This window comes from Rhinolophus hipposideros (genome assembly GCF_964194185.1).
Source record: "Rhinolophus hipposideros genome assembly, chromosome: 18".
Classification (NCBI taxonomy): domain Eukaryota; kingdom Metazoa; phylum Chordata; class Mammalia; order Chiroptera; family Rhinolophidae; genus Rhinolophus; species Rhinolophus hipposideros.
Genome location: NC_138064.1, coordinates 38,833,132 through 38,905,220, shown reverse-complemented (window position 1 = coordinate 38,905,220; position 72,089 = coordinate 38,833,132). Strand labels below are relative to the sequence as shown.

General features: G+C 34.5%; 1 pseudogene across 1 annotated transcript; it reads right to left on the bottom strand.

Annotated features, from left to right (window-relative positions):
• Positions 1–45,670: 45,670 nt before the first annotated feature.
• LOC308510429 (large ribosomal subunit protein eL19-like) lies at positions 45,671–46,280 on the bottom strand (annotated as a pseudogene). Its single transcript has one exon. The product of its transcript is annotated as a large ribosomal subunit protein eL19-like (transcript).
• Positions 46,281–72,089: the final 25,809 nt, after the last annotated feature.

Sequence of the window (72,089 nt, the reverse complement as noted above, 5' to 3'; positions counted from 1 at the left end):
TGGCATATTGCAATGGAATGTAAATATGATTAGAAAGAAGCCCAGACACATGCTTACCTGTTCCTGAGGTATCATGAGCATCTCTTAAATGTTTCATACAGTAAGCTGAGAATGAATGAGAAAAAAGTATGTGTGTGTTTTGGGACGTTAGTGTTCTTTCCAGCTTTCTTCCTATCACTCTCTTATGAGTAACAAATTATATCCAGTAACTACCTTTTTGACATGTAGGCAATAAATTAATTATTATTGATAAGTCAACTCTATAAAAGGAAGTCCATTTACCTCTCTACACATTGATTGATATGAAGAGAACTAATATCTCTACAATATCGAGTGTTTGTACATATAGAATAGTCTATATCTGTTATTACTCAGTCTTCTCTAAACATCTTTTACTTATGTGCTTAACTTTTTGCATATTATAAATACCATGCATCTATATTTACTAACATCAAAGAAAACCTTAATAAAATTTTGGAAAAAAAATCCCAAAAAAATGCAATTTCCTCACTGATTGAAACCTACACAAATTCCTGTGTTTACTAACACGAAGTAAGATTTTGCTGGATAACTTCTTTTGGGAGGTGCAATTTTTTTAACTTTGTATAGTTTTATCAGTTTTATAGAGATACAATTGACACTGTATAAATTTAAGGTGTACAGCATAATGATTTGATTTCCAATTATCATGAAATTATTACATAAGTTTAATTAATACTCATCATCTCATATAGCTACAGAAAAAAGGAAAAGAAAATTTTTTTTCCTTGTCATAAGAATGCTTAGGATCTACTCTCCTTTTAAGTTATTTTTAATTATTTTTTTTATTTTTCAGTTATAGTTGACATTTGATATTATATTAGTTTCAGGTATAAAGTATAATAGTTAGACATTTATATGAATTACAAAATGATCCCCCCACTAAATCTGGCCCCCACCTGATACCATGTATAGTTAATACAATGTTATTGACTTTATTTCCTAAGTTGTACTTTACATCCCCATTACTATATTATAAATGCCAGTGCATACCTCTTAATGCCTTCACCTTTTTCACACAGCCTCACAAGGCCCCTCCTATCTGGCAACCATCAGTTTGTTTGCTATATATATGGGAATGTTTCTGTCTTGCTTCTTCATTTATTTTGTTTTATAAATTCCTCCTATAAGAGAAATCATGTGGTATTTGTCTTTTTTTGCCCTACCTATCTCTCTCAGCACAATACCCTCTAGGTTCATTTGTGTTGTCACAAATGATAAGACTTCTTTTTTATGGCCAAGTAATATTCCATTGCATACATGTACAGCATCTTTAGCCATTCATCTTTTGATTGGTGAATTTCATCCATTTACATTTAAAATAATTGTTGATAAGTATGCAGTTATTGCCATTTTATTAATTGATCCAGTTCTTTTCCGTTCCTTTCTTATACTCTTGCTTTCTTCTTTTATATGTTGTTGATTTTCCATAGAGTTGTATTTGGATTCCTTTCTCTTTATTTCTTGTATATCTGTTGTACATTTTCAGTTTGTGATTATCATGGGCTTCATATATACCAAGCTATGTTTATAGCAGTCTATTTTAAGTTGATCATCACTTAAGTTAAAACACTTTCTGTAATCGCTATCACTTTTATTCACTGCTTTCACATTTATGTTTTTATCATTATTTTTTCTTTGTGTGTGTCTGTGTGTTTGCATGTGTGTTTGTGTGTATTTGTATGTATCCCTTAATTTACTGAGTAATTATAAAAGATCTTCCTACTTTTGCCTTGTAACCTTTGTATTAGCTTTAGTTTGGGTTGTTTCACTGCTTTTGTTATGTGTTTGTCTTTGTCCATGTGAATTTTTTCTTTGTGATATTATCTTAATCATATTTTTATTGGTTTTCTTCTTAAATAAGTTTTTTTTTTTTTTCCCCACATCTCTTGTAGTATTGGTTTTGTAGGGATGAACTCCTTCACCTTTTTTTTTTTTTTTTTTTTTGTCTTGAATGTTTATCTATCTTTCCATTCTAAATGATAGCCTTACTGGATAGAGAAATCTTCATTGTATGTCCTTGCTTTTTATCACTTTGAGTATTTCATGCCAACCACTCCCAGGTCCCTCCAAGCCCAGCACAGGCAGCTACCAATTGCAGATCACTTGTAGCTCCTACCAGGTGACACCTGGCTAGACACAGGCAGTAACTGACCTTGTCCTGCACCAAAGCCCCTCCCAAAAGGCCCCAGAACCAACATACCCGGTAAGCAGCTTTAGGCAATACCAGAGCACTACCCAATTACTGCCACAAATGACACACCCAAACGATGGATTTGGCAGGCACCAGAGCCCTGCTAAATGAATACTGCCTTCATGAGGTCAGCTTGTCTTTTGTAGTCACAGACTCTCCTCACAGCCAGTCAGCCTGAGAGTGAATCCCACTGCCAACAGCAATCAAGCCTCAACTACAACAGGAGATCAACCCACATAAGGGATATACCTAGAGCTCCCAACTCAGGTAAACAGGAAGATTGTGCTACTGAGCCCCACAGACACATTTTACAAAAGGCCATACTGCATACTGGGAGACATAGCAGCCCTCCCTAATACATACAAACAAACACAGGGAGCCACAAAAAGGAGACAAAGAAATATTTTGCAAATGAAAGAACAGGACAAAAAAATCAGAAAAAGAACTAAGCAAAATGGAGGCAAGCAATCTACCAGATGCAGTGTTCTTCAAAACACTGATTGTAAGCTCAATGAACTTAAAAAAAAGAATAGGTGATCTCAATGAGAATTTCAACAAAGATATAGTAAATATAAAAAATGGAGATAAAAAAACATAAAAGGTTCATTTTCTTGCATGTGTCTGTCCAGGTTTCCCAACACCACTTATTGAACAGACTGTCTTTACCCCATCGTACATTCTTGCTTCCATTGTCGTAAATTAGATGGGCATATAGGCATGGATTTACTTCTGGACTCTCTATTCTGTTCCATTGATCTATGTGTCTATTTTTATGCCAGTACCATGCTGTTTTGATTACTGTAGCCTTGTAGTATAGTTTGAAGTCTGGTATCGTTATACCTCCCACTTTGTTCTTATTTCTCAAGATTGCTGAGGCTATCTGGGGTCTTTTATGGTCCCATATAAATTTTAGGATTATATGTTCTATTTCTGTGAAAAACATCGTTGGTAGTTTGATAGGAATTGCGTTGTTCACAGTGTGAGGGATATAAATGATGAACGTCTAAGTATTACCTTGTCTTGTACACCTGAAACTAATAAATTAAAATTTAAAAAAAATTAAAAAAATAAAGTATACTCATTTAAAAAAACATAAAAGGAACAAGTCAGAAATGAAGAATACAGTAACTAAAATGAAGAATACATTAAATGGATCAACAGCAAATAAGATGAAGCAGAGGATCAAATCAATGATTTGGAAGACAAGATAGCAGAAAACACACAGTCAGAACAGCAAAAAGAAAAAAAGAATAAAACAAAATGAGGATATTTTAAGGGTCCTCTGGGATATCAATCATACCAACATTCACATCATGGGGTGCCAGAAGGAAAACAGAGAGAACAAGGGATTTAAAACATTATTTGAAGAAATAATGACTAAAAACTTCCCTATCCTGGCAAAGGAAATAGACATACAAGCCCAGGATGTGCAGAGAGTCCAAACAAGATGAACTCAAAGGGGACCACACCAAGACACATCTTAATTAAAATGCCAAGGGTTAAAGACAAAGAGAGAATCTTAACAGCAGAAAGAGAAAGGTAGTCAATTACTTACAAGAGAGCTCCCATAAGACTATCATCTGATTTCTCAAATGTAACTTTGCAGTCCAGAAGGATATATACTCTCTTAACGTCTTTCTTATATAATACACAGTGATGTTAACTATAGTCATTGTGTTTTACATTGTACTGCTGGACAATTTTGATAGAAAAAAAATGTGATGCTATATTTTTCATTGGGTGGTGAGAAGGTCTGATCCAGTTAACCTTACTAAGATTTAAAGTATTTTTAGGAACTGTTGGGTCTTCCCATTGCCTGTTATCTCCACATTAGTAATTTAAAATATAGTATATCCTAGAGATGTTGGGAAGTCAAAAGGAAGGGAAAAGATGGAGAGATGGGTGATGATCCAATATTAAAGGCATGGAGGAAATAACTTGGAAAGGCTCTCAAAATTATATTTACTTATTTCAACAATTTTGGCTATTACATCTGCATTCCTGTACCTATTCGCCCTAAATAGAGGCATACATAAAGAATGTATTCCTTCTTCATTTTCTTATGTAAAATAGCACAATATTAATATTTTTATTTAACTACAAATATATTAATATTATGGATGATTTCATTTACCTTTATTTTCTAATATTTCCCTTTATAGTTTTTTTTACAGAACCCAAAACAGTTAATAAAAACATTACTTTTCCTTTAGTTTTATCTTTACTGTAAATTCCTCTTGATCATAAAACACTTTCTTATGTAACTATTTCAGTAATGTAGAAGACAAACTGCCATAATTACAGATTAATTCTTATGCTTCTCATTACCCAGTAGTTTACTCAGTGAGAATATCAGCACATTAGCCTCAAAATAAAAGACTAAAAATGGCAAATGGATAACAGAAATGACAGACTTTACCAATTACTTTCAAAATTCACTAAATTTAAGAAAAGACATAGTCAAAACAATCAATACAGCGTGACATAAAAGTAAGCTATTATATAATAATGAAATATTATAGGTCCTTATAAAAGAATAAGATTAAAAGTATTAATGGAAATTACTCTTTCTTTTATACTTCCAAAAAATTAAACTAGGTAATTAAATTGTAGCAAAACAAATACCATTGAAATACCTAATTTGAATAGGGTTTAATGATTTAAAGGTTGACTATATAGTTTTGTAAATGACACATAGAAAATGCAGTGAGGTTTTATAAGGATAGGAGAATGTGAAAAATTAATACTTCCGTGATGAATAACAATGACAATTTTCCCTTTTGTTAATTATACTTGTATTTATGTAAATGTTATATTTATCTGTAGGATTTATTTAAGTATTTTAGAGAATATAAAAGAGAATATAATATTGGAAACAAATATAAATTTGGCTTAAAATTATTTTTTCGGTTTAAAACAATATTCTTTTAGTTTTTTTACATTCTTTATCTTTACAATAATTTCTGGTACATTTAAGAAAATAAACTCTTTTGCATAATAATATTAAGTGATTCATACCAAATGTGATCCAATTTTTTTAATGAAACAGTGTGGTGATGTGTTTCCTTGTACTTCTTATTCTGTTTCCTTAAACCATTATTTAAATGATGTACGAATCGTGTTTTCATTGATTTTGTATAATATATGAAGTGTGATAATTAAGTTCGCAAACTTGTTGCTTATCTTTTTTTAAAATCTTTTTAGAGGCTTTTTAAAAAAATTATCTTATTTATTTATTTAGTTTTATTTATTTTTATTTTATTTTATTATTTTTTTTTTTTAAAGATTTGATTGAGGAAGGGGAACAGGACTTTATTGGGGAACAGTGTGTACTTCCAGGACTTTTTTCCAAGTCAAGTTGTTGTTCTTTCAATCTTAGTTGTGGAGGGTGCTGTTCAGCTTCAAGTTGTTGTCCTTTCAGTCTTAGTTGTGGCGGGCACAGCTTAGCTCCAAGTCCAGTTGCCATTGCTAGTTGCAAGGGGCGCAGCTCACCGTCCCTTGCGGGAGTTGAACCGGCAACCTTGTGGTTGAGAGCCCACTGGCCCATGTGGGAATCAAACCAGCAGCCTCGGAGTTAGGAGCATGGAGCTCTAACCGCCTGAGCCACCGGGCTGGCCCCGTTGCTTACCTTTTTTGATATCAGAGGGATTATTCATCATAAATTGGTGCCAACTGGAATAGCAGTTAACCAAGTTTACTATTTGGAAGTGCTGAAAAGGTTGCATGAAAAAGTTAGATGAAAACAACCTGGACTTTTTGACAACAATTCATGCCTCTTGCATCACGAAAATGCACCATCTCACTGTCTATGAGGGAATTTTTATCCAGCAAACAAATAGCTGTGTTGAAATACCCTCCCTGCTCACCTCATCTGGCCCCCAATGACTTCATTCTTCACCGAAAGATAAATTAAATATTGAAAGGAAGACATTTTGATGACATCCAGGGCATCAAGGGTAATAAGACGACAACTCTGATGGCTATTCTAGAGAAAGAATTCCAAAATTGCTTTGAAGGGTGGACTAGGTGCTGATCTCAGTACATAGCTTCCCAAGGGGAGTACTATGAAGGTGACCGTAGTGATGTTCAGCAATGAGGCTTGCAGCACTTTTTCTAGGATGAGTTTGTGAACTTAAGTGTCAGACTTCATATGTACATACATACACAACAGAGTGAGTTTCTGGTGGTTTTGCTACCAAACACACTGAAAAAAGCTATAATGGGTGTCCCGGTACTATGGCGGGCGATAGAGACAGAGGCAAAGAGAGCAAAAGCAAAAGTATCCTAAAAGAAACTGTTATAGGAGAAAGATGCCAGAAATAACATGACTCCAAGATACTTTTAAAAGAATGAAATCAGGGATAACATAATTGGCAGTGCACAACCATTTATTGGAATAGATGGATGGAGAAATTTAATGTAGAGGTGCTGAAGGTGTTCTGATAATGGAGAGGAGAAGTAGCAAGGATTAATGACCTAATCCTAGGGAGAATGAAATTCAGAGGCAAGAGATGAACTCAATGTAAAGATATCGTAAAGGAAATTCTCAATCACAATATTGGGAATGCAATAACAATAATAACGAGGCAAAACAAAAATAACCACTTGATACTTACCAAGGTTCTATGCCATGTATGCTCCCTGGGTTATAGTTAAATCTCCTATCAATCAAAATTAAGTAAAACTAGTAGAAAGAATAGAAGGGCAGCTGGTTAGCTCAGTTGGTTAGAGTATGGTGCTCTTAACAACAAGGTTGCCGTTTCGATCCCCACATGGGCCACTGTGAGCTGCACCTTCCACAACTAGATTGAAACAACTATGTACTTGCCTTGGAGCTCATGGGTTTTGGAAAAACACACTTAAATAAATAAATAAAAGGTTTTTTAAAGGAAAAATGTACAGAGTAAAACACCAGACAATATTAAAAAATCAGCAAGGTGGATGTCCCATATTTTTACATTTCCTCTGAAACTTTTATATTCTGCTTTCATGTGTGTGTGTGTGTGTATGTGTGTGTGTATGTGTGTGTGTATTTACTGGTGAAGAGAGGGGGGAAAAAAAAGAAAAAATGAAAGTAAAAAGCAACTTCAAATAACCACTTACTGTAAACTCAGGTGTTTTCGTTTGATTTGGTTCTTGACTCATTAAAATAGAAAAAACATCAATTTTATTCAAGTTTGAAATAAAATACTCCAGTAACCAATTACTTAACTATAAGTCAAAATAAATTATTAAGAAAATTTTGGAAAAGAGAAATGGACTTAGTAAACATTGAAGAACTGATTAAAAAACTTACAAACTGGTCGGTGTTAGTAGATTATTTTCTTATAAATACAGGTGTTTGTAATTAGATTAATCAGATTTTGTTTCGTGACACAGTATTTAAATTGACCTATGAATGCCTGAGTGTTCGTGTATTTACATTTGTGTATGTGTGTGTTTAAATTACCAATAACATTTCTTCTTGTGTGATTCTTTCTGTCACTTAACCCTGCTTCCTAGTCAGAGGTAGCCACGTGACTACTATCCATAATTGTGTGCCATATACATGACATATACATTATATATATTTTATAAATAATAAACATATATGTCATTGCATGTAGTTATCTTCACATACCTTTTGCCTTTCATATTTTTGTTACAGATTTATCCATGTTGTTGTATATAACTGCACTTCATTCATTTTTACTATATTATTATTACATAAATCTACCAAATTAATTGATCAATTTTGTTCTTGATGGATATTTGATATGTTTCTAGTTTTTGGTTATTATGAATGTGCTATTGTAAACATTCTAAAATATATTTTACTAGTATAAATGTGCAAGGGTTTCACATAGATGTATATTTTAGCTGTTTGCATATCTTGAATTAATATTTGCCTCTGTCTCCTTGTTGGAAATAGAGAAAGCCGTTAGCCTTCTGGAGTAGGGTGAGCTAAAGGAAGTGTTATCACACTGGGCCTGTGGTGCTCCAATTTCTCTATAAACACAGATTTAAAATAGACAAAATCCTTAATAATGCTGTCTTCCTCTCAGTTTGTTTTTCTAACAGTGTTCTCTCTTAAGTTACTCACGATATTGCAGTCATAGTCCCTTGATTTTTGTAAAGAAAGATGTAAAGCTCAACTCAATGTATAATTTAGGAACTAACAAAAACCCCAGTCTCCTAGGATCATATGGATCAGCACTTGAGTGAATTTCTGGAAGGAATATGAACTGTCCTTACAGAAAGAACAGGGGGAGCCACTGCACTTGCTAGCTATTACCTAAACATTCCCAGACACCTTTGATCTCTTTTATTTAGCAGTGGCAAAGGCTTTGGTACTAGCAGCAACTACAGAATTGAGTGCTTTATTCTTATAGAATTTGTGAATTAATCCTCTCAGCAGGCATAAAAGAAATTGCTAATGAATTTTAAATATGTCTGTAGGCCAATTTAGTCTTAACAGGGATACGGAAGCTGCAGGTGCTTAGAATAACTGTCATAGAAAATAAGTTTGAAAAATTGACTCAGGTAGAAAAGAACACACCTTCAAGGACGTCATGTGATTGAATAATGTTACTTATTAAACATGTAGATTGCTTCTTATAAAGTCAGATCTATATATGCATACATTTTTTTTGTCACTAGGGGTGCCAAAAATGTACACATTTTAAAAAATGTTATCTATGTATTATTATTTTTAAAAGTTGAATTGAATTACGGTAGCAATGTGTAGTATGACGTTCACTGAAAAGATTGCGTTAATCAAATGAATGCTAGCGTCATTCTTTGTATTACCATGTTTCCCCGAAAATAAGACCAAACCCAAAAATAATCCCTAGCATGATTTTTCAGGATGACATCCCCTGAACATAAGCCCTAATGCGTCTTTTGGAGCAAATCTTAATATAAGACCTGATCTGTATTTTCGGAGAAACACAGTACAATTTTAATACAGTGTTTTTTCCTTTCTTAAATGTGTATACATTTTTTTGGGCACCCTCTGTATATACATACAAGCGTGTTATATAGTGCATCCTACTTTATCTTCTAGTATAATATGTAATTGTTATATACTAAAACTTTAAGCAGGAAATATTCTGGTTGTTGCAGCATTGGAAATTAATGCTGGTCTAAATCCAGATGATAATCACTAATGCTGTATGTGTCTTACTCTGAACAGTGAGAAAACAAAGGCAGCTGTCATGTTCTCCTATGGTGTATTATATCTTATGTCTAATAAGGGAACAGGGGCAATTGATTTCCAAGGATTCTTCTATATGAAGCTATTAGCTTTTACCTGGTAGTGTTAAACTGTATGAAAACCTATGAAAACCTATAAAAACTTATGCTTCTTTGGTTATATGTTTTAAAACATCATAAGGAACATTGTGCTCCATTACAAATCATGGCAAAATTAAATAGTTGTGGAAGTATTTGATAAATGGATATATGCAATGTTATCGGAATAAAAAAAATCCTAGTCTTATCTAGATTATTTATCACTGTATTTAAAGTAGCTTTCCAAGATAATATTTCAAAACTCAGGCAGCCAGTACAGTATTTTTCATTTGCAAACTGTCTGTAACATCTAAACTATGCAACTAACCCATATGACTCAAACTGCCTGAACACAAATGCACTCATTAATGTGGCAACCTCAATTATCCAGAAGGCTTCTAGGAATGTGGATGTCAGTACTGAGGTCAGGGGGTCCAAGTGCTAAGAAAAATATCTCAGAAACTGTCTTAGATCCTAGTCTAATTTTGCACAAAGTTCTTGCAAGTTTGATAAGACAGTTCCCCAGCTCACAGAAGCTTATCAATATTAAAAGAGAAAAATGGATTAGGAAGAACTAGGTAACTGCTGGTGGCGGAGGGATCAAAGATAATGTCCTTGGGTGGGGAAGGGGAGATCTGTGCTGTTTAAGGAGACCGTCTTGCTCTTTAGAAGCTCACCCCCTACATAAGGATGGTTTAACTGTGAATGAAAAAGAATAATTACAAATATCATACCACACAGAAAGGTCATTTCATGGAAAGGCAAAAAATTAATATTTTCAACATATTTCAGAGTTTACTTGCCCTTGAAGCCCTTGCTCTTTTGCCATCCATTATAATGATTGTTTTAATGAAACCCTATGTGAGTAAGATAAGACTTACTCATGAACATATTCATCCCCTATGTGTAGGTAGATAAGGGTCACATATTATTCTTGGGAAATCTATAAATGTCATTTTTTTAAAATAAAGATAAGCTCTTAAAAATTAAGCTTAATCAGCTGGAAAATTATGTCACATAGAAGCCCATGCTCTGAACATATTGATTAGGATTCTTTGTGGAAATGTAAAATTATTTTGGCACCTCTGAAGCTATGGAAAAAAGATTATAGATATTCTTGTGAACCTAATGCTGTGCTTCTAGTGATTTGTGTAATAATACATGCAAGACAAATAAGAATGACTGTGTTATGCCTTGTAGTTATAAGAAACAGTCCTTAAGATTTAGCACGTAGATTTAGTTTGCTCACATATAGGGTAGCCATGGCTGCCTCAATCATCAAAAATAGCTAAAATGTACCTGTTTGGTTGTTGCAGCTTATAATCTACTCCCAGTCCTCTTAATTGTTACGGTAGCAAAGAAAGAGGATAATATGAAGTAAAACATGTTTTTATTATTCAATTTAGGCTTAAACTATTGAGACTAGAACTTAACTTTTAAGATATTTCTGAAATTGCGCAAGAGCGCATACACAGCTGTTCAACGGTTGTGTTTTGAGGTAAAATTTTATAAAAAGTTTAAAATATCAGCACAGAAATTAGCCTATTCAAGCAAGTATATCCTCCATTTTCTAAAATGGTGCTTTTTACATAGAAAATATTTTGAAACATTGAATTAGGTAAATTAGGGCCATGTCTATGTAACACTTTTGAGTTTGTGTCCATAGGTCACTGAAATAATTTGAAACTAGAAATTATGAAAAAAAAATCTAAATATGCATGTTACTGTATGTTTTCTAAAACACTTTTGTACATATGGTCTCATTTTGTCTTCACAACTTTAGAACGACAGTGTTATTATAAGCATTTTGTATTGGGAAGGGAAAGAGAATGAATGCTTCTCAGATGAGGAAACCCCATGGCCATCCTGTGGTCACCGACTGTTTTCTGATCCCCTCATCTTCCCCCTTATACCTATCCACATGCCCATCTAGCAAACCTCAGTTTTTCCTCTTTGTCTCCAAAACTGTTTCTGGTTAGTGCATTCACTTATTCTCTTCTTTAGATTCCTCATATAAGTGAAATCATATGGTACTTGTCTTTCTCTGTCTTACTTATTTCTCTTAACATAATGTTCTCTAGATCCATCCATGTTGTTGCACATTGTAAGATTTCTTTCTTCTTTATGGCTGCGTAATACTCCATTGTATAAATGTACCACAGCTTCTTAATCCAGTCATCTACCGATGGGCATTTCGGTTGTTTCCATGTCTTGGCTATTGTATATAGTGCTGCAATAAACATAGGAGTGCCTAAAGATTTTTGAATTGGAGTTTTGGGTTTCTCCGGATAGATACCTAGGAGTGGAATTACTGCATCACAGGGTAGTTCCATTTTCAGATTTTTGAGATACCTCCATACTGTTTTCCATAGTGACTGCACCAATCTGCAATCCCACCAACAGTGCACAAGCGTTCCCTTTTTTCCACATCCGCGCCAGCACTTGTTGTTTGTTGATTTATTGATGATAGCCATTTTGACTGGGGTGAGGTGGTATCTCACTGTGGTTTTTATTTGCATTTCTCTGATGGTTAGTGAGGTTGAGCATTTCTTTATATGTCTGTTTGCCATCTGTATATCCTTTTTAGAAAAATGTCTCTTCAAGTCCTCTGCCCATTTGTTAATTGGGTTGTTTGTTTTTTTGCAGTAGAGTTGAGTGAGTTTTTTATAGATTTGTGATATTAACCCTTTATCAGATATATCATTGGCAAATATATTTTCCCATTCAGTAGGATCCCTTTTTGTTTTATTGATGGTTTCCTTTGCTGTGAAAAAACTTTTTAGTTTGACGTAATCCCACATGTTTTTTTTCTTTTTTTTTTCCTTACTTCCCTCACACAAGGGGATAGAGCAGTAAAAATCCTACTCTGGGTAATGTCTGTGAAGTTTCTTCTTATATTTTTTTCTAGGTATTTTATGGTTTCAGGTCTCACATTTAAATCTTCAAGCCATTTTGAATTTATTTTTGTATATGGTGTAAGGATGTGGTCCAAATTCATTTTTTTTTCATGTGTCTGCCCAGGTTTCCCAGCACCATTTATTGAATAGACTGTCTTTACCCCACTGTACATTCTTGCTTCCATTGTCATAGATTAAATGGCCATATAGGCATGGATTTACTTCTGGACTCTCTATTCTGTTCCATTAATCTATGTGTCTCTTTTTACGCCAGTACCATGCTGTTTTGATTACTGTAGCATTGTAGTATAATTTGAAGTCAGGTATTGTTATACCTCCCACTTTGTTCTTATTTCTCAAGATTGCTGAGGCTATCCGGGGTCTTTTATGGTCCCAAATAAATTTTAGGATATGTTCTATTTCTGTGAAAAACGTCATTGATAGTTTGATAGGAAATGCATTGAATATGTATATTGCCTTAGGCAGTATGGACATTTTAACTATATTAATTCTTCCTATCCATGAACATGATATGTATTTCCATCTATTTATATCTTCTTTCATTTCTTTCTTAGAGTCTTATAATTTTCTGAGTACAGATCTCTTACTTCTTTTGTTAAATTTATTCCTAGGTATTTTATAGTCTTTGGAGCAATTGTAAATGGGATTTTTTTTTTAATTTCTCCTTCTTGTGTTTTATTATTGGTATATACAAATGCAATTGATTTCTGAATATTAATTTTGTATCCTGCTACTTTACTAAATTCATCTATCAGCTCTAATAGTTTCTTGGTGGAGTCTTTAGGGTTCTCTATATACAGCATCATATCATCTGCATATAATGATAATTTTACTTCCTCCTTGCCAATTTGGATGCCTTTTATTTCTTTTTCTTGTCTGATTGCTGTGGCTAGAACTTCCAGCACTATGTTGAATAGAAGTGGACATAATGGGCAACCTTGCCTTGTTCCTGATCTTAGGAGGAATGGTTTTAGCTTTTCCCCATTGAGTATAATGTTAGCTGTGGGTTTGTCATATATAGCCTTTATTATGTTGAGATATGATCCCTCTATTCCCACTTTCTTAAGGGTTTTTATCATAAATGGTTGCTGGATTTTATCAAATGCTTTTTCTGCATCTATTGATATGATCATGTGATTTGTATTTTTCATTTTGTTAATGTGGTGTATCACATTAATTGATTTGGGGATGTTGAACTACTCTTGCATACCTGGGATGAATTCCACTTGATCATGGTGTATGATCTTTTTAATGTATTGCTGAATTCTGTTCACTAATATTTTGTTGAGGATTTTTGCATGTATGTTCATTAGAGATATCGGCCTGTAGTTTTCTTTTTTTGTGGTGTCTTTGTCTGATTTGGGGATCAGGGTGATAGTGGCTCCATAAAAAGTGTTTGGGAGTCTTCCCTCCTTCTGGATTTTTTGGAAGAGCTTGAGGAGATAGGTGATAATTATTTTTTGAACATTTTGTAAAATTCACCTGTAAAGCTATCTGGTCCAGGGCTTTTGTTTGTTGGGAGATTGTTGATTACTGATTCAATTTCCCTGATGGTAATCAGTCTAATCAGGTTCTCTATTTCTTCTTGAGTTAGCCTTGGAAGGTTGTACGCCTATAGAAAATTGTCCATTTCTTCCAGATTGTCAAATTTGTTGGCATATAGTTCCTCATAGTAATTTCTTAATTTTTATTGTATTTCTGCAGTGTCTGTTGTCACTTCTCCTCTTTCATTTCTGATTTTATTAATTTGGGTCCTCTCTTTTTTTTAATGAGTCTAGATAAAGGTTTGTCAATTTTGTTTATCTTCTCTAAGAACCAACTCTGGGATTCATTGATCTTTTGTATTGTTTTTCTGGTTTCTATTTCATTTATTTCTGCTCTGATCTTTATTATTGCCTTCCTTGTGCTCTTTTTGGGTTTATTTTGCTGTTCTTCCAGATTCCTTAAGTGTGAAGATAAACTGCTGATTAGTGATGTTTCTTGTTTCTTTAGGTAGGCCTGCAATGCTACATAAATATAAGGACTGCTTTTGCAGCATCCCATAGATTTTGGGTCGTCGTGTTTTCATTTTCATTTGTCTCGAGATATCTTTTGATTTCTTCCTTGATCTCCTGGTTGACCATTCATTATTTAGTAACATGTTATTCAGCCTCCATGAAATGTATGTCTTCCAGTTCTTTTCCCTTAGTTCATTTCTAATTTTATAGCATTGTGGTCAGAGATGACAATTGGTATGATTTCAATTTTCTTAAATTTATCAAGACTTGTTTTATGGCCAAACATATGGTCTATCTTGGAAAATGTTCCATGTGTGCTTGAGAAAAACGTGTATTTTGCAGCACTGGGGTGAAATGCTCTGAAAATATCGATTAAATCCAAGTGGTCCAATGCATCATTTAAGGTTGTTGTTTCCATATTGATTTTCTGTCTGGAAGACCTATCCCTTGTTGTCAGAGGTGTGTTGAAGTCCCCTACTATGATAGTGTTACTGTTGCTCTCTGTCTTTATGTCAGTCAGTACCTGTTTTATATATTTAGGTGCTCCTATGTTGGGTGCATAGATGTTTGCTAGGGTAGTGTCCTCTTGTCAGATCGATCCTTTTATTATTATATAATGCCCATCTTTATCTTTTAATATGTTCTTCGTTTTAAAGTCTATTTTGTCAGATATAAGTATTGCAACTCCAGCTTTTTGCTCATTTCCATTTGCATGAAATATCTTACTCCAATTCTTCACTTTCAGCCTGTGTGTGTCTTTTGATCTGAAATGAGTCTCTTGTATACAGCATATACAAGGGTCTTGCTTCCTTATCCACTCAGCCACCCTATGTCTCTTGATTGGAGCATTTAATACATTTACATTTAAAGTGATTATTGATAGGTACATAGTTATTGCCATTTTTAAATTTGTAGTCAGATTGTTTTCATCTTTCTTCTATTTACAGAAGTCCTTTTAGTATGTCTGGCAATGCTGGCTTGGTAATAAATTCCTTTAGCTTATTCTTTTCTGGGAAGCTCTTTATCTCTCCATCAACTTTAAATGATAGCCTTGCTGGATAAAGAAATCTAGGTTGTAGGCCTTTGTTCCATCACTTTGAGTATCTCCTGCCACTCCCTCCTGGCCTTCAATGTTTCTGTAGAAAAGTCATTTGATAGTCTTATGGGAGTTCCCTTGTATGTAACCCTCTGTCTTTCTCTTGCTGCTTTTAGGATTTTCTCTTTTTCTTTAACCTTTGCCTTTTTAACTATAATGCGTCTTAGTGTGGACCTGTTTGGGTTTATCCTGGTTGGAACTCTCTGCACTTCCTGGGCTTGTATGTTTGTTTCCTTCATCAGGTTAGGGAAGTTTTTGGACATTATTACTTCAAATATGTTGTCAATCCCTTGCTTCCTCTCTTCACCTTCTGGTATTCCTATGATACACATGTTGTTGCGTTTGATGTTATCCCAGAGGTCTCTTAAACCATCTTCATTGTTTTTTATTCTTTTTTCTTTCTGTTGTTCTGTTTGGGTGATCTCTGCTAACTTGTCTTCTAAGTCGTTGATTCGATCCTCTGCTTCATCTAACCTGCTGGTAATTCCTGCAAAAGAGTTTTTAATTTCGGTAATTGTGTTCTTTAGTTTTAACTGGTTGTTCATTATGATTTCTACATCCTTCTTTATGTCTTCTCTAAGCTCCTTAAACATTCTTATCACCAGTGTTCTGAACTCTGTCTCTGATAGATTGGTTACCTCTGCTTCATTTGGTTCCAGTTGTGGAGGTTTCTTCTGTTCTTTTATTTGGGACATGTTTCTTTGTTTCCCCATTCTGGCTGACTCTCTGTGTTTGCTTTGATGTATTAGGTAGATCCCCTAGAGTTCTTATTTTTTGCTGGGTTATCTTATATAGTGTGTGTCCTTTATATTTGACTTGCACTACTTCGTTCTTCTCCTCTGCGTGTGCTCCAAAGGTGACTCTTGTGTATATTGTCCTGTTATAAAAGATCTTTAATTGCATTTTGCTTGTGAGTAGGTGGGGTTAACTCCCAGGCTGACTAGTTGTGAGACTTGGCTCTGCCCACCACAGGTTGTTCTGCTGCGAGGATTGACCACTTAAATGTGGTTTGGCTTCTATGGGCTCTTGTGCCTGCAGAGAATTCCCTCTGGGTTGTGTGACTTGTAGGTCAAACCCGGTAGTACTCTGGTTTGGTCTGGAGTTGGACTTTGGGTATGTTGAATCTTGTGCCTCTTAAGCTGGGCCCTCTCTGTTCCGCCCTGGGGTCCCGTACAACGCTGCCACCTCTGCAGCCACCGCCGCCGCCAGCCGCGATTCCACCCCGGGACTGTGGATTTCCACTCCGCTCCCTTCCTTCTTCTCCTGCTCACCCAATTTGTGCACCTTCAAGTAATCCTTCCACGAATCTCTTAGCTGTTCTGAGTAATGAGCAAAGAGTTCTTTGATGGGTTATATGTCCCGTTTGTAATTAGATCTGGAGGAGAACTCAGAAAGTGCCTTCTGATTTTTAAATGCTGAACTTTATCATGTATTTTGTTGACTTTCTACTGTGAGGCTAATTAAAATGTATTTGTGATACGTTTTTGCTTTTTTTTGCATGTTGCAACAACGCTATTTTTCTGCATTGTGTCATCAAAAATATATGCAAACTGTATGACCTTTATGAAATAATTTCATTATGCTAATTTTTGACTGTAACATGTAACTACTTGTTTAGGAAGAGTGGAGTTAGGTTGATTTTTAATATAAGTACAGAAATATTGCAACAGTGATTTTTATATAAATTCACATTTGTCATTCGAAACGTACAGATGCCTTAAGGGCACATATTAATGAAATAATTTTTTGGCCATGCGATTTGTATGTAGTTGTTATTATATGATGATGAATGCCCTTTTTCTTGCCTATGTTATTTATCACAAAAATAAAGAAAACAAAGTTAGGAATTATTCTCTCCATGTCAATAAGCATGCAATTTCTTCTACAAGCTGGAACTAGTTCTAAGGTCAGCTGTGCTAGTATTTTAGATATTTTGTTGACAGTCAGGACCTGGGTGAATTGAAAGTAAGTTACAAATGGTGTGGCAACCAATTTCTCTTCCAAAAGGTCAGTAGCTTGTTTTTGTTTTTTATTACAATAAACATGTGCTTTACATACATCAAGACAGTATATGATGTATGTAAATAATTATGGTGTTTCTGATATAGTTGGTTTTTCCTCTCCCACAATATGAAAATAAGAAAAAAATATGAAAACAATTGTTTCTATAGATAGATAGATAGATAGATAGATAGATATATCTACCTATAGATATCTACCTATCTCTATCTATCTATCTATCTATCTATCTATCTATCTATAAATAGATAAAGGGGACAACTGTAGTTTTCCATCCACATATATTCTGTACTATTCTACATGGCTTAAAATACCAATTAAGCCTAAGAAGGCACAACATTTTAGTATGTTTAAATTCTCTCAATTTTATAGATACCAAACTCTTGCTTTGTGTATGCTTTGTTGCCAAAAATCAATGAGATAGGAAAACAAAATGCTTTTACTAGTCCCTTAAATAAATATATTTATATTTATATACAAATAATAATGCATCCAAGAAAATAAAAACTTACACTTAAGTCCTTCTGCAGGAAAGTACAGTGCAAGGAGAATAACTCAAAGAGATCAAAAAGATAAAATTCAAACATGTATGATTGAGAAGAGAGTAATATAGAATAATCTGTATTTTAGCAGGAGAATTCTAGAATTAGATTAAAACAAAAATAGGAAATGCAAAATAAGGCTATGTTGATGATAGCAACAGTGTAGTTCACTTGTCTTAAAAATATGGTCTGAAAAACAGCCCTGGCAGTGGAGATAAAAAGGTAAATATGAGAACTAAGAGAATTTCTGATATAGAATTACAAGAATTCGGTTACTTGATGAAAGAGAAAGTGGAGAGTAGCAGATGATTTTTGAAAGTTATAGTTAGGTTTTGACATCCTCAACAGGTTTGGCTGTAGTATAATTAGAAGTACATAAGAAAAGTAGAAGTACATATTCTAAAATGGAAAATTATACAACCCCCATCCTTAAATGTTCAATGAAGAATATTCTTTACAAAGCTACTAAAACCCTGTGACTGCAAGCGACATAGAACTGGTTACATGACAGTACTAAAATTTCTTGTCATCCATGTCTTTTTTACGTCCATGCTGTGCTAAAATTGGTACTGCTCCTTATGTGAATTTATTAAGTTATTTATTTTGGTATTACTTGTTATTTATCAAGTTTATATCTTTATGACATGACATCAATTTTTCAGGTGCTCTTGCAACCTAGAATTCCATAGGTCAGATGAATTAAGAAGTGAAAGTAACCCCAATAAAGGTTTATGTATCAAAAATATTTGTAGATCAATTGTTTGACACTCAGAACATATTTTCCCATTTAAAAACTATATTGTAAATGATAGTAACATTTCCACACCTATTTAATCCATAATCCATCTGAAATTCTGAACATATTAAGTAAAATGCAAGAAAACATTGTACTTTTTAGAAATCGTAAAATATATGTAAACATAGAATATAGAAGACAATTGAGAAAATGTTTTTCTGACATTAAGATAGCTTTATTGAGGTATACCTGATGACCAAAACTGCCCATATTTAATATATACAATTTTATGGGCCAGGGCATATGCATACACCCATGAAACCATCACCACAATCAATGTAATAAACATATCCATTACCTCCAAAAGCATCATTTTGTGTGTGTTTATGTGTATGTGATCTAGTAAGAACAATTAACATGTGATCTACCTCTTAACAAATATTTAAGATACGCAATATAGTATTGTACACAATATACTGTTGACTATAAGCCCTATGCTCTAGAGCAGATCTCCCAAATTAGTTCATCTTGCATAAATGAAACTTTATACCAATTGGCTTTTGTGTGGTGTGTGTGTGTTGGGTGGGTGGGGGCGAGGATATAAAATGATGCCAAACTATCCTAAATGGGACTGGATAAAGGGAAAAAATTGAATTATTCAGAAAAAAAAAAGAGAAAGGATAAAATGGGTAAAAATACATTTAAACTAAATAGAAATAAACAGGTGATTGATTAAACATTTCATGGAAAGAGAGAGAGATGGAGTTGCTACTAAAATTCTAATAGATTACTGTAAGAGGTTAAGAGGTCTGGATGTCCACCAACTTCTCCAACTGTAAAAGAAAACTTACAGTCATTTAATTTATGGCAGCCTTAGAGGCTTAAAAATTCTGATTATACAAAATAAATCTACAGTCCGTTCAGAACTAGTTTCAATTCAAATAGTTTGAGGCAAAAGAGAGATGACAACTCTGCGTAATGGAAGGGCCAACGTGTCTCGGCACTACCCCAAGCAGAAGACCCACGTAGTGTATCTCTTGTGACTTAAAGGTAAAATGGCTGGAGGGCTTGTTGAATCCTGATATATGATATATGATTATATCTAAACTTGCTAAATTAGCAGGGTTTGATAAAAACAACTGTAGAAGGTTTGCAAGTAAAGTATGGCTCAAAGCATGAATTTATAATAAAAGCATTGTATGGTTGTTGCTTCACCCCTACGTGAATGTATTATTGGAATGAATGTTGTATATACATGAGGGATTCTTCTCATACTACTTGTATTGTTGGGGAAAAATGTGCAAATTTACTCTTTGGTTTTAATCACACATGCTTGATGGGAACATCTAGAATTACCTAAGCCCACTCAAATCCTCAATTTATAATATCATCTTCCTGGGGGAACCAAAATCTTGATTTTAATTAAGAATCTATAAGATGCAAGTATATTTGTATTCACAAATTATCTTTGTATAGTTTAGTATGATTTGTAAAACAACAACAACAACAAAAAAAAACAGATGGATCCTAGAGGCAAATTGTAAATTGATGTTTTAATAAAGTAATACCTGCACCTCCTCAATACCACTGATCATGCCTGATGTGGTATTAACAATTCAAGCTGTGAGACATACTATGTTTCCCCGAAAATAAGACCTAACCAGAAAATAAGCCCTAGCATGGTTTTTCAGGATGACATTCCCTGAGCATAAGCCGTAATGCGTCTTTAGGAGCAAAAATTAATATAAAACCTGGTCATAGTTTTGGGGAAACATGGTACGAAAGACATTAGTTTTCTCTAGTCAGTTTGGGTACTATTGTCTTTTCAATTTCTATCTTGGAAGGAAGCTTTGGCTAGTTGGGTCAGTTTGTATTCATGTAGGATGGACTTCAATACACCTGTATTATTATCCCACAAGGATATTTAAATTATTCTGTTTATTATCAAAACTTGGTGAAAATCGATTTAGATTTGATTGATTTAGAAAGTACTGTTATTTATTCTATTGATGATATAATATGGATATTTCACTCTAAAGAAAAATTTAAACTTAAAATGCAAATATACCACAGTCATTTGATCACACAAGATGTAGGCATAACCCAAATTAATGACAGGGTCTGGGAAAATGGAGAAATTCTTATGCACAACTTAGAGAAAAGCCACAAGAGATAAAGAGGTTTCCCTCAGAAACCTCAAAATAAGTTATTGTCATTGTCAGTTCAAAAAGCAAAGTGAGAAGTTCAAAGATTAATTGAATTGTTTGGTTTTTGGAGAAATCACAGACCACATTTGGTGATGTTTATTAACCCTATTTACAAACTTCCTAGGAAATAAAAACTAAATTTGCATTCAGCTCGGAGGAACAGAAGATTCAGAGTCCTAAAGAGCTATAGCACAATGGAACATTCTGGGTCCTTCTGATTTGCCACCTTCAAATGATATTGGAAGTGTGTCTGCATCATATTCATGTTGACTAGAGGGAGCCCTTAGGAAAAGCTCAAGAAAGCCAACCAACAGCAGCTTTTGGGATTCTGGAGTAGAAAGATACTTAACACAGCTTCAAGATAGCACACTTTTTGAAATACAATTTTTGGTCTATTATTGGTCATTAGTTGCAACTGAGTCTATTAAGAAAGTCCTAAAATTATTGTTAGTTATGAAGTGTCCAGGCTTCTTGGTTTATGTCAGAAAAATCATTCCAACAGGGATGAATATATGCAGGAGAGTTTTCTTACTAAGTGAAATGACATGTTTGAGAATATATGACAGGAGGACCATTGAAAGTGTCCATTGCAGACATCAATAGGTGATTGCTATGCCATTGAGTCAGTAGATTTCCTTCAGGAGTTTCTTAAATCCATAGCTGAATGGGACCTATACTCAGTTATCAGCGGATGGAAATATTTGAGGTTTTAAGGATAGTGGCTCAAGAGAGGATGGTAGTCTCTCCACCTGAAAACAGCTGTATTACAATACATTCATTGTTGTAATTTGACTGAAAATAAAAATAATAAATCTGCTAAATAAGTAGAGTTAAGATTGGTATTGTTTGTTCATCAAATACATAAGATAATAACAATATTAATATGGTATGATTTTTATCATTTCTTGAGCATAGTTAATGAACTAACTGGCAAGAAAGTCTGAAAATAGGACTTTGGTGGACTGGAAAAGAACCTCCCCGATGGGAAGTTATGTTATAAAAGTCTTAATGGGGTTTGAGGGAAAAATCAATATGTGGCCAGACTAGGGTAAACCTTACTCTAGTATGTGGTCCTTGTCTCCAGGATGGAGCATTCCTGTCTTAACTGGATGCTGGGGTCTCAAAAGAAGTGTTAACACAGACTCTTCATACTGGCCAGTCTGGACTTTGCATACTCTAGGAGTCTTTGACCTCTACCGTCATGGTTCTATTCTCAATACCATGTTAGTCATTGTTTGTAAGAATCATATAGATTTCCCTCGTGTATACAGAGCCTAGCCCTCAATCAAGTACTATTGCTTTCAGAAAGATAATTTCAGTATTTTAATAGCTCTTCTAGTTCTTCCATTTAGAAGCTGTCACCAGGTCTGTATGCTACCCTAGAGCAAAAATCTCTTTAAGCTTCATTTTACTTTTCAAATGATATTCTTTCCAGTTATGGTGTAAGATTTTCTAAAATTATATTTTTTCCCTTGATTTATTGTTGGTTCTTCTCCCACATAGCTCGCAAGTCTGTTCTTGCTAACACACTACCTCCTCATAGTTAGTTTCCTATTCTTTAACAATTTACATTTGCAAACCTAAACTATCACTAGATTAAAACCAATTTGACAATTACTGTTTAATCAAGTAAAATAATCATAGTTGCATTTTGCTCTAAACAAACCTCCAAAGGTGTAAAGTTCATTTAAAACTTTAAAAAAAAGATATAATACTTCTCTGAATTTCATAGAAAATTTATATTTGACATGAGTTATCTAGTTGCCTATATAATCATAATTGGTTGTATTTCCATATTTATTAGTACTCTGAGAATTCTAATCTCTGTTTGAAATGGCAGAATGTTATTTTGAGAAAATAACATGTGTTTCTTCCTTGCAATTTTCCCTTTTATTTATTTTTCTTTATGTTAGTGGAAAGTTTTATGCTCATTGTCACAATAGAAAAATGTTAGCAAAATGAAAAAAAAAAGGAGCTTGCAGATGTCTTTGTATTTATTTTTAAAGATTGAAGTCTTAGGAGAAGGGAGTTTTCAGGCAAAGAAACAAAAAGGTAGAAATTCTTTTTTTTTTTTTTTTTTTTTTTTTTTTTTTGTAGAAGAATAAAGATATTTCCTTAAACTCCAGGAAAGGGCCAAGAAGAGAGACCTATTTTGGCAGGGTGCTGTAGAAGCAACAAAACCACTGTGAAGCACCGCTTCACAGAACATCTTAGCAGTCAGTTATCTAGTACCCACTGAGATGTGCATGCACCAAAACTGTGTGGCAGCCACAAGAGAGCCCTCTGATCAGAAGTAGCCACTGGATTGAAAATCTGTAGATTCTGCAATAATCTGTGTGAACTGAGGAACAAGGGACCCCCAACCTCTTTCACACCCAACTGATGCCTTGGCAAAGCCTGAGAGTATGAAATAGAATGAAACCATAGGAAATTCTTTTTTGTCAGAAATTAAATGAAGTTGTTACCAGAGAGCAGGCCCTTCTTGGCACGGTGTCCAGGTTCTTGGCATCTCGAGCAAAGAATTGTATGAGACACAGAAATATAGTGGTGAAAGAGCAGTTTATTAGAAGCGAAAGTACACTCCAAAGAGATAGGAGTGGGCCTGAATAGCAGAGTGGCTCAAAAGGTGCTGACTGGTGAGGACTTGGAGGTTTTATTTCCTTGTCCTCTAGAATGGGCTACTCCTCTCTAATTGTGGGGCTGCTTGATTGATACCTGTGACTGATAATGGCTAATGGTTATGGTAAACAAGGGGATGTTTGAGCGGAGAGGGGAGGTCTTTTGGGTGGTAATTTTCTGTAAACTATGTTGGACATGCAAGCATGTTACCTGACGTATGCTGGAGACCCAATTCCTGTCTCTAACTATCTGCCTTATGTCCCTCTTGAGAGATGTAATCTGCATAATTCACTATGGGAGTTGGGAAGTTGAGGGACAGGAGATGTCTTCTGTATCTGCTTCCTGCTGAATGTGGCCGTTGTCCCTACCTATCGGGGATTCACAGGACTCTCACACTATCTGATCTTAGATGTGGGGAAGGGGTCTAGGAGGACCATGTTGACCTCTGTGGTCGGGATATAGTGGAAGTCTTGGTGGGTCATCACATATCCCCACGGCCCCTTGATGAGGAGAGACAGATTTTAGTTAATAGAGTTAAGAGTGTTGGCCCAAGAAGCAGGATTCAAAGCCATTGACACAGGGTGACTGCTTGATGAAAAATTGTTCAGCCTCATGGAGCCTGGTCTTTCTTCTGGTTTAACTGGTCATTCAGTTATTGTTCAGCTGGGGGCTAGGCCTAGAAAGAATGCTGTGCTGCAATGACCATAGTCAACAGACATTAATCACAAGCTTTAGGGTAATTATCTAAAGGAGGAGGTAGGACATTTCTGTGATTCAGGTTAAAGCCAATCTACTATTTATGGTTAAGAAACTGATTTGAAAAATGATTATAACCAGGGGCTAGGGAGCCAAAACAGTAAGGAAAAGAAAACTTAGAGTTTCTATAATGAGAAGCCCTTTCGTCTGTCCTGTATCAAAGTGATAGAAAGTAATATTTCTTCCATGATAACAAATGTTGTATTTCTTAAACAATGAGATATGGACAAAAATCCTGTTCCTTAGATTTAATCACTGTTCTTGCAGAATGCTTTCCTTTTAGCAGACAGTAATTAGGAGAGAAGGCATGCAACTAATTTATTGTTTTATAAAAAAGAGGTATATAATAGTTCTATACACATCTGACCATTTTAAATGTTCTTTTGATAATTCAATTAAACTGTTAGGCACTTTGGTTATACTTTTGTCATGTAGTCATGTTTTTCTCCTCAAGGGGGCACTTTGATATAAGCTAAATTGCCTCCGAGAGGTGTTTTCAATTGTCTTTGGGAAAAATGATTATTTCACTGAGCACCTGCCTTTCAATATGACATTTTCCATATGTAGCATGTGCGCTCTTTCAGCGTACCTCAAAAAACTAAATAGTGTTGTCATTGTGTAAAAGGTAGGATTTTGTTCAAGATAGGTAAATCCTATTTTTCCCTTTTTCCTTTTATTAGTTTCCTTATTGAGATAGGTTTTGTTGGATCAACAAGAAACTGATGGGCATTTTTCTTTTGTGAATGGCAAGTAAAATTTAACACATGCGACTTGGTTGATTCTGTGGCATTATTATTCATAGTGTTTCCTAGATTTCACATGTTTGTATTTTAATCAACATATGTTTTTTTTGGTAATAGCTCAATCAAGTTACAAAGTCCCACAGAGGAAGCTTCTTTTTTACTCTGAACAATGATGGTGTTGGGAGAACTATCCTCCCTGAAGGATATTCTCAGGGAGGAAAAATAATTTTCCTTCTACCTATTTAGTTTCTTGGCTGAGACACCCTCCTCTCCACCCCACCACCCAACAATAAAAGATTAACAGAACAAAACAAACAAAAGTTTAATAACATGTATACCTTTTAGATACATGAGAGATAACCAGGAAAACTGAATGAAATGGCTTGAAATGGCTCAAGCTACCACCTTAAATATCATCTTCAACTAAAGACAAAAAGATATTTGAGGGTGGGAAGCCAGTTAGGGAAGGCTATGAGGATAATGGTAAGGTTGTTATGCAGATTTAAATCAATGCCTTATCCATTGATAAGAGTTTCTAGAGGTTTAGTCACCCTTATCTTCATGGTACAGAAAGGGAGACACCCTGACAAATGGAAATTTCCCTTATACTCTTAAAGGAAATAAATGTCTCTTACAACAGGGTAACTTCTATTCAATTTTTAGAGCTTTTCCTATGTCTGAGATTTCTTAGACATAATCGGTCTAAAATAATCCTAAACTAAAGAGACATTTAGAGGTAGCAAATTTTGCACTGCTTCAATACTCAATGTCAAATAAGTGATAAATGTTGAGGGGTAAGACCAAGGGGCAACAGGCCAAACTTAGGTTGAACTATCTGGAGAGTAGAGCAGGGGTAGAAGAGAATAAAGAGAAGTTACATGCCCAGTGTTACAGCATTTCCAAGACAGTAGTCATAGGTGGCCTTCAAAGATAAAGAGAATCAGAAAGTAAAATCTCACTTTCTGACAGAGTTAAGAGAGGTGCACAATTCTGAAATGGATATTTTTGGCGCTTTCATTATTTGAACTGGACTTTCTTGATAATTATTGTTGAGAAACAAACTGCAAAGGTTTTTACCATGCAGATGGCATCTTCTTTCTATGGGGGATGGACAGGGCACACATGATAGATTATGTTATAGATGTTGACCAGAAAATTCCAGACTGTTGATCAACTATTCCATTTCTGGGAGAGACTAAAACTGCAATTAGATCAGGTATTAAATTTGTAACAGGGTGAAATGCTCCTCTCTACCTTAATTCTAGCCTGCATTTCTCTCTTGGCCTCTAGGCTAACAGCTTCTGCTATAGATATGCTAATTGACTGGAAGAGTACAGCCAGAGACTTGAATATTCTTCATAACAGCCTTTCAGTCATGGGTCTTTGCAATATATGTAAAGCAATGACTGTTTATCAAAGATTTACAGGAACTTCTGTTCTGACCAACTGTGAGCAAAGAGATTTGGAGGTTTCCTATTCTCCCTTGGATCCTGCTCTTTTCCCCACCCTTCCTTTCTCCTCTTGTGATAAAAGACTCTTGGGCTTGAAGGTGCCCTAAACATGGATTTGAGAAAATGTAGAAAATTTCCATCTTCTCGGGACAGCACTGTCTTGATGAATAAAACTTTCCTTATTCCAAACTCCAGTTCATTGAATATTAAATATTTGATGTACTGAGCACACGAAACTTGTGACTGCCACAAATCTAGGTTTGGTATTGTGGGCTTTTAGCATTAGTGAAGCCATTTTGGTCCTGTGGTTTTCTCTTGAACAGTATCTTACTTGTTAAATATTGTATTTAAATTTCTTTAATATAAATAAACATATCTTTATTACTTACTTGGAATACTGACAGGTAAAAAATTAAATATTTACAGATTAAATATAATTAAAATTTTAAGGTCTTTAATCTATTTTAATATGTAAGTTTGCCAACTTTTAAATATTAACCATCAAAGTTAAATATGAACTTTTTAAAATGTTTTTGCAAATTTTTTCACTCTTTGTACCAATAACTAATTTCAGTATCAGAGTGCTTTTTTCATTCAATTTTAAATGAAGGTTCTATGTAGGTTGTATTCAGATATTTAGTTATAAAAAATAATAATTAGCTTATCAATTGGCTTACAGAAAATAAAAGTATGGAAAACAGCAAAATTCTGAAAATTATATTTGCTGATCTCAGAAAATATAATATATTTTCTATATTACTAGAAAAATTACTTTATCAGGAAACTATTTTCATCTGCTAAAATGCTTTCATTTTTAATAGGACCATTATCCAACACTATGCTATATTTCTTTAATATAAATTTAATATAACTACCATCAAATATCTGTGTGCTTAATTTTTTTGTCCTAGTATTCTTCTTTGTAAAGTAAACATTCCAACTCAAAACTTTATATTCAAAGCTTCAACTATATGTGTCAGTACTCTTGTAATGATTATTCAAGTTCAAATTTGGTATGAGTGTCTTACCAACTAGAGGAAAAAGAAAAACATTGCTATTAATTGCCTACTGTCCCTGGTGATCAAATTATCTTTGGATTCACTACATAAATTAGTTTGTGTTCTAGAATTGTGGTTGGATTCGTTTTCTGGAACCCAGGAAGTATCAGAGGGCACTAAAAATGCCACAGTAATATGCAGAATGTGTTGATATATTTAGTCTCAGGGAGTAGTAACTGCATAGCACTGGCACAGAAATCCAAGTCTAGTGGCTATCATTTCCTGAAACAAGAAAAGTTCCAGTTTTAAAAAAATAAATAAATAAAAATCACTAAATACTGGAAATAATATATATATATATATATATATATATATATATATATATATATATATATATACAATTTATGAACTTGAGTCATGTCCCACGTATCTCAACTGAAAATATGGCTGCAAATCTACTCAAAATGGTATGTCTGTGATGGGGCCAGCAGATTTCATAGGAGAATAGAAAGAAGAAAAAAAATCCTGGCACTGTGCACAGGAAACATGTGAAATCCAAAGCAAATAAAACCCGTTAACATAAACGTTACAACTGATCACCCAGTAGTTTTGCTCAACATATATGACTCTTAATTTAATTGAACCTTAAAAACTGACATTGTGGCCCCTGAATCTATTACTTCACCGGAGATTACCCATTCTTAATGGCTTTGAAGGCATGAATTTTTTCAAGACATTGAATTTCCAGGAAATATTTATTTCTCATAGACATTAATTAGGTCTTGAGGCTCATGGCACTAGAAATTTTAGTAATTCAACTTTCTCATACCAGTTGTTTGTCCGGAGTGGCCTCTATGCCAAATACAGGTATTCCTGGCTTTTTGAAAGTTTGTGTTACACCACATCTCTTTTACGAAATACCTACATCAGTACCTTTTTTCGCTAACCGAAAGAAATCCAAACAGTATTTTTGCTTTATGAAAACAGGGCAAAAACTGAAAACAGTGTTCAGCGTTTGTTTTGCAGCGAGCTGTTCTAGAGGCAATGGGCATTCAGAGCAGTGACAGTGACACCACTGATCTCCTTCCCTGAGAACTACAATCAAAATCCTAGCATCAAGCAACCACAGTTTTACACTGTGTCTATAAGCATCTGTGGTTCATCTCGATTTAATCTATGCATTCATTAGCAAGATGTGTCCTAAGGTATCAAAGAAGTCTAAGAGAGCTGGTAAGGGTGACATGCTTAATATAACTTGGAATGCAATTAACGATATCTGGTATGATACGGTAGATTATTTTTTGGATCTGGGAATGCTCAAAAAAATCTTCCAATTAAGTTAATGGTAATTGCTTCTTCGCTTTATGCCATTTCAGCTTATAAATGGTTTCACAGGACCACGTGGGGACTAAAAAAAATTAATGCTTTTCCTCCAACTTTCTAAGTTCTTCTTGCTAGTCTAATAACCAAGTTAACAGAAGTAGATTAGCAGGAGAAAATCAAATTTTAATATACACACTTGGGGAATTCACATATGTGTGAAAATTCGAAAGACACTGAGGCAACATTGGGTATATGTGACATTTAGGACAAAGGCAAAAGGGGGAGGATGGGGTATTAGATTTCAGAAGTGAGAATGGACAATGGTCTTAACAGGCAAGTTCTTACTCGGCAACTCAGAAACAATGGGACACAGGGGGTATCTAGCTAATAGGCCCCTGTATGAAGCACTCCTATTGACCATACTTGATCAAGTTAAGTTAAGGTGACCATCCTAAGATTTCCTTCTTGAAGCACGTTTTTCTATCTGTATCTCTTGAACAGGAAAGCGAGGGGTGGGGGAGGGGGGATGAAAGTTTCCTTCTATGTCTTTTGTTTCTTAATAACCAGTTTAAAATCAATATCCCAAAAGGCAGCTTCACTGTGGCAACACTTTGAACTCCTTCAAATGCTCTACTTTCACATAGTGGGGGAAACCTGTACTTTGCTTTTATCTTAAAGCTACTATGAGTATTACTAGATAAAATTAATTTAGACATATCATTTCCACAAAACTAATAAAATTGAGATTTTAAAATGCATAAATATGATGTTATAAAATAGACCTTTATAGGACAGTGTCTCAGGTACAGTAAAAAATAATAAAAGAGTTTTATTTTTGTTCACTTTGGAGCTGAGCTAAACTCTTGAAGCCTCAGTTAATTGGGTGTCAAGATATCAAACAATAGGAAGGACTGAGAAGGATTCGGTGAACTCTGTTCCCCTGAAAACTTATGTTGGATAAATGATAAGTGAACTTTAAAGCATTAGGTTTTCTGTCTCCCCTTAACCTTTACATCTCTTACATCCATTTAAAAGAAAGCTTTAAGTACCAAGTAGAATTCCAAAGAAAAATTAGAAAATGAGAATAGCACTAGAGGAAGACCAGAGTTTGCCATTCCAAAATATGCCTTTTGGGATATTGATTTTAAGCTGGTTATTTTTAAGAAACAAAAGACTCAGAAAGAAACATTGATTCTCCTCCTTTACCTGTCTAAAGGTAATTTAGATTTAAAAAAAAAGAAAAAAAAAAAACTTCTTCAGGAAGGAAACCTTAGCATATTTACCTTAGCATATATGAATTAAGTGTGGCACACAGGGAGAAATCTAGCAAATTCTGTTTGTTGGGCTTCCCTGTGTATTCTGTTTTTTTCCGGGTGTTCCACTAAGAATTTGTTTACCACGTTTGCTCTTGCTCATCTACTTGTGAATTACCTACTTTTCTTGTGAAATCTTAGACCCTTGACCCCTTTTCCTTAGTCCAGAACGTCGTCTAAGCCTCAACGGCCTAATGTATCTTTGGGTCTCATATTATTATGGAATATCTGTAATAAGCTTTGCCGTTTTCTTCTCTTAATCTGCCTCATGTTAATTTGATTAGGAGCCCAGTCATCAGAACTTAGAAATCTGGAAGAAAAAATATGTTTTTACACCCCACAGACTGCTACTGTTTTTGTATGTTTATTTGCTTGTTTATTTGTTTTAAAGTTTATTGGAGTGACAATGGGTAGTGAAGTTACATAGGTTTCAGGTGTACAATGCTACTGTTTTTTTTTGATGGAATGTTTCGATGGTCTAAAATGGGTCAAATGAATCCATAATTAGAATTTTGTAAACTTTCTTCCCAAAGCAAAAAGTAAACAAGTGAGAAAAGTTTATTATTTTATCATGGTACACTTAAATTCAATTCAGGAAAAGTAAGGTGTATATAAACACACAAATACATAATGCATAACTATATATGTTAAATAGCCATTTAATTAATGACAGCAATATTTTTTCCTCTGACTCTAAATAATATCAGGTATTTGCTGATTATATTCTCTTGGGAAAATATTTTCTGAAACATATTCTACATATTATCATTGTGGGTTCATAGTCCTGTGATTTGATATAAAATAGCATGAAAAGCCACTACTAGGGCTTTTGGTGGGATAGAAAGGTTAAAATAATGCCCAAAGAACCTATTGTGTGGTCAGCATGGAAAGAATTACTAGAATTTGCTCTAGAAATTGAAAATAAATTTACTGGTGATACTTAAACAAGGAATATATAATGGAGGAGTGTTGCTATTTTTATAACTCATCTATTACAAAACAGTCTTCAATTCAATTACTGAAGAGACCTGAAGAATATGAAGATGAAAAAAGTGTATCCTCAGGGCTGGAACACACCTTAGTGTTTCTGGAGAAAAAAATGTGTCAAGAAAAAGGAGTTGGAGGCATGTGTTCAAGTACATACACATTCCACAAAATCAGAAGCTAAGTATGTCAGTTCTTCAGGAAACCTGACAAAGGGAGAGAAATACTACCTATTAGACGTGTGTGTGCTATTCTTCAGAAGGAAAGGAATTTGAAAGATTGATCTAGTGCAACAATAAATCTTTTAAGACCTTTAAATTCCATGCTTTTTTTTTTGAAGTATTTTTTTTTTTTTTTTTTTTTTTTTTTTTTTGTCTAGAAGCATTCACATTTACCAAAATTCCTTTGAAAAATTAGAGAATCTTTGCAGAAAAATACCTTGATAACAACTTGGATCTTATTTTGTATCTGAGGAAGCCCAGATGTAGGTCAAACTAAGGGACCAAGAGAGAAAATATTAATAAAATGGGGGAGGTGAAACCAGAGAAACTGGGAAGTTTCTGACTTCATGTCTTCCTCATGTCTTCAACACTCTTCAACCTGGCATGTGTGCACATGTATACAAACCCACACACACAGAGAGCACATTTTCAGTGAAGTTACCAGAGCCTCAAAATGTTGGAAATGCCTGTGGAAATGGTGATTAAGTAGAGTAACTGCAGAACCAGCTCAGAATGGTTCTATCCTGTTTTAATGAGATACTGAGATGCTTTTCAGAGACAGCAGATCAAAACTACAAATCATGCAGCTGAAGCATGAGCAGAGGAGAGAACTTTGACCCCCAGCTGCACCAGGAAACAAAGTTCTCCCCACCACACACACGGAATCAAAGGGCCAGGGCATAATCAGAACTTGAATAATGGAACACTTTCAGAAGCCAAGGGTTCGTTGTCCAGGAAGATCCAGTGTTGATGCTCCTTTACCATCGATGGCCAAGTTCCAAGGTCCTCCAATTAAAACTTGTTCCACAAACACCTCTGCATACGTGTTCCCCCTAGACCCTTAAAAACTCCTTAATTTAGTCTAGTGAGCAAGATGGATTTCAGGCACATTAGATCTCCTATCTTCTCAGTTTGTGTCTTCTCGATCAATAAACCTTTCCTTTCTCCAAACTGACATTTTCATTTTTGGCCTTTCGAAGCATTGGGCACATGAACTTGGGTTTCAGTAGCAGTAGGACTCATTAGACTAACAAATTAGGTGGAACAAAGGCAATACTCACATAGTTAAGAAAACAGGAAAGCATGTGGAAGTCAGTGAAGTAATGTGGAAAAAAGGAAAATAAATGAGGATTTTAGACAGTCACAAGCTTTGAATTCAGTTGTTCAGCCAGCGTTAATGAGATCAACAGGCAGAGAGTGATCTAGCTGATACCTATCTTTCATAACTCTATAAATGTCCATGTTTCGTAAATGCAATAGTTTTTGCTGTCTTGGTTTAGTGAACGTTATTCTCAAAACAAACTCTAGATGCATTAATAAAGTGAGTTTTGAATCTGCAAATTTTAGGAACAAGTCCTTTGTGTCCTTATGAGCCATAGACTTCACTCTGTGTCATGGCTAAAACTGTTCTTCTATTTAAAGATGAAATAAATAAGAAAATATGAATCAGAAGCTAATTATTGCCGGAATCTAGATGTAAGTTACTGAGTTTCTAAATAAATTGTTTTTTTCAAAGAACTGAACTTCTATGAATGTGACTCTGAGCTGAAATTGTTTTCATTTTTTTCTCCATGTTCCCATATACTTCTAACTGAGAAAATATTTCTTCTCCCTACAGTGAAACTTCTGAAGATAAAAGCAAAGTTAAATCAACAAAAGAAATAATAATCAAAATACAGATTGGAAGTGATCAGATAACAGAGGTAAGTAAAAAAACCCAAAACATTGTTTAGGTTGGCATAACGGAAAATGACTGGTGGCTCAACGCCTAGCTTTGAGATGGATGAGGTGATAATTGATGAATGTAGACATTGATGATTTGAGGTCAACCAACTGAAGAGAAATTTGGGGGATATGACATTACATATATAGATTTGTGGTACCATATTTCAAATTCAGATGAAGAAATAATTTCTATAAGATGCTAAGCATAGAGGAAAAAACTACAGAGGCACAATGACAGAACTGGAATTGAGAATTCCCTCAAGACCTTTAGAAGGTCTTCAAATATGCTTCTTTAAAACAGAAATCATGACTTATTTTTACCCTGTGTTTATCTTTAAATCCAAGGTGAGTCTGTTGTAGACAGCACTTAGTTGGGTCTGTTTTTTTGTTTTGTTTTTAAGTCATTCCGCCACTTAATGTCTTTTTATTGGTAAATCTAATCCATTTACATTTAAATTAATTGTTCATAGAGAAGGACTTACTATTGTCATTTTGTTAACTGTTTTCTCTGTTTTGTAGTTCTCTTATTCCTTTCTTCTCTTTCTCTTTCTATGTATTTTAATAATTTTTTGTGATGATATACTTTGAGTTTTTTTCTTTATATTTTTTTGTATCTACCATAGATTTTTCCTTTGTGGTTACCATGAGGTCTGTATCAAGCCTATCAAAGTTATAAAGGTTTATTTTAAGTGATAACAAGTTAACTTCAATCACATGCAAATGTTCTACACTTCCACTCCCACATTTTATATTATTCATGTCACAGTTTCTTTCTTCTTCTCTTCTGTATCCATTAACATATTTTCATGGTGATACTTAATCTTAATGCTTTTATTTTAAACTTTTAAACTAGGGTTAAAATTGTTTTACAGGCCACCAATACTGTTTTATAACATCTTGTGTTTGTCTATATGTTTACCTTTATCAGTAAGATTTGTACTTTCATGTATTTTTGCGTGGTTGTTTAGCATCTACTCATTTCAACTTGAAGAACTCCCCTTGGCAATTCTTGTAAAGTAGATTTAGTTGAGACACGCTCTCTCAGCTTGTCTTTGTCTAGGAAAGTCTTTACCTTGCCTTTATTTTTGTGTATCACACTTCATAAATATATATATCGAATGCAAAGTATAAATGTTTACTAAAGAATAACATGGATAAAAAAGGAAGGCAAATAGGGAAAGAAATAAGGCAAAATATAAAGGAGCTATTCAAGTATAAACCTCCTTACCTTACTTTTATAAAGTAAAAAGTATGAATAAATGCAAGAAGAGAAATCATACCTTTATAGAGAGTAAGGTCAAATCAGTCCACATATTATCACCTACAAAATTACAAGTGTAATTTTCCCTAAAACATAAGATTTTATTTCAAAGGAGGACTCTAGCAAGTATATCAGAAGTCTTTTCCTCCCAAAATATCATCCTCAAATTGGCCTTTATTCAATATTTTTTTTATTCTATAGTTTGAATGTGTTTGTAATAGAACACCAGGTTGGGAAATTGAGGGGACATTATCATTGCTACAATAATCTGAGTTCTGAAGGGAGAAAAGCCCATTTCTGAGTTTGTATCTATCCATAAAATGCACAGTGAGTTCATTGTCTGGCCTGCCAACATTCAAAACACAGCCTTTGACTGAGCAAGGGTATCAGACATCCAAATTTAAGCAATTATCCTGGCATGCTATAGCTGCCGGCAATGTACATAGCTTGACACGGTCATTAGTTTTTATGCTATTTTAGAGCAAATGTGTTACCAGAAACCCAATTTACTCCTGACAGAATACTATTAGGCAACCAAAGCATGAAGACTGTCAAAGGCTTCCTCTAAGTAAAGCAGGCTGCTGACATAAGGTGCCCTGCTATCAAAAATATATTTATACACTTAGAGGTTTTTTTTTAACACTTTCCTATAAATAAATATTTCATTCTCTCTATCAGTGACATTTGACATTAACAAAGAACATTTTTTTCTACATTAAAGTCCCCACTGTATGGATAGTGAAACCCTATTTTTAAATGATGCTGGAACAGCTGGCCTTTATGTTGGTGGTGAAATAAAAAAAAGGAGGTAACAGAAGTGTACACTGAGCGAGAAATAAGGGTACAAGTAATGAGCAGTGAAGGACTTCAGAGCTTGGAGACTCCCTTCTCATGCCTTTACCCCTTGCTCCACCAAATCCTGACTTTCGAAATTTTTTCAAACATGACTTTGAAAGATATGTCACAAGATGACAAAAAAATCTCAGCCTGATGTACATAACTATATTTTAATGTACTTTCTGACTTTCAAGTAGCAAAACAGCTGAAATATTGATTATTAAAGAATAAAAAAAGTCACTTCTTTCTGATAAGCATTTAGACCCTTGTTGTAAGATTAGGGAATGTTTCTCCTGATTTGTTCCAAGATATTGCAAGTAAGAGTGTCTCAAACCAAGAAGGACTGGGGGGCTGGGGAATAAAATGTTGTATGAGAAGGAAATGGGGAAGATTATATATTTAGGGAAAAATAAGAAATTCTGTATTTGAGGTATATAATACACAAATTTTGTCATAGGAAAAGCAATTGTCAAATTAACTTTTGTTCATATTTTAACGAACGTATGATAGAGAGGTGATAGATAGATGATAGATAAATATGCATATTTTAAAACAAATGTTTAATAAGTATTTACTATATTCCGGGTGCCATACCGTTTAGGTTCTGTAAATAAAGCAATAAATAAGAGAAATCAGTGTCTAATATTCTTAAGTGGATGATTCACAAAAAACATGTTAGATTATTTTAATAGTGACACATTGTACAAAGAAATTGAAACAAGTGAGATGGATGTAGTCCACATTAGGTAGTAGAGTTAAGATCTGTCTGAGGAGGTGACATTTGATTTTACTATGTGCAAGTAAGGCTGGGAGATACTTCGGAAAGAAGAGCAGTACTTGCAATAACCCTCAAAACATGAGCTTAAGAAAGAAAAATAGTCCATGTAACTAAATCTTATTCACAAATGGTGAAGATGCAGTTGGTAAGAAATGAGAGAGAAATAGGCAGAGGCCAGGTCATATAGAACTCTAAGGCTGGCTTTGATCACTGGCTTTAATCACTGTGTATTATAGGAAGGCAAAAGTTGCCAATTAAAGTACTGGTGGCTGCATCACAGGAAAGAGATAAGGATGACTTAGACTAATGTCAAATGAAGATGGTTAGAAGTGATAGATTTGAGATACAATTTGCAGGTAGTTTTAAAAGGAATTTATTAATCATTGGATGTGTCAAGAATGACTCCAGGCTTTTGATTTGAGGCCTAAACTGGAAGAATCCCCAAATCCCTCAAAGGTAAATGGATAGCTAACAAAATGTGGTGCAACCATACTATAGTACATTACTTATCACCAAAAAACAGAAGCCATTGATGTAAGGAACAGTCTGGGTGAATCTGAATTCAAAGGAATTAATATTGAATGAAAAGAAAAAAAAAAAAACAATCTCAAAAGGGTACATCCTCTTTGATTTATATAGCATTATGAATTTAAATAGCATTTATATAGCATACACACACACACACACACAAATGCTATCTATTTATATAGCATTGTGAAAACAACACAATTTTAGAGATGGAGAACAAATTAATGGTTTCTGGGGATTGTGGAAGGGGGCAGAAAAGGAGGAGGCTGTGGCCTGAAAATTGTTTCATGTGGGATCCTTGTGATGAAACTATTCTGTGGCTGTGATGTTGGTCACACACACAAAAAAATCTATGTAGGAAATAAAATTTCATAGAACTACGTATAAATACAAACAGGAAAATGCACGCTTATAAAAATAGATAAAATCTGAATATGATCAGCAGGTTGTATTGATATGAATTTTATGGTTGTATTAGCTACTGGCATCATGAATGTGAAAGCAGACTGAATAACTACATTGTGAATTAAGTCAGTGAGAAAATCCTTGGAAAGATAGCTTCCGATTGACATATTCCATCAAAAAATATTGCTCTTCTCCATTTTCTCTTAGTTTGGGCTGTTTAAGCTACAAACAGAAATAGAAATCATTTTCTGTGATATTTATTTATATTCCCTTAATGACAAATATTTTACATTTGCCTTAAATTATAGCCACAAGTTGAGTTCTGTACGTGCTTTCATAGTGTGGATGAACAAAACATATAACATATAACAAACATATAACAAAAGCACCTGGTGTGACTGAAGCACTGCAGACTCCTACACCACACCCCTGGTCTACTCAGAATCTGGGGTGCACAGTAATGATCTCCAGGAAATGATTTAAAGCTTTATTCAAATGATTCCATCATTTTAATGTTAAATGTAATGTCCTCTTTATAGGGAGGAAAAATAGCAAGTATCATGGTTGAGTCCTTGCTGTGAAGCCAGGCAAGGCAGGACTCTATTGGATTTCCTTATGAATCACTTTTTAATTGTTGGCTGACAAAAACGTCATACTTAGTAACATCCACATTTGTGGATCTCTCTGTCCTTCCAACCCTCTACCCATTTATCTATGTATTTGTCTTTCTATCTACCAATCTATTTATCTATTAGATCTACATCTATTTTTCTACAATTTTTTAAAAAATATTTACATGCTTACAAGTTTTCTATTTTAAATTGTAAACATTTTAGCACAAAGACTTGGATTTTTTAATTCCTTTATATCTTACTAGGGTCATGGATACCCTGGTTGATCTGAAAAGTTATTGATGGACATCTTTAATGATATAATTGTTGGCACATTTGGAAAATGGGCATCTAAGTAGTTTTTCCAAAATTGTTAGAAGAAATTTAAAAGCTTCATAGCTAGTTTCTTTCTTATATCTCTTAAGTAATTTGCAAATTCATACTTGTAGCCACAAGTTGACTTTGACAACTTTCTTGGATGCTTGGATCCATTCCCCCCCCCCCACTTGCCTTATCTCTAAATTGGACCCAAAGCCAATGTGAATATGAATTAAAATATAGACAAGGAATGATCCATTATATTCCAGCATCTAATTTATGTGCTATTAAATATATTATAGATTCTTCAAACTAAACGAACTCAGTGTTTCAAAATAAGTCTTTTCTGTTGTTTATTTTATCTCATTTTTGCACTTACAAAAAGTCAGGCATATTAGCTCAGTCAAATGTAAATATATTCCTGACAGGACTGGAGGGTTCACTAGCTCTATGCATATTGGTATAGACATTTGTTGAAAACAAATGTTGCTCTTTCCCCTTCATTCCACAACAGCTTAAAGAGCTACTAAATTTATAGAATCATTGTGGCAAATTAGTCTCTAAATGATGTATGAAATGAAATATCCTTGCCAACTTCAGATAATAGGCTGAGTTCTGCTATGCCCAGTTACTTCATTGAATGTGTATTTGTGTTTAATCCTATTTAACTTCCCTTTTTTATTTTTTATTTTTTTTCAAATCCTATTTAACTTCCCTTTTTTATTTTTTATTTTTTTTCAAAAATTAGCAAAGATATTGGGGTAATCATTTAGACCTAATAAACTATTATTGAGATTAACTTGGGAAATTCCGCTGTGGCATATAACTATATTCCACATATTATTTATGTGTTGAAATGCAATATTTTTTTCATTGATTCAGTGACCTCCAAAGTCCCTTAGTTCAATTATCTGCTGGGAAATTAAATTTATTCAAATAGTTCAGAACCACATTACCAATAACTGAAAATTCTGTATGGAGCTAACATCAAAGAACTCAATCACTCATATTTAAGAGCAATGTAAGAAAAGTAAGTGTGAAATTACCCAAAGGTTTCAAACTTCATTTTCCAATAATAAAATATTTTAAGCCATAGAGATCTGGAGGAAAGAAACGTGCTTCAAAATTCAAGTTAAAGTTTTAATAATAGACAATTTCCTCATGATAAAAAAGAAAAGGTGGTGATTTTTTCTCAAAAATATTTTGATTTACATCTAGTGACCTTGTATATTTTCAAATACCTCAGAAATATTACATATTTAATGTAATAAAAATAACAGGTAAATGTGCAAAGAAGAGACTCTGTTATTGATACAAATGGGATTCTTAACCCTTTTTCCTCACTTTTCCTTGGATATATTTCAGTTTATTATCCCTCTTTACAGGGGCTCAACATAAAAAAAAAACTGAGTCAGTACCCATTAGGCATGATACAAGGAATACAATTTGAGTGAAAATTCATAATTCATAATTTCCATCTCATTTTAGAAGAAAATTATTTTAATCAACACTCTATCTTTAAACTTTTATAATCTGTATAATATTTTATGTCAAATTATAAAGTTATGATTTTTTCTCTTATTATGGGAAACCTTAATTACAACTTTAATACATTAACTTTGTTTGAACACTGGAGACTGATTCCAATTCTCTTTTACATAAAATTCATCCCTTTTAAATTCACACAGTCACACTAGTCAATGCAACTTGAGAGATGTACCCCGATATCTGTCCATATCTTAGGTCTGGTTTCCCATGAACAAGACTGGAAAGGAGATTCTATGCAGGGAATCTATGGGAGAGTGCTCTTGGGAAATCTGCTACAAGGAAATGCCAGAAGCAGAATTGGGCAGAAGTTGAACTCCAATGCATTTGGAAGAGAGGATGCAATCTAAAATATGAGAAGCCTGGAGCTTGGAGAGCTCTTAAGATCTGTCCCAAATTGAGTCAAGGGGGACAGACCTTTGTATCCTCATATTTACCAAGTATTGAATGTGGTCTGTCCCTGGAAGGAGAGGTAACTTGGGGTAAAGCAGCTTCTTTTGTATAAGTGCAATTCCCAGAAAGCATGTAGGGTAAGTTGGCAATGCAAACACCCACAGTTTGCGTGTCTTGGTCCTGAAGGGGAGATCTGGTGGGTGTACCACCTCACCACCACAATCGACGTCATGTGCTGCTCAGAACCACTTGTTTCACTCAGTAAGTTCAACTAGGGACAGCTGATTCAAGATTCTCAATCTCTACTCCCAATAAGTATACAAGAGAAAGGTTAATAAGGTTAATTTTGGGACTGCTGCTATAGCTGTTCTGGAAGCCACAGTGGATAGTCACCATCTCCTTCCTCTTTGACTCATAATAGACTTCTTTTATTCTCACCTAACTCCTCTAGTAGTGTAGGTAGCTTGCTTTGTGCAGTGACCTAAATGCTCATCTCTGAGGTATTTTAGGCCCTTGTCACCATTTCCTACTACATTTGTTTTTTTTATTATCAAAATTGGGCTGAAAATTACCAAGAGATATCCAAATCGATCAAATAGGTGCAAAACACATTCTTCTCTGTTCGTGTTTTGTGAAACAGTCCTATCTCCTCCTAATGATCACAGTTAATTATTCCCTTCAATATGGTGAGTGTGGGGACAGAGCCAGGAGAGCAGTTTCCAGGCTCTCGGCCTCACGTTGAAAGGTGCTGGCTCAGGTAGTAAATGGCCATCAACTGTGATTGGATGGCCATCAGCTGTGGCTAGTTGGCCGTCAGCTGTAACCAGTGAGCCATTGGCCACTAATATAACTTCCGTGTCTACACTAACAGCGAATGGGGGCTAGCAAGAAGATGGTGGCTGAGCCTGCAAGCGGTGCAGTGAGGGTTGCGGACCGTGTGGCTTCTGCTTCCTGTGTCTCCAATCCAGCCTCCAGTGAGACTATAGTGGTATGACTCCCCTACCTATGGCTCCATGAGTGTTCTGTTTTGGCCTCATCATATCCTGTGTTCTTGTGTGGGGAGCAGGAGCTGAGACCCCGCCTGATACCCTGCACAACAGTAAGTCTGTTCCTCTCCTGCTGGTCTCTTGGCCACAAGGAACCTAATGTAACCAGGGGAAGCTCTAGCTTAAAGTTTAATGGGCCTTTCACTATAACCTCTAATGGAAGTATTTTTACTCCGGGAACCAGAGTCTAGAGTTGCAATTACCCAAGTGGATTAAAGAGGATGATAGTAAGTGGGGCCGCTGGTATTTATACTCTTTGGTTCCTGAACACATATATTCTATCTGTTAAGGACACAGCACCATATAATACTCATTGACATAAGATAGACTGGTAGATAGATATAGATAGATAGATAGATAGATAGAGAGATAGAGAGATAGAGAGATAGATGATAGATAGATTGATAGATGATAGATAGATGATAGATAGGTAAATAGATAGGTAGATAGATAGATAGATAGATAGATAGATAGATAGATAGATAGATAGATAGCACATCCTCGAGGATAGCATCCTATCCTCAGCGGGTTATCGTCTTCAAACTGGCAACACAGCTATCCTTCCAAAAGGATACTCCATTAGCTCAGTGGTTCTAAACTGGAGGTGATTTTGCATTGTCCCCCAATCAGGGGACATTTTGCAATGTGTGGAAATTTTTTTTTGTTTTCACCACTGGGTGGGGGTGCCACTGGCATCTATTGGATAGAATCTAGTAATAGAGCAATTCTAATAAATATGCTCATAAGGCACCGTAGGGCCTTCACACAACAAAGAATTATCTGGCCCTAAATGTCAATGTCAACAGTGCAGAGGTTGGAAATCTTGTATTAGTCCATCAAGCCAGCAGCTTCTGGCAGATATCAGATGTTATATGACTGCTGGACCCAAGGCTATGTGCCAACCACCATTTCTCTTTTTGCCATAAAGCAGCTTCTTTCACCAGAGGTGGTGTTGCATGGTATGATGCTAAATCAAATATCTTGTAAGATTTTAGGTAGTGGTTCTGCCCATGACTCAATTAACAGGAAATCCATACTGACTTGTGCATCCAAGTCAATAAGAATTACTGCATTTCCAGGGTGTGAAGTATTTGATGTAATCCATTAACCAATAAATGGCCTGGTTAACCTCAGAGAATGATATTTGATTAAGGGCTCAGCATTGGTTTCCGTTTCTGTAAGTTTTGATTTTGACCATAACAACTGCTAAATCCACCTGGGAGAATGGAAAGCTACGCAGTTTAGCACATAAATAGACTTCACCTTTGGTGACCATGGCTATTATGCGTGATGAGCCTGTTATATTTGGAGAGCTGAAGAACTTATCAATTGGATAAGTTACTGAATCTATATAGCTCCGAGTGCCTCTTTCATGTTGGATGTTCTTTGCTATGTTAATATCTGAATCAAAGATTGTTATGCCTTTTGGCCCCCTGCATATGGCCACCCGTGTACCTCTTCTTCATACCTCCTTAATCTTTACCATCTGTTATCCTGCTCCAAGTCCCTAAACACTTAGCCAAGCCATTTACCAATCCCTGTTATTTCATGTATATACTTACTGTAAGCTACTTCTATTTAGCAAAAGTTAATAACTAGGAATAACACCTAAAACTCAACACAGTGGGAGGAATCCACCTCAGCACTGCTTTTCAGAACCACCTCTGATTGAATGTGTAATGAAGTAGCAATTCGTTTTCGTTTGCACATGTACACCAAACCACCTCATCCACAAATTGCCTTGGGGCCTCTTCTTCATGCATCATAAGGTCATAAGAGACTTCTTTCAAATATGGATATAAGTGGGAGTTGAAAGAGATCCATAAATTAAGTACCTCTCAAATGTTGATATAAGGACTATACAACCTATCTTCTAGCTTATTGGTAGAATAAAATGAGATAATGAATATGTAAAATCTATTACAATATCAGAAATTATGCTATTGTTAGCATTTTTGTCATATAACAAAATGAAAATGGTATGATAAGAAGAGATCGATAACTAGACTGGCTACCTGACATTTGTGATCTTGAGATAAAAATAGAAAAAAAAAGTACACATTAAGGCTAGGCATTGCATGTATGTTACCTGAAAAGATTAGAGAGACAGTTCTTCTAAAGATAAGGAGCTTATGTCAAAATCTAAAGTAATATACTGCTTCCTCCATCAAACAAAGTCGTGATATAAAACAAAAAAATGGCGTCTTTTGGCACTCACAGATCAGTCTGTGTATTTGTCAAACAGCAGCTGTCAAGCCCTTTTTTGACATGAACTTGGTTATCCTAATTAATCTGATTTTTTAATTAAACTTTTTCTTTTTAAGTGATTATAGATTCATATGCAGTTGTAAGAAATAATACAAAGAGATGCAAAATACATTTTACCCCATTTTCTCCAATAAAAACGTTTTGAAAAACGATGGTACTGTATCACAACTGATATTGACATTGGTAGAGTCAATATACAAAACGTTTCCACCACCACAGGATCCTTGCTTCCCTTTTATAGCCACATTAACTTCTTTCTTGTCCCCATCTCCTTAAACCCCCTTCAGCCACTAATCTGTTCTCCATTACTATAAATTTATCATTCAAGAATGTTAGGTAAATGGAATCAAATTTATGTAATCTTTGAGATTGGCTTTTTCACTCAGTATGATACTCTGTAGATTCATCCACTTTGTTGTATGTATCAATAATTGGTTCCCTTTTACTGCAGTGAAATATTTCATAGTATGGAGGTACCATTGTTTGGCCATTTGTTGAAAGACAATTGGGTTACTTCGATTTTGGGGCTATTATGATAAAGCTGTGATGAACAAAAACAAGGCAACCAACAAAGAAAAGATTAATGAAACAGTTGCAAAGAATAATACTACCAAGACAAAACTGGATTATTTCAAAATTTTTTTCTTGGTTCTGAAGGAAGATATTTTAGATTCTCAAGACAGATGTTCCCTAACTAGTCCAGCATGTTGACAATCAGGTGAACTTCACTTTGCGTATTAGCTAAAAACACACACACACCACTACCTACAACCTCTTTCCCTATTGTTAGACCTGTGACTAAATAAAAATTTTGCAACACATGTGGATTTATAAGAATATAACAGCATATAAATCTCCAATCTGTTTTCTTTTAACATATCTGAAAAAAAGGTGATGAGAAAGTCAGATGTTGCATACTAATCTATATTTAATAATGTTACAATGCATAAATTCCAAGAGAGTAACAAATCCCTTTATATATAATTAATTTGTATGCATAATTATTCCTTTCATCAAATATACCTTATTTTTGTTTTCAATGATATTAAAGTTGAGCAGCATGCCTTAAGGTCAAACAGTTTTCTGGGAAGTAGTATGAAATCAACTTGGAATTAATTAGTTCAAAGAATCTTTAAAATGGCAGATCTTCACTGTAGCCATATTAATATTTGTCTGAAACACCGCAAAGTTAATGGTTTGGAATAATGAGCTCTTAGGTTCTTTGCTCTTCTAGAATTTGAAGATTGATCCTTTCAGATACAAATCTCTGTAATCAAATCACTTTATCTCAAAGAATTAAACGTTTAATCTAAGCTGGTGGTAAATTTCTTTTGTCTTTTTTTATTACAATTTTTTTGAACATTTGTTCTGTTTCCACTAAAGATTTAGATATTCATAAGGTTATATCAACTACTATCTGTTAATGAAAACTAGAAAACTTATATTTCATAAACTTATATTTCATTTTCTTCTAATGGTTGATTATTCTAGATGGATGCTGTTTCAGTGGTTTGGTGCATTATCTGATGGTCAAAATAATTTAATACTCCCAAGAGTATTTTCCTACCAGAAAAATCATATCTGGCAATAAAATCTTGAATAAAGACTTTTGTCTGAATTTTTAAATATATTTTTTTCTTTATTTGTCTTACATTTATATGTTTCAGCCTATAGATTGATGTTCACATGAATGAAATATAAAAAAATAAAATAAAAAAATAAAAAAACTAAGTTCAATTTTAACCCTCGATGATTATATTTAATTTTAATATACACTGTTTTTGGAATTGATTTACGTATACATAAATACTGAAACATTTTTGGATTCTGTTGAAAGTCTTTAAAATAGTTTTCTTATATCTAGATGCTTAAAACTATTAAGGAAGGGCTGGGAGTTTCAATTAATAGTCAACCAGTTTAAATAACCACCTTTGGCATAGTATATTTAGAATTCTCTCTGATATTTTATGATTACCAAAATTATATTTCACGAATACTTAGTAGACAACATTTTCAGTAAGAGCAGTTTTTCTATATACTTAGAAAAATAAAACTATTTCCAGCTGTTTATTAATAGTTACAATTAAAGGATACATTACATAGGCACATTCTCTTCTCTCCTAAACAAAAGTAAAGCATTAGTTATAGTCTGCCTGGTTAATATGCTTTTTTTTTAGAATTACAAGATCAATTCTTAATGTAAATGAGCTAAATCCTGAATGCAATACCTAAGATAATGTTTTCTTGAGCCTTTCACTTAGTGAAGCAAGGCCAATATAGATACACTTACTCTTTTCACGAGGGGATCCACTTCCAGGGTGAGCAGAATTGTCAAACTGCCAAAAATACCCAAGCCAAGTTAGAAAGTAAACAATCTTTATCCAAAATAGGATCCTCAAATACTTTGACTGCAAAGACTTTAATTAAGCCACTTTTTCTTTTTTTTTTTTTTTTAGGTATATGATTATTTTATTGAATATACTGGAGAACGGCTAGAAAAGCTGAGTTTCAGTGCAGGCCACTATGCTTAGGTAAGGAAGGTGGAGCTATATTTCTTGGTCTCTTCCTCCTTGGACAGAGTCTTGATGATTTCCTCCTTCCTGGTCTGGAGCCGCTCTTCATGGCGCTTGCGGCTTCCTTGGTCTTAGACATACCGGCCTCAGCCTGGTCAGCAAGAAGCATCTTGTGAGCCTTGTCTGCCTTCAGCTTCTGCACGTGTTCTATGAAAGTCCTCTTGCTTTAGAACACATCACGCTTCACTTGCAGGTACAGGCTGTGATCATGCGGAGGTCAATCGTCTTAGATTCAAGGTATCTACTGAGCAGTGGGCGAAGAGTTCTCATCCTTCTCAGCCACGTTACCTTCTCAGGCATTCAAGCGTTGGCAGTACCCTTTCACTTACCTGTACCCATATGCCTACCCTTCCAATGGCCAACGTGTTTTTTCTGACATCAAGCTTGGGAATGGTCAGTGACAGGCTTCCGGATGATCAGCCTGTCTTTGATCAGCTTCCGAAAGTGATGAGCAGAGTTGTAATTGGCGATTGCATTGGCCTCACTGGGGTCTAACCAGACTTTCTTTTTGCCATAGCGAAGGACTCTGGAGGCAAGCCTCTTCTGAAGCCTGAGGACAGTCATGGCTGCGGCTGCAGGAACGAAAGGGTGAGCCACTCATTCTTAATGAATGGATTGAATGAAACATGTCTATGATATTTTCCAGTATATAAAACTAATAATTATATTTAAGTAAAGGGTTTTGTTTTGTTTTGTTTTTTTTCAATTGAATTCAGCCCTATTTGGAAGCAAAAGTCCATCCCAAAATACAGAGTTCTGATATTGAGGAAAACAGAAATATTGAGAGGAGCTCAGGATACAATATCTCAATTTGTTTGTGCAAAGATTATTACCCAGCTTTTAAAACATACGTAGAATGTGTTATGCTAAAGAAAATATCAATCTAGTTTTATACTGCTGACAATAAATGGATTCATAGAAAAATAATACAGAAACCAGAATTTATCTATCTTTTTTCAAATGCATGTACTTGTTTATGAGATTGTATTATGCGATTAGACTAAAATTAAGGGTGAGGGCAAAGTTCTGATTTTTATCCTTAAGGACTATGAAGCTTCTTTCAACAATTTACCACTTATTAGCCTGACCAGCCAATAATGTCTAAAGTCCTTGGTGTTTTTGTGACATCCGCTTTAGAAGAAAAGATGCCCTGGGTACATTTTTACTTATAATCAACCACCTGAGAAGACAAAGTCTTGTATACCCCAAAATATATCCCAAACCAAAAGGTTTTGAAATGCCAATAAATATACTTTAGCAGGAGTTCATTTTCATTGCAAGATGAGGTAGGGAGAGTGAAGGCTCCATGTTTCCGAGAGAGTACATAGATTAAGAAAAATAATTCATTAGATGTTTTCCTTTGAATAGATTTTGGTGTGACTAAGGGAAGATAAAAGAGAAAACAATGGATAGCAGAAAGAAAAATATGTGAGGGGAATAAAAGGAGGACAGTGTAACAGGAAGGTTAACTTTAATTACTTTTAGAGTTTTGACAAAGACCCATCTTGCACTTCCTTAATGTAATTCCCCAGACTTGTCAACACTATTCCTTGGTTCAGAGAATCGCAACATTGTGCCTAGCTCCTTAGTAATTGTGGCATTCAACTTATCATAAAAGAAAAAGTTATATGGTATCTTAGCCATACCAAAACCAATTAAAAAAATAAATCACAATGTACTTATAATAAATTCACAGATTTTAAATGTACAGTTGCATGTTTCAACAAATTAACACATATGCAACTACCACTCCTAATAAAACAGGGAATTTCTACACCTCTCTAAATTTTCTCATGCCCTTTTCCAGTTAGTAATTCCAAAGGCAAATATAATTTGATTATTATAACCATAGCTTAGTTTTGCCTGTTTCAAAACTTAAAACAAAGGGAATCTTAAAGCAGTGTACACTATTTTCTCTCTCACCTTTATAACTCAGCCTACTGTTTTAAGATTTATTCGTGTCATTGAGAATGTTTATAGTTCATTATTTATATCACCGAATAGTTTACCCATATAGCAATATACTATAATTTGCTCTTCTATTCGTCTGTTAAGGGATCTTTTGTCTCCATCTTGGTCCTATTATGAATATTATGTGTAAGTGTGTTTTCATTCTTTTGAAAAATACCTAGAAAGGGAGATTTAGGTATTCCAATGTTGAAAGGTTTCCAAATGGCACATTTTTAACCTCCCAACAGCAATGTATGAGAGTTCTAGTTGTTCCACAACCTTATCCACTTTTGATATTGTCAGCCTTTTTTATTTTAGCCATTTTGATTGGTGTGGCATTTTAACTCAAGTTGGTTTAATATCCATTTTCCTAATGACTATGAAGTCGATCATCTTTTCATGGGCTTATTGGAAATTTGTACATTTTCTTTTGTGTAGTATCCAAGTATTTCCCCCCATTTTTACCAGCATAGTGTTGGTCTATAGATCAACTTGTGGAAAATAATCATCTGAGAAGTGTTAATTCTTCAAATAAATGAACATGATATATTTTATCATTTAATTAATGCTATATTTTAACAATGACTTCATATTCATTAAAATGCTGGTGTATAAGTCTTCAACTATTTTTTTTCTTTTTTGGTTAAATGATTCCCACAAATAGAGCATATAAAGCACGAATTTTCAGATATTGGAAAATGGCAGTGATTTTGGTGGTGAACGTCCTAGAAATGTATAAAATTTTAAACATAAATGATATCTTCTGCTGCTAAGATAGAGCAGCAAATTCTATAGATCAATCAACCGCGTTTATCTTATTGAAGAAATACACGGAACTATTACAATGGGAAGTTGGGAACAAACTACTGTCAGTATTCAGGATTTCTTTTTTTTTTTCTCAGTTGATTAGGAGGACTGGTATTTCACATCTGACGATCCCAGATGCCCATTGGCTGAAATGAATCAATTCTCAAAACTGTGATTTTGGAAGTTGGCAGGGAGGTGATGTTGCTAAAAGCAGATTTTTGACTGATAGGACTAAAGGCTAATGAGCTAAAATGTCAAGGGAGTGATCTCAATGTTTTGTTATCCATGACATTGTGTTCCTTCCACTAGGAGGATTGTGAAACCCCCTCACCAAGCTTTGTAGATGATCATGGTGTCAAGTAGATCATTTTTATGTGTTCAAACTGTCCAAGGATTATCTAGAAAGCAACCTTCTGCAAATTAAGTTCCCCAATAAGAACTATAACAATAATAATTTTAAATGTTCACCATTTGTTGATTATATTTTGTCTTCCAGGCATAGCACTAAACACTTCATTTATATTATCTGACTTAATTCTCACAACACACCGATGAGTTAAAAATCATTATTTGCATTTTACGAATTACTAGGAAGCTAACTTTAGGGAAGTTAAGTAAAGTTAGCCAAAGTCTCTTGGACAACTTCAATATCTGAATTCAAATCTGTTTGGCTGAAAATTGTATGCTTCAAATCATTGTACTATAGTGCCTCTTTGAAAGTAATTTGGCAAAGGACAGTTTACTATGGAAATGTTTCAGAAATTGCAATGGGTCTTCCTAGGGGATAACAGGTTCTGGTCCAACCTTACAATCTTAACAGAATAGGCAAAGTCAACTCAATGAAGTTAAGAAGATATGATCCCATTGCCAACTACTCGTATATTCAGCTAACAGAAAAAATAGATTAATTCCTTCTAAGAACTGAGATCATAAAGTTTCATACATTTCTTCTATGTATGGTCTTGGACAAAGAGCTAAAAGTTTCCTTGCCTCTTTTTGGAGTCTCCATCATTGTTTTTTTTTTTTTTTTCTTTAATTTCTAAAATGAGAAAAGGACTTCAGCTCCTTCACACCTAACACCTGTGAAGCTAGACTTTGGTGTGCCCTGAGTAAATCACATCTACTAAGAGGGAGCACATCTGCATGAAAAACAAACAAACAAAAAACAACAACAAAAAACTAAGAAATGAATTTTTCTGCAGAAAAATTGAGGACCCTGTTGGTGTTTGGTAGAAGCTTCATTTTTCTTCTGCTTGCTTTGATTACTGCTGGATCTGCTGCTATCACAGGAACTTAAGGGGAAACTGAAAAACTTGTTTACAGCATCAGAATCTAAGGCCAGGGAACCCAGGGCTGAAAATCCAGGCATATTTTCTGCTTGTAGTTTTTACTGTTCATAAATTAATTAACGATGGGGGTCAGATTTGACAGCTAAATAGGATTAGTCTGAAGCGACTCTGAAAACAGGCCCGATCAAATAGGGAGAAATTAAAATTTGGGACAGATAGTAGGTAATTTCCCACTGATGTTGGGTGAGTGAGGTTGGGACTATTGTGTGGACAGAGAAATGAGTGTGGGGAAGAGATAGGTTAGTATTAACCCCTAGTGGTAGTCCTCAGACAAAGGGACCTGGGTTTTATGCTCTGATGTGCTCAGATGAATTCAGGAAGCAAGGATTAGTCTGAATCTATAAATCCACATGAACAGACAAAGAACAGGAACTGGTCCTGAAAGAAAGTGTCTGGAGTGAAAGGCAGAACAAGTGGGTTCATGGGCTAGGACTTGAAATAGATCTCTGAAGCAATGGTATAAATAGCTTAAATTTATCATGGAACCACTAAACGTAAGGGCACTAATGATAAGAACTCAGTTGAGGCACCAACAGGAATCATCCCATGGGTGTAGGGCAGGCCTAAATTTAGACTGATTTTTATTACAAATACATATATGCATTTTAAAGATTGTGCAATGTTTTTAAAATGTGTTTCTCTAAAGCACCTGCTTTTGTGTTTTAACATTAAATAAAAGTGGCTCAATACATTTTTAACAAATTAAGAGGGCATGCATGAGATATTCTGATTGGAAATATAGGAAAAGTTATGTAATATATTTTTTAAAAAATCACTTTGAGAGGGCTGGAGACACCTAAAATAAATAGGACGTTGTCATTTGGAGTAACTAAAGTGGGTGGAATGAGAGGTGTGGGAGTTTGGTGGCTAACAGGGGACACATACAGTGTCTGTAAAGAAGCTAGAAGTGAAGGACACACATCTGTTTCACATACAAGCCTCAAATCAAAAGATAAAAGAGTGCACAGTCCAAACTGCAGACATTAAATAGAAATTGAACTACTTCTGACTTGAAACTAATTCTGTATCATGTTCCCAAGGTTAATGATAACTAATGATTCTCCCAAGTGAGGGAGGCCAGTTAAGACAGAATATACAGAGTCCACCAGGGAATGTGTTTAGGTTTCTACATGTAAACAGCTATAAAATTATGTGGATTATATGAATTTTTTTCCATCAAATAGAAAAAGCTGCTTGATACATACTCTTCTGTTTCTTTGGGAGTCTCTAGAAAGACTTTTAAATTTAGAAATGAGGTTTGTTTCATATGGCAAAAATGTCACTAACAGCTATGTAGTGTTAGACAGAGAAAAAAAAAACCCAGTGTCTCAGTTTTTATTGGATAATAATAAAATCTACACAACAGAGCTATTCTGAGAGTTAAATTATTGAAACAACTAAAATATTTTTATACAGTACAACTTATTTTATAAAATCTTATAATATGTTTCCTGCTTTTTCTAGACTTACCTTGAGAAAGACAATAGGGGAGTGGAATAAAAAAAATTTCCCAACTTTCCTAGAGAGAAATATCATATAATAATTCAGTGATTTCTTGTGTATCCCCATCAATTCTGTGGATTGTTGCGAAAATGTTATATGAACAAATATTTTGGGTTCAAAGTACCTTTTAATTTATACTTACTTGGATTATGTAATGCTCAAAGGGATAAAAATGGACTCTGGAATTGAAGCAAAAAGTATTTGTAAAGCATTTGATCTTGTTCAAAAATTTATAGATAGCTAAAGGGGTCATGTACTTCTTTTTTCTAAGTTGTCAAGTCCATTTTGCCAGCACAAAAAAAGATTCAAGGATTGAAGGCAGTAGCTGTTTCTATTAAATAATTGTTATTATTGAGGATATTTTCCCAAAAGTTTTAATCCTTAAGGTTGCATTCATGAGTAGGAGGAAGAAAACCCCAATTTTGTGTTCATGTGTATGACAGAGAAAGTATACATAAATGCAAGTCTGTGTGTGCATATTTATGATTGGTACACATGTGTGTGTTGTGTGAATACGTGTGAATATACGAGGTCTGACAATTAAGTTCACAAACTTGTTGCAACGATGTTGCTAACCTTTTTTGATATCAGAGGGATTATTCATTATGAATTTGTATCGGCTGGACAAACAGTTAACCAAATTTACTATTTGGAAGTGCTGAAAAGGCTGCCTGAAAAAGTTAGATGATCTGAATTTTTTGCCAACAATTCATGGCTCTTGCATCATGACAATACACCAGCTCACATGGCACTGTCTGTGAGGAGTTTTCAGCCAGTAAACAAATAACTGTCTGGGAACACCCTCCCTACTCACCTGATCTGGCCCCCAATGACTTCTTTCTTTACCTGAAAATAAAGCAAATCTTGCAAGGAAGAGGTTTTGATGATATTCAGGAACTCAAGGGTAATATGATGACAGCTCTGATGGCCATTACAGAAAAGAGTTCCAAAATTGCTTTGAAGGGTAAACTAGGTGCTGGCATCAGAGCATAGGTTCCCAAGTGAAGCACTTCAAAGGTGACAATAGTGATATTCAGCAATGAAGTATGTAGCACTTTTTCTAAGATGAGTTCGCTTAATTGTTTGACCTCCTATGAGAGTGAATAATGTCTGTGAGTTTGAGCTTAATCTAAGTAAAACAAAATTCAAACAACTGTGATAATGTTGAATGAAACCAAATGTATATTCAATGAATACATGCTATTCTTAGTGAAAATATACTATGACTTTTTATTTTGTTATGGTTATTGAACATAAGTTTTAGCTTTAAGGTCAAATAAATTTTCAGTTCATATGCCTGTTATAAAATAAATAGTGCCTGAATTCAAAGTGCAGAGAATTAATAATTGAACTTATAAAATTACTCTCATTCATTTATAAAGCATTTCTATCAATATATGATTCAAGTACACAGTTATCGCATTAAAATGAAACAGCTTGCTCAAGCATTATTGAAAATATAGTTGATAATAAGAGCTATCTGTATCCATAACGTATTGCCATAAAATCTAGATTTGATTAATTCAAAAATAGTTAGTAATGTTTTGTCCATATGGTTTCGTAAGTCAATTTCTACATGTGGTTTTGTGCACAAAGTTATGTCTATATTATGTCTATAAATCTAATGCAGAAAAAGAAAAACAGTACTTTTATTATAATAAAAATAAATTATTTAAATAATTTTGTAATCTAATCTTCGAATTTCATGGTAAGAAGGGATCTTAGAGTTGAACTAATGTAGTCACCTCACTTTATATGAGAAAATTTAAAGTCCCTTCCTAGCCTGTTTAATAACTTGTTTTTTGTGGAAATCAGATCTATCATCAATATCCCATAAACTTATATACCTTTTAATTAAAAGCATACCTCTTTGCCTTTGGACATTTTAGTATTTTGAGATTTTAAGCATTTTGTTCTTTTTTTTTCTAGAAAGGGAATTTTTAAGAGCCAAATATGCTATTGGCACATTTTTTTTACATAACTCTCGAAAGTCATACTGTGTGATGTGAATTTGTGTGTGTGGCTGAGATGTAAGGCTAAGGCCTATATGTAGATATGGGACATACTCTTAGATATGTAGGAGGAGGACTATAATTTTTGCTGGATCGTGATTACAAAAATTGTTCCTGTCTATTCAGGGAGTTATGAAATGTATTGTTGAAACGTGATTGTTGTAGAACCATCACTTTACCGATATAATGATAATGCCCAAATCAACCCTTTCCAGAAAAAGTTTTTCTTAAGTTCTAGGTCTATTTATATAATAGTTTCCTTCTCCTTGTACATCTCAACATAATCACATCAAAACTTTCTCATCTTCTCTTCAAATCTATTCCTAACCTGAATCGTCGTGGTAATACCACAATCTAGCTGGTCAACCAAGCAAGAAATCTGAGGTTAACTTAAGATTCATCTTTCATTTCTATCCCATTTCCAACCCAATTAAACCCTGTGTATTCGATGTCGTAAATATTTATTGTGTCTCATTTTCTTACTTTAGTTTACATTCATAGTAATATTTTTCACTTGGATTAACCTGATAGTCTACTGACATTTTTTCTAATTTTAAATGTTCCCAGTAAAGTGGGTAGATTAATTATTTTTAAACATAAATATCATGATATTCTATTTTTATATAAGATCCTTAGGTGGCTTCCCATCATTTTAAAGAAGAAATGTAAACTTTCCAAAATAAAAGTCAAGGCCTTTCATGATTTGCCTCTTTCTTAAGTACTCAGGGTCATTTCCTGACACTGCTTCTGCCATGGTTCCAACAATTTAGATTTGCTTGTGGAAAACTCAGCGCTCCGTACCCTGATAGTTCTGTCCTTTGCATCTTTTTTTTTTTTTTTTTTTTTTTTTTGCTTAGCTTGGCACATGCCTCATCACTTTGTGACAGATTCAGAGTAAATGTCACCTCTTTTAGGAAATATTACCCGATGTGTTCTTGTTTCCCTTGTCCCCACTACATGTCTGTTCCCCTGCAATGCTTCCTTATTCTCCTTTGCATCTGTAACATTTAATGAAACTTTTATTGTGTTTTAGTATGATTATCTTTCAGATTGATGCGACAACCCTGTCAAAAATGAATAATGATTATGTAGTTGAGATATGATATTGACTGAATATTGGCAGCATCAGCTTGTACTATATTCAACACAAAGAAATGCTAACTTCCTTTGAGAAATGAGCCATTTAATGAAAAAGCTACTTAAGATCCAAGAGATACAGAAGGACTTTACTAAGGGTCAGAACCTTGAAGACAAGAAGAAAAGTACACCTGTTGCTCAGAAGTATTTAACCAGAGAGCCAAAATCAATTGAAGAGGACAGCTTAAGGTTTTAAACGTATTAGAGTGTACCGGTATTCACCTTTCTGGGCTCTAGGTCCTATAGAAATCATGCATGGAAACCCAATTTTTCAGTTAGAACTTGAAAATAGCATTTCCCTAAACTTGGTACAACAAATCTATAACATACAGATAGATGATTCACCCTATAACTTATAATTGGTAAATACGAGAAGGGCTGAAGAAAATCTAGATGCCAAGTAAGCTTTTCAGTGGGCAAGAATATTTAAATGCCAGTTCACTTTACGAGAGGCATAATATTATATTATCATTTAATATTCTGTTATATTCATCCTGAGTAAGTGACAGTTCAGTTTGAACTGTGGCAATAATTTTATAGATTTCCAGGTCATTTTTAAGGTAACTAAATATGTCACTGTCTTTATCTTGTACAATAGAGAATCAACTGGCACTTCTTAAAGTATTTATTCTGGTCCAACAAAATATTAATCCTGTATTTTAAAAAAGTTTTTGAATAAACCTTAGATAATCTATTCTCCCCTTTTTTTCTTAAAATTGAAAATACCACATATATCGCTGGACAATTGATTCACATCGTAAGTGTTCTGAAATTTTATTTTAAAAATATACTATAAAAATATATAAAAATTCACGTATTTCTAGAAGCCTTTTTGTGTGGAGTCCTGTTGGGTTTCCCAACAGGCAGCATGTCACATGTGCTAGATTGTCAACTAGGCACCCCAACACTCCTTCTAAGACTGGGAGCTAATGTCCCATAATCCCCTTCCTATATGAATCATCATTAGAGTTCACCAATGGTAGAGAGTGAAGCAGAAGCCCTCCTCCAAGGCGATCCGGTGGCCTGATGCAGTGCTTCCCAGTCCCCTGGACAAGCTTGCACTTCACACTTGTGCTGCCTTCTCTTATACTTCCAGCTGATGTCCTTCATGGCTGTTTCTACCACCTATCCATAGCTTCTTTCTCAACCATCTATCTCACGTTTCCTCCCTCAGCTCTTCCCATATGTGACTAAGCCCTGATTCTTTTATTAAACTGCTTTATTTCTCTAATACTTCCAGTTGTTCTCTCTGAAACCAGACTGATACATCATCTAAAGCAAATTCCCCCTTCACCTAAGTGGGATATTCTTCACCTAAGAAAAAAATGGACAGTTTGGTAGGACACACATAGTGTTTTGAAGGAGTGCACGGTCACCTACTTGTCAGCTGGGACAGTCCAACCAATTCTTAGGATCAAACAAAAAAATGGAATGAATACAAAGGGTACCCTTTATTCACAAAACAACTAGAACTTCAGAAAGGAAAAACATTCCAGAAATTGTCTATTTCTACACCTTAAACTTTATCATAAATGTAACAAGTGAAATGATTGACTTCACTCAAGGTAATTAACTTGTTCTAGTTCATTCCATAGGTTAATGTTAGTACTAGAACTAAAAGTGGTGATAATCCCTGTGCTTGGAGAATTTACACTCTATTAACTATGATTTAGCCAGAATGGTACTTTTTTCTTTATGAGTTAATAGCTCAAAGTTGGCACACGCATACATATTAATGTATGCATATGCCATTTATACACAATGTATATAAATTAATGTGATATATATGTACTATAAATTAATGTGATATATGTGTACATTAATTTATATTCTCTTTCTGTCTCTTTCTGTCTCTTTCTGTCTCTCTCTGTCTGTCTCTCTGTCTCTGTCTCTCGCTCTATATATATTTACTTATATATATTTACATATGTGTATATATATATATGTGTATATATATATACACACATATATATATGTGTATATATATATATATATATATATATATATAATATATATATATTTTTAATTACTTGGCTTTGCCAAAAAACTTGCTACTATTGAAACACTATTACTGGTTTAAGTCCTTCAAGTTCTCTTAGTCAAGAGCTGTTTCTCCTCTTCTACTGCAAGGAGATTTCAGTATTATGAGTTAACATTAGCAAAAATTCGCAGAGACAATTAAAATATACTTATTTAAATTTAATATATACCTTATTTCGGGGAGTCCCGAAGAGCACCCCCAGATTTGGTGATTCAGTAAGAGGCCTCCACATATAATCACAGTCACAGCTATGATTTACTAAGGTGAAAGAATACCAAGAAAAAGCACCAAAAGGAAAAGTCTGGGGAAAAACAGGGGGCGGCTTCCAAAGTTCCTCTCCAGTGGGGTCCATAGGATACACTTATCTCTGTAATTAATATATAGAGAGTTTGTTAGAGACTCAGTACCCAGAGTTTTTATGGGAGGGGGGTTATCATATAGGTATCCCCTGTCTGGAAAGTACCCTAATTTCAGACTCCCAGAGGGAAAGCAGATGTTCAGCATAAACCACACTATTTGTTCAAAGAGTTTAGGCACAGCAAGCCACTCTTCTCAATTAATGTTGGGGAACTTCCCAAAATCCAAGTTCCCAGATGCCAGCCAAGTGCCAACCTTGCAAGCAGGCCTTCCAAAGGATAAGGCCTATGTTAACTCTTTTCTGCATATCCTAATATTCACAACTTGCTTGGAAAAGAAACTGAAAAATGACCAAATCTGTTCCCATTGCTATCAGGACTGAAAGTAAAGGTAGTGTCCTTTAGGAATGTTTGGGAGAATAAAGAGATACTTTACTCCTTCTGGGATTACATGAGATCACTATGTAAAATAGCTGAAGGGCAAATGGTTTAGTAGATTTTTCTCAGCTTCATACACATCGATTTCATTGTTGATTTTTCTTTTTTTTCTTTTTTTTATTGGGGAATATTGGGAAACAGTGTGTTTCTTTCAGGACCCATGAGATCCAAGTCATTGTCCTTCAATCTAGTTGTGGAGGGCGCAGCTCAGCTCCATGTCCAGTCACCATTTTCAATCTTTAGTTGCAGGGGGCGCAGCCCACCATTCCATGTGGGAATTGAACTGGCAAACTTGTTGCTGAGAACTCATGCTCTAACCACCTGAGCCATCCGGCCACCCCCTGATTTTCCAATTTTATGCACTCACTGAGACAATGCCACTTTCCTTACAGTACTGTGTTCTGTTTTGTGGGGTTCTTTCAGTTTCTTTTTTGCTCTTATGAAAATAGAGTTGCATATATTGGTGTTATATCTCAGTTAATAGATACTATAAAACCCAAAACACAATTTTATCTTCTTCTGCATCTCTGCTTAGCAGTTGGATATTTTCTCTTCTGGTTGCCTAGTGTTTTCTGAATGTCTTTCTATGAAAATATATCACATTGTAATGTGAATATTCATTATCATATATCTGTCTCCACACCTCCCAGTGAGCTTTTCAAAGATTATGACTAAATCCAGAAATACTAAACTAGATACTATTAGCTGTTCAAGCACACTTATTTTCTAATGAGTAAATTCTCTGCATTTATCTGTTTGTACTGAAGTAATGGCTGGTAGAATGAATAACAGTCACTAGAAAAACAATAAATCAGGCCTTGTAAATCTAAAGTAAAAATAAGGAGACAAGATGATAAAATAGAAGACTGAAATATTGAATGTATTCCGTGTACCTTTTGTGCTTCTTTCTGCATAATATGTTTATAAAGCTCTTAGGAGAATCATTTTCTTATTTGAAAATGACTATGATCTCTAGATATTCCAGGATCTTTATAAAAAGTTGATGTTAGAGTAATAGATTGCAAATATGCTTGAAACATTTCAACTGCAAAAATTAGGAGAAGTAAAATGATAACTTGCCTAGCCCCAAACACAAGATTATAGTATAAATGACTTCTGAGTAAATTGTGACTGGATGAAGTGGAGAGAAAGAGAATAACTCTCCTGTTCAAATTGGAAGACTGTTCTCTTCACCAAGAGCCAGGGAATCTTATATAAGCCCTCCTACAACAGCAGGCATTTAGATTCATGCATTTTTTGGTATTTACGAGCAGCTGTAGCTAGCAGAACTGGAGGATACTTCTACCTCCTGGAGTTTTAGAATTTGCAAAGATCTGTGCATAGCAAATAGAAATAGAAATAACCAGAGCTATGAAATGAAGTTGATGAAAGCAATTCTTAAAATCGGGACTTAAATCCATTCCAACCTGAGAGACTGCACACTCTGCATTTATAATGGCAGTCTTTACACAAGGACATGACCACTTGATAAGATGATTCAAAGCATCAAAAAAGGGATGTGACAGATTAGAAAAATGAAACAACGTATTGTCTATTTCCCTAAGCATTCCCTGGCTGAAGGCTTTTATCAGTACCTAGTATAGAATTTTTGGTAAAAAAAAAAAAAAAAATGTCAGAACCCTATTATAAATACGTCTATTTTAAGTTCACTTAAAAATTAATATTCACTAACTCTTTTTTCCTCCAAATTATACTACTTCTGCCATCTGCCCAGACCCTTTAGTCTTCCTTTTTTTTTAGCTTAATTGAGATAATAATGGACATATAACATTGTATATGTTTAAAGTGTACAATGTAATGTATTGCAAAATTATTACTACAATAGGGCTAGTTAAAATATCCATCACCTTAATTAATTACTATTGTGTGTATGTGTGTGTGTGTGTGTGGTAAGAATTTTAAAGAAAGAACTACTCTCTTAGCAACTTTCCAGTATACAATACAATATTGTTAACTACTGTCACCACGCTGTACATTAGATTCCCAGAACATATTCATCTTATAACTCGAAGCTTGTGCCATCTCCCCATTTCCCCCACCCACAGCCCCTGATGACGATCATTTTACTGTGAGCTTTGTTCTTTTAGATTCCACATATAAATGAAATCACGCATTATTTGTCTTTCTCTGACTTACTTCACTAGCATGAAGTCCATCCATGTTGTCACAAATAGCAACATTATATTCTTTCCTATGACTGAGAAATATTCCATTATATACGGACATAACATTTTTGTATTCATTCATCAATAGGTGGACTCTTAGGTTGCCTCCATGTCTTAGCTACTGTGAATAATGTTGCAGTAAAACATGGGATATAGATATCTCTTCAAGATAGTGATTTTATTTCCTTTGGATATACACCAAGGAGTAGAATTGCTGGATCATATGGTAGTTGTGTTATTAATTTTCTGAGGAACTTCCATAATATTTTCCATAGAAACTGTACCAATTTACATTACCAACAGTAATGTAGTGAACAGGATTTCCTTTTCTTTACATCCTCTCTAACACTTGTTATCACTTGTCTTTTAGATAACAGCCATATCAACAGATGTGAGGTGATATTGTGGTTTTGATTTGCATTTCCATGATGATTAATGATGTTGAGCCCTTTTTCAGAAACCTGTTGGCCAGGTCTTTTGACTATTTTCTAATTGAAATTTTTTTGTTGTTGTTGTTTCTTTTTTGTTTGTTTGTTTGTTTTGGTATTGAGCTGTCTGAGTTCCATATATATTTCACGTATAAACCTCTTATTGGGTATGGTTGTCAAATATTTTCTCCCTATTTGTACCTTGCATTTTTTATTTTGTTGATTTGATTTTCAAGTATTTTCTCCCTTTTTGTAAGTTGTGTTTTTTTGTTTTGCTGATTGTTTCTTTTTAGTTTTATGTAGTCCATTTTGTTTATTTTTGCTTTTTTTTGGTGTCATATATAAAAAATTGTGCTGAGACCAAAGTCAAAGTGATTTTTTTCCCCCTATGTTCTCTTCCAGAAATTTTATGGTTTCAGGTCTTACTTTTCAGTCTTTAATCCATTTTGAGTTACATTTTTTGTAAGTGGTATAACATAAGGGTCCAAGTTTATTCTTTTTCACGTGGATATCCATTTTAACATGATTTATGGAATACACTATCCTTTTCTCATTAAGTATTCTTGGCTCCCTTATCAAATATGAGTTGACATTTACTTTTTAATTTTATTATTATTTTTGTAATCCTGCAAATCGTACCTGGGAATAGGGTTTCCAGGCAGGAATTCCCTCCCATTCTCAGGAATTTTTTTCGCTTTCCCATTCCTGAATCCTGAGACAAGTTGGTCAGGAAATTGGGGAAAATCGGCTCCTTGAACCCAGTAATACCACAAGGGAAATAAACGTACAATGTATCTCTTAGACATTTTTCCTATTTATCTCTAGGGTGGAAATTCCTGCCCATTCTCAGGAATTTTTTTCGCTTTGCTGTTCCTGAATCCCAAGAAAAGTTGGTTGGGAATTTGGGAAAATTGGCCCTTGAGCCCAAGTGGTTGGTAGTATCAGCTGTCACTTTGTGGAAACGATTCATCATGGAGAACAGAAAACAGTTTATATCACGGGATTCGGGAATGGGAAAGCAGAAAAAACAAATTCCTGACAACGGGTGGGAATTTCCATCTGGAAACACTACCTGGGAGAGTATGGCATTTCCTTATTTGTACAGGATACTTTTTAAAAAAATTTGTTATTTGATTTCACTTTTTAAGTTATACAATTTGTCTATACTATATTATGAACTGTTTCTAAGTGCTGTATCATATCACCTATTCTCATGAGTCCTCTTTACCTCCAAAAATCTCCTTTCATTTGCTCACCATCTTACTTCTACAAAGTGTAATGATTGATTTTTAGGCCTGATACAAAGCTGTCATCCTGGGACCTCACTTTGTAGCTCTGTTTAAATGAAGTCAAAGTTTCCTAAGTCTCATATCTTCTATTTTCATGTTTTACTCACTTCTTTTGATATAGTACGTTTGTGAGAAATTTGCTAAGCCAGAATGCTTTAGAGGTAAATGATTTTATTCCTTGCATATTAAATATGTTTTTGGCTCTTTCCCATAACTGAATGGATTTAGAATTTAGGATTCAAATATATATTTTCTGTGATCTTTGAAATAATTGTCTACTGTATTGTAAAATACTGTATTTTATATGAGAAAGCCAATGTTAGTCTTATTCTAATTCCTGCTAGATGATATCTTCTGTGCCTTAGGTTTTTCTTTTCATTCCTAGTATTGGACCATTTTAGCAAGTGTATATTCAAGTAATAGATTAAGGGTGAAAAAGATCCCCCGCTGCTTCTTTTCACACTTTTCTTTTTTTTAGTTTCTCTCAGAATGTAGGGATTTTTAAAAATGATATCTAAAATAATTAGTGTTAAGAATCTGCCACTAGTGGATGACTCATCCAGGTAGTGGTTGCTATAAAAAATAATTTTTAAAAATAGAAATAAAGAACTATGGTTCAGGTTATTAATATCATTACACAGAGTTAGCTGCCAGCTGCCCCGGATAAAATTTGGACACTTTATTCTTTAAATACACTGTCTCATTTCATTAAGCAACATGATGCCTTCTCAGGAGAGATGGTGTGTGGTCTGTGAATTACTTGGCGGATCATTGGAAGAATAGTAAGCAATGACATAGATTTATATCTTAAGTTTTAAGAATTGTTGATTACATTTTGTAAGATTAATAATGATATTCTTGAATTTAATTTTTTTCTCACTTCTATTATCAAATGTTTGCTCCTCCCTCAAAACTCAGTTGAAAGAGCTCAGTAGTGGTGTATGAAGGTTCTACATTTGCAAGTATTTAGAATTCTGGAATCATAAGGCACTCTGATTTTCAGACTTTAAATAACAATAAAGCATAAGAGAAAAGAAAAAAAATACAGGAAATTAATTCAAATGATAGATGTATAAGATTTTTACTTCAAACAGATGTTGGTAACATAGAAAAAAATAACAATTAGCTAAGACACATGAAAGTAAAGCCAATAAATCAACTGGTTAAAAAAAGAAAGAAAAGAAAATGGAATGTAGCCAGAACAAAACATAGAACTTTCAATTATGATTAATGTACTTTGGGTACACAGAGTTAATTGTTATTAGTGAAGGCAAAGCTCATAAATGAAGAGTTAAAATAAATCAAAGTTATAATGATATAAGAAAGCATTCAATAATCTTCATTTTTTTCTCAGGTTTTTTCTTGTTTTTAATTATTTCTTTTAAGCTATAGAGGTGTTTATTCAATCTTCTCTTTTAAATAGGAATTTTCTGTTTTGTTATTCAAAAGTGGCTGGTTTTATATTTTTCAATTGAAATAAATGTACTTTCATATGTGCAGCTCCTACTTCACCAAGAAGAGGAAACAAGGAAAACCATTGATGAAGGAAATTAGATGTTTAAAATATGTATAAATGCAAATTGGTGCTGAGATACATTGATAGAGATGTATAGAATTTTTATATGATAAATGCTTAAGCTAACTGATTTTTATTAAATCTCTTAGGAATTTCCCACCTTTCAGTCTTCCTCACCTCACCTAACAACAACCACAGGCTACAAACATTTACAAATATAGATATCAGTAAAATTTTCCACTCCCAAATTTAAAAATATTAACCCTCATACAAAATACCATTAAACACATTCTTTCTTCTATTTCATACTTGAAACTAATAATAATGCTTGCTCTATCTACTCCACAGAATAGTTGTGTGTCAAATAAAATAATATATATATAAAAATGTATTTGTAAATAGAAAGCACCATATGCCATGACATGATATTTTCTTTTTTATTATCCTAGTTTTTTGAGATGAAACTAGGGATAGTATTATTTTTTTTAAATGGGGGGACAGATAATATTCCTCATAAAATCTATCAAAATCTTCATAGGCTCATCCTTGGACTCAATAAGGCCTAACGCTTGTAAACCTCTCCCACCCCCACGTAATTCGTATATCCACTGTCGCTGGCCCAAATGTAGGTTATTACTAAAGTGTTGGTTATGCCACTTTAGAGCCCTTTAGGTCTTTAATATGACTTTAGATTCATGCCGTGACATCTGAGGTCTGAGGAAGGCCACCTTAGTTTCAATTTACTCTATAGACATATTTGAACATATTTGAAATGACCATCAAGTTTAGTGATTGTTTTAACAGCATTGACTAAAACCAAAGTTACTTGTTTCAGGCATGTGTCCTCTTTACCAAAATGAAGAACACATATAATTTCCGTAAGCAGAAACTATTTGCACATTAAAGAGGTCCTAAAATTTTGTCAAATCATGTTATTAAAGTATTAGATACTTCTAGAAAGAGTATTACCACAGTATAAATATTAATTGAAAGTTATACATTCAAGGCTTTGGTCAAAGTAAATTGACTCAACACTTTTAATTAGAAAAAGATAATTCTCCCTCTCTCACTCCCATTACTCTCTATACCAAGTGATTAGGTTTTCCAGAGTCAATTTGTACCTGCCTTATCTCACTTTCACTGCAACGTAAACTTATACTGTCATTCCGGTGAATCCAGCTCCTAAATGCTGTATTGGACATCATCAGCATCAGCAGATGTTAGTAAGATTGGATTGTATTTATTATATTATTATAAGCTTTAAGGATGTGAACCTGATTGATTGAACCTTTCGGATGAATGATGGAGGAATACTGATTCTCATGACTGAAAACTATCATGTTCAACGTTGAACTATTTGAGATTTCAAAAGTCCCCAGCAAATAAGTGTCAGCTAATCCATTTTTTGCAATGTCTCTGCTTCCCTATAGCTGTTCCTATTGCTGAGAGGTGATCTACCACTTTGTCTCAAGATATTGTAGCCACATAGGGAAAATTGCTAACTGAAGCATTGGTATGATGTGGAAAAAGAAAAAAAGAAAAAAAAAAAAGAATGGATATAGTTCACCAGTTGTCAAGTTGTGCTGACACTTCACACTTCCTGAGGCACGGACATTAAGGGAAGTGCTGTCTACTTGTTTCTGGAAACCAGGGTTCATGGCAAGCCTATTATTCTAATAGAGATTATGGCTTGCTTAACCCAATTTAATTATATACCAGAAATTATTTTCTACATATTTAAGGCATTTTCATGAGAAGGATACTATTAGTTATTAATAAGTATGGTGAATCGTACATTACTCACAGATAGCACAACTGGTTATAATCCATGCCTCTATTGCCATTTTCTTTTCAGTTTTGTTTAATGAACAATTATTTTTCATTTGATTATTTCTATTTCCTTTCTTCTTAAATAATTTCTAAAACCTTTAAACTCTTTTACTTATTTATACTCCATTTAGTTCCTAAACAAAATTGAAGCTGTTAGAGGAGGCATTTCAATGCAGAGAAATAGCCATACATACCAGACTTACGCATAATATCTAAATACCGTATTTGAAACTACAATGTCAAGTGAACACTATTGAAAGATATACTTTTAATTACTATTTTTTTCTTCTGAAAATGTTTCCTGACAGCTAATCTGGAATATAGTGAACGTTAGTAGTAAGTCTAAAAACGTAATAAGAATGACATTCTGCTCAGGTTTGCGTCAAGGTTCCAAAATCCCTTGCTGTGTGTCATTTATCTTCTCTTTGATCAGTTTCCTTAGGAAACAAATATTCTATTAGGGTGTACCTCAGCATTTTTTTGTCCCCTGTGGATGAAAGTCATGTAATCCTCTCATAATAGTATCAAGCATATAAGCAGGTAATAAGTATTTCCTGCACTCATAGTACTAATACTTTATATGAGTTATATATCCCGTAAGAGAAATATTGTCAGGAAAAAGAAGATAATGAATGTAAAGAATGAGGGTAATGTGGAAGTTATAGTCCAAAGGACAGTACCTTGCAGATAGCACATGATGAATGCAACCTTGAAAATCGCTAATTAAACTAAACTAAATTAATCTTGTTTGAGCATTATTACATACTGATACCTGCATTTTTCAGGTGAGAAAGCTATGGCTTGATGTCATATAAGCACTTCCTCAAGTTGGTAGGAAAATGTCTAGCAAGATTTAATCTCGGCTTTCATTAAAGCCCTCACTTCACCAGGTAACCATTTTCTGTAAAATTCACATGAACCATCAGGTACACCATAGTAATGGATTTTCTTCCCAAAGCTCAAAATCAATTTTCATGAACCCAAGAGGGAAAATGCAATTGCACTCCTGAAACTGTAAAGTACTGGGTCTTAGATACTCCGCTGGCACTCTGTGAACTGTAGCATGTTATTTAGCTTCTCTGGATCTCTTTTCTAATTAAACCAACAAACAATAACAACAACAACAACAAAACAGCTATAAAACAGAATGACCGAGACTAGATGATCTTCATATTCCATAGATGATGATATTCCATAAAATATCTCTAATATTCCATAAAAGTGTTTTGTATAGAAAAATGTGTTAGCCCCAACAATGGTAGTATGAAAGTCTTATTTGAAATAAAATGTTTTTTTAGCCCAGTATTAGTCTGAATTGTCCAGAGACTTACGCTACCACTAGAAGCTTTAACTATATTTTCTCTTTTTTTGTTGCTATACAACACTGTAATTGTATGTTGCTTCCAGTGGTGCCAATATACATTTATTATGCATATCAAAGTAATAATTTTTTATATTATTAAATAGTCCTTAAATGGATAATAAGAATGATTTGTGTAGTTCATCTTTAATATTATTTCAGCACATTTAATTTCTCAGTATAATAATTTCACAAAGGGAAACAGTTGTTTCTGTACGAAGTTTAATATTCATTTGCATGAAAAACAAACTATTCTCACATGTTTCTCCTCGTGTATTGCTACATGTCTATAATTCAGTTATGTTACTGCATTTGAAGTTTTCAATTCATATTACTATGCCATCAGCTATTTAGTTTTTCTTTTTCTTTTTTCTTTTCTTTAAACTTTACTGGGGGAACAGTGTGTTTCTCCAGGGCCCCTCAGCTCCAAGTCGTTGTCCTTCAATCTAGTTGTGGAGGGCGCAGCTCAGCTCCAAGTCCAGTTGCCGTTTTCAATCTTTAGTTGCAGGTGACACAGCCCACCATCCATATGGGAATTGAACCATTGAACCAGCAACCTTGTTGTTGAGAGCTCGAACTATAACCAATTGAGCCATCTGGCCACCCCTCTAGAAGCTCAGCGGCAACTCATTGTTTTCAATCTACTTGTGGAGTGTGGATCCCTCTGGCCCATGTGGGAATTGAACCGGCAACCCTGTTGTTCACAGCTCACGCTCCAACCAACTGAACCATCTACCCCCCCCCCCAGCTATTTGGGTTTAACAAAGGGTTCTGAACTATCAGAACTGATTTATAAAAATGAATTAGTTTTATATTTCAAGGTATTGAAAGCTTTTCAAAAATAAATGATTCTTTGCTGTATATGTTCCAAAAATATAGTTGGAAACTCAAGTTTTACCTATACTGGAAACTCTTCTGAAAGAGATTCAAGTAAAGAAACTCAGAGATCAAAGGTGGCTATGGAGGGTTAGATGTGAAGTATGCAGAGTGGACTTTAGGGAGAGAGTCTGGAAGCGGGACAGACTTTTCACTTGAACCTTGTCTCTAGGCATATGTGACCTCATAACTGACAAAGCCTTTTGTGCTGGGTACCTCGAGTCTGATATCTAAATCCTCAAATTGCTAAATCCAAGTGTGGTGATTTGGCTGAGTCAGAACAGTTCCAATAAAAATAAATAAATTATAATAATCAGAGATTAGTAACTCATAAAACAAAGAATAAGTACAGGTTAAAGAAGTTGATGGTAGGTTTTGGTGTCACAAGGACGTAGCCTGAAATCTGTCTCTTGCTATATTTAGGCTGTGTGGGCCTCACTCTCCACCATTCTACAATGTGGATTATATTGTGATAATATTGACTGACTCCCCCAAATCAATTTCTTTCTTGTCTCTTTCTAATAGTCCCTGGTTTTAACTTGCAGAATCTGGTGGTTTTAGGAAGCTGGCCCTATCTTCTTTCTAAGGATAGAGCACATGGCAGAGGCTTCACCAATTAGCACACTCCATCCCCTAACCAAATTTATGAACTACATTGCTCAGAGTGAAACTCAGAACCCTGGCTTGATCTGTGGGAGCAAAATACACTGTTACTAGGTGGACATACTAATCCCCATGATTCCTGCAGAATCATGTTTTTCTTAAACCTGTTTTTCTTAAACCACCCCGAAAAGTCACTGGGAAGGAACAGAGCCCAGAAAATCCTAGCAGGGATTTAGAGCTTGAATGACACTGATCAAACTCTGCTGCACCCTATCCTACTTCTAGCCTTTTCAATTATGTGTAATAAATTTCCTTTATTTTTTTCATAGTATTTGAGATAGTTTTCATGTATTTGCAACATAAATACCTGATTTAGGGAATATACTCCCTCTAGTCTGTAGGTTGTAAGGTTTAAAAATGCAGGTTGACAGTCCTCATCTAAATTCTCTGAAGAAAGGTGTGCCTTAAAATTCACGTTTTAAACAGGAGATGTAGTGCATATATTATATAATAACTAACACTGTCAGAGGGATCTGTGGCAGTAACCTGTCATCAAACTCATGATTATTTCTGCTGCAAAACGTGTGAACAATCATAATTAATGTTTTATTTTGTTTTGGGTTGTTTTTTGTTGTTGTTTTTCCCCCCCAAGAAATGACTACAAGTAACTTAGTGATTGCTTATCTCAGGCTTCACTAAAAAATCAATTTTGGAAAAAAAAATGATTCATAGCTCTCTGGATTTTAGATTTGCAGTTAAGGGTATATGTACTTCTGTGTGTGTGTGTGTGTGTGTGTATGTGTATGTGTGTATGCATAAATATGTCATAGTATGGGTTCTTATTTATTTTGTAAAAATAAGTTTTAGTGTACTTACTGATGATACAGAATGTTTCTTTATGAATACAGTTTACAGTCAAATTGCATCATTATCATCAGCGACACTATCAAAAAATAGATTATAATTTGTTCTATAATGTACTTAGAGTAAACTGAAAACAAAGTTTGCTGGAATGTAAAAAATGCACCCTGGCCAGATCTATTTTAATTGAACTTTTCACTATTTCCCTCCTTCAACACAAATCCTATTAAATATCAGTCTGACATTCATTATGATGAGTAACCCAGCTCTTGGTGAACATACGCTGTGTCAGCAATTATTCATTTTCTTTCTGGTGACTGATAAAAATGGCATAAGTTAGTTCTCATTAGACAAAGATTTTCAGCAAATGCAAAATAAGATTTTTAGCCTTATACTATTTTTTCCCACTAAAATCATATGCAGTATGCTAAAACGGATACAACACTCATGACATGGTTAAGAAAACATTGGGAAAAAAGGAGGAAATATTATATTCAACATGTAATAGATAAATTTGAACTTCTTGCAGATTTTTTTCTATTAACTGTATTGATCATTTTTGGTTATTTGTTCTGTTTGTAAGGGAATAAAACCTCCTGACACATAAATTGGAGATAAACAATATTTTTTAAAAATACCAACACATTTTTAAACTTTACTTCATTAGTTATTTCCAATAAACTTGTATTATTCTCATTTTTATATAAAGAAACTAATAAATAAGGAAATAAGTATATTTACTTCAAACACATTTTCTTCTAAATGAAAATTTACATCATATTTGTAAGCTAGAAGAAAAGAATTTCACCCCAAAAGATGGCAGTTATCATTATTAATAATCATTAATAAAATTATTTTATAAATATGTAGTTTTTTTTAAACTTTCACGGCACTGTGCTCTAACCTATCTTGAATATAACCTTTAAAATACAAGCACTTTGCTTTTTATGTAGTTTTGCTCTTAGTTCCAATGCTTTTATTAAGGTCTCTATTCATGTGCTTAGTAAACTGATTAAGTTAAAAACTACAAGCCCCACTATAACTATTTTACGCAAAACATAAATTAATTAAAGTACAAGGAGGGTCCATCAAATCTCCTACAGTGCTAGAGAACCAGGCCAGGCACCTACCCAGCCAAGAATAATGCTTAAATTATACCACTTGTCTGTACTAATGAACAATCTACTTTGACTGCTACTCGCCCAAGGAGGGCACAGGAGTACAGCCCTGCTACCAGGAGCTTGGCCACTGCTATGCACACACACACGGGGCTGTTTCTGGGCAGTGTCCCATTAGTGTCCCTTGTCTCCTAATCAGTATCCCATGGTATGTATGCAAACTGCAAGGCCTGAATCAGATATTTGACCTTCGCTTCAAGTGTGATGGGACCATGTCTCTGGTTTGAATTTTACAGAGCAGACATTCTTAAAACTGGATGTTCATAAAATTTGGAAAAGAGTTTAAAATTCCCCGGTGACCGAAAATCATGGGCTTCTTATTTTAGTCAAAATAATAAGATTTAAAAATGTAGCAGGTCCTCGCATAAATCTATTTGTTCAAAGTTGTTTCATTATAATGTTGATGAGAGGAAAAAAAAAATTGGTTCCACTTCAGGGCCACGATCTGTGTGGAGTTTGCGCATTATCCCCGGGTCTGGTTGGGTTTTCTCCAGGGACAGTTTCCTCTCACATCCCAAAGGTGTGCACATGAGGTGGACTGACGTGTCCATATTGTCCATCCCTATGGGTCTGGGTGTGTGTGAGTGGCCCTGCGGGGGAAGGGTGTCCTGTCCTGTGAGGTGCCCTCAGCTGCCAGCACAGGCTCTGGCCACCTGTGAGCCTGAACTAGAATAAGCAGGTTGGAAAATGATTCTCTCACTGTTTTTATTAATCTTTCTTAAATGTATGTATAATTTACATTCATTTCAATTCAATATTAGAAGTGTTTTGGGTCTGTATTTATAAGTGTGGTGATGATTTTGTGACAATATATACATGGCATAGGACATTAATTCTTATTTATATCAACTAGCCTATGGTAAAATTGGTTTCGTCTTATGTTGTGTCTCTGAAAATCACACTTTACATCGACATTGTGAAGTGAGGACTTACATTAATTTACATTGTTTCTAAACCTAAAAATCATTTTAAATGGCATTGACAAGATCATGCTGTCACAATGCTGGTGGTGGAAGCAGTAACATTGGTGGTGGAAATTGCCACATTGGTGGTCTTTTCTGTGTAAAGGCAGTGCCAGGTTGGATGGCAGTGTCATTACAGATGACAAGGAGAAAATGGGGCGCTAACGCATTGTTCACGGGCTTCATTGCCCTTACCTGAAGCATTAGTATCTCAAGCTGGAGCACTGAGAGCGTTGTCTTGGACTCTGGCAGCAACACAGACGCTTCGACAGTCATGAAGAGTGAAGATGGCCTTGGGCTCTATGGTAAAAGAGCTCTATGTTTTGCAAGGAGCAAAAGGAAGAGTTGTCTGTAGGGAGGACACATTTGCTGCAGAGGACAATTGTAAGGACTTTGCAGCTCGGTGAAATAACAGGAGACCTCCGAGGGACTCAACAATAATCGGAAGGAAATTGAGGGAAAGCTAAAGTCCCCACCAAACAGCTAATGTTGAGATTCTATTTCAGTCCTGCGATACATGAGGTCTGACATTCACACTGATTTCAATGTTTTGAAGTGGCTCCATTTTCACAGTGTGAGGAAAATCTCTAGTAATAAATCACAGAATCTAAATCTCTATATAACTTGTAAATGTTTAGGGTTGTCACATAAAATATTGACTTTTAAATATTTTTAATAAAGTTGAAATCTCACAGGAGAGAAAGCCCAACTTAAAAAAGGGCTAATTCCCAAAGGTCTAAATGCAGAGCTGCTATGGATCAAGCCGTTTCGAGGTGTAGAAAAGGACATTTCCTCCACTCACCACCACTTCCCGATTTTCTCTTTCCCTCCCTCACCTTCCCCACAAAAATTTCTGATATATTTCTCCGGATCCACTGTGTAAAAACCTAGAAAAACTGATAATAATTTAGAACTGAAGCTTCCAAGATGTGAAATGTAATTAGGTAGAAGAGAAATTACATTTGTTCCTCGTGGATAGGACAGATTTCAGGATTCAAAGGTAATGGAAGAAAATTTCAACTTCCTATGAAGAACTTCATAATTACAGAACTTTCTAGAATTTGAAATAGGTAACTTTGTGAGATTAATTTCCTGATCACTGGAGATATTCAGAGACCAATCACTAATGGTGTTAAAGAAGATTTAAGTATCAGGAGAATGGTTGTCCTTAGATTCTATTTTTCTATGAAATCGTTGTCTATATCATATGCAAATTGATCCTACAATTAAACCCCTGCCATGAACATCAAGTAAATTAGAATGATGTGCTAAAATTTTTTCATATATCTCACACATTTTTAGATTCCATATTGCCTTTTTCCTTTTTTACTACATGAAGAGCTTTACTTCTTTGAAATTTGAATCCTTTAAAAATAATAATTCTTGTGTTCTGATGCTTCAGAGAAAAGTAAACCGTAGGTGGAGATAAAATGTAATTGCATTTTCCATATATACTGTAACACATATGCATATTTTTCTTCCTTTGAAATACCTTCCAAAGGAAGGAAAAAAGAATATTTGTGAGGGACATGAGATAAGCTAAGAAGTACTATAGCATTAAAAGATAACATCAACTTAACTGATAAACCAATTCAGGAAACACTTCAGTTTAATTCTGAAAGTAATTAGATACAGAGTTGCCAAGTTACAAAAACACACTGTGACTTTCTAGTTTGGGAAAGACTAAAATG